Source organism: Epinephelus moara, chromosome 19 (assembly GCF_006386435.1).
Source record: "Epinephelus moara isolate mb chromosome 19, YSFRI_EMoa_1.0, whole genome shotgun sequence".
Classification (NCBI taxonomy): domain Eukaryota; kingdom Metazoa; phylum Chordata; class Actinopteri; order Perciformes; family Serranidae; genus Epinephelus; species Epinephelus moara.
The window spans coordinates 33,538,628-33,599,575 of record NC_065524.1 but is presented as its reverse complement, the minus strand read 5'-3'; the positions used below and the strand labels follow the sequence as shown (position 1 = coordinate 33,599,575).

The following is a 60,948-nucleotide window of genomic DNA, read 5'->3' as shown; positions in this document are numbered from 1 at the left end:
ATTCCCAGTTTTGCCACTAGAGGACGCCACGTTGAAAGATATTTTTAAAGGGGAGCCAAAGAGAGGGAGGCAGAGATTTATTAAAAGAAAACAAAAACAGAATCAGACCTCTATCATGTCTTGAGTAGAATGGATGCCCCACTCACCTCTGTATATGGATGGGTATTCAAATCCAGGCTGTTTTGTCCCCAGCAGACGTGGAGGGGTCTGAGGTGAAGCGTCTGCAGAGCAAACAGACAAAATGCAATTTCAGGAGAGTGTCAACACATCATGAACTGACTCCTATTCCACACACTGAGTCACAAGGAGGTGACAAGGTAGTTAGAGCCTCTCCTGTTCACTGACAAATCACATAATCAAAACATCAAATCCTTTTCTGCCCTTTTCACTTTTTAGAAATTTCTGCATATGGCATAAAACATGAACATCAGAGCTCAAGCAAAGGTGTGTGCACATAGACTTATGGCACTGCTGCAAATTCTGGTTCATTTTTTAAATAGCTTTGTTTTAAGGTACATGTGTAATCACTGAAGTCGTGTGTATCAGATTAACTTTGCCTCAAATGTCAACTTAATGTGTTGGACACATTTGCCACTGAGCGGTGCTGTGGAGCCATCTCTGACTGAGCGTGCAGTCCAAAGGGCATTTTGTTGCCAACCTCCACACTCCCAGGGTGCCTATATATAGGGCTGTTAATATCTAAACATACGACTATTAATAGAGAAAATGACATTTTGCCAGGTCACTACTGTAATTAAGAATATGGTCTTAATTTAACTGATTTAAAAGATCAAATAAAAATAAATAAAACAGGCTTGTCAGCTTCTGCAGTGTTTCTATTTCAAGATGTATTAAAAACCCCATGTACAGTAGTCTCAAAGGTATTTATGTATGAATCAGATTATCATTTCTAGTAACAGAAGCAGAAGTACAGTTAGATAATACAGATAATTTATCAGATGACCCAATTCCTCACATCTTCTGATGCTGCTTCAACTCTTAATGTCTCCCTCTTTCTCTTTATTATAATGTTTGGTCAGCACTTTATTCGCCAATGAATTATTTGCCCCAGGGATCTTCTGGATATTTCCAACTTTCTCAGAAGACACTGAAGCTTGTGGAGGACATGTAGAAACAGGAAGATTAAATTGAAACAAAAAAGAGATGAATGTATGTGAGTATACAGAACTGATTTGAGGGAGGACACAGACAGTGTGTGTTTCTCCAGAGCCACCATGCAGGGACTCGGACAACAAAAGATGGATTGCCTTTTTGCTTTATGTAAGACTACGTAAGACTGGAAATCTTTCAGTGGCAACATGTGTAAGCTGAGTGTGTGATCTGTGTGTATGAAGTAAACATACAGCAGATAGAAAACGTTTTCTAGAATGTGGATAAAAGAGTTCACAGATGGGTCTGAAGTTTCTGAGGGGTTAAGACCTGTTATTGTGAGAGGATGGCTGGACAAGAAGATGCTTAGAAAAGGCAGAACTGAGCCAAACGTAAGTGAAATATTTAATGCAGAGATGCCTGGCTGCAAAACATACCACTTTCCTGTTAAGAACTAAACCATGAGTTAGACAGATCCATAGATAAACTGTAGATTAGCAGGTTAAATTTGCATTTAAACAGAAGTACTACACTTAAACGTTGTCAGGAAGAAACACTCACAACAACAAAAGCTGCACAGGAGCTGGTACTCTTTCTACTTTCCTTTCACAAGCACAAAGCAGACCAACTTTCAGAGAAACTTTCTGAGCCTTTAGAGTCCAAAATTTAGGCTGTACACCCATAAAAACCTGATTATTGTAGCGCTCCAGGATTATGTTGCATGCATTTTTAACTGGTGATCATGTTCTCACAAGTATGAGGATGCATATTCTTAAACTTCACTATTTTAAGACAAAGAAATGAAACAAAAAGGAATCGATATAGTATTTTTCCGCCAGTATTGTATATCCTAGCATTATGAAGGAGGCGTGAAACAACGATTAGAGTCTAAATGACCACATTTTAGAGCAATTTTCATGCATGGATGGATTACCCAACAGGCCTACCAGGCACAGGCCCAGGGACCCAAACTCTCACGCCCCCTCTGGCCTTCACCTGCAAAATGTCACTCAAACTAACTCACACCAACCAGAGAGCGACTCAAAATGACCACAAAGAGATGCAAAGGAACTGCAAAGATATACTAAAAAAGGGCAAAACAACCACAAAGAGAGACAAAATGACCAAACACCATTCACAAACATCTTGCTCCTAGGGAGGATAGGTGCTGGGGCCTTTTGCATATCTCACTGCCTCATAAGCCTCCCATCTCATCATGTCTAAAACATTATGCTATTTTTGGGAGCTAGTTAAATTTTTCTTTATATTTGGGAAGATTTTGGACTCACTGCAGTAATCCTAAAACCTTGGTTAGCTCCCAAAACTCATGCATTCATGTTGCAGTTCTTGAAAAGCTCTTCAAATGAACAAAACCACAAAGGACACTGCAGGACAAGACAGGCATTGTCTCTAGTGATTACTGGCCTTCGGATCCTCTCCAGTATTGTGCATCTGTTTGCACAAGCTGTTCTGTTGTCATGCAAACATTGTCAGAGTATCTAACAGCTCTGTCTCCACGTGTCCATCATGTCCCGTCACATGACTGCTTCAGAGAAACTGAAAATGTGACAATCTAGTGTCAGGTTAGAGTAGTGTAGGGAGCAAAGAGGCTGACCCTCCCTTTGAAACAGACATAGCCTTAATATACACACATAAGCTTAACTTAAACTCACACTGTGCACTTGTGTGTGCTACCCCAAACACACCCAACAGTCCTTTGAGGTTATCTTATAGCTGAGTTCTGTTCCCCTCGTTCTTTGCTACTAAATATAGGCTTCTGAACCATCTGTGAGAATGATTTTGTTCCCTTAATATCCTCATCAGCACTTTGAGCTGGCCAACAGAGACTTCTCCCCCCGCCTTACCCCCCACCCCGATCCCTATTCATACTTCTAACCTCAACCTCCTCCTCCTCCTCCTCCTCACATCTTGACACCAACACTGCTGCTGCCCACACCCCCAACCCTCTGGAAGATCTGCCATCTGAGTGAAGGGTGGGTTTGCACTTCCCGGGACCTGGGTCCAGCCATAGGGTCAGAGGCACTGAGGGATTTGTAAACTTGTGATCCAGATCACCAGCATTGAGCCCCGGGTCTCCTCTTCACTGCTTGGTATTTATAGGTCTGTCTCTCATCCCAGGATTACAACAAAAACCCGGTGAGTGGATCTGCATCCCATCGGTGTGCTTTGCTCTACTAAAACAGCTTAAATTGTGGCTACTGCAAAACTGCGTTGTGGGAATACAGACGTGCAACATGTTCCCAATCATGATTTCTGCAGACTGTGCAGCAGGAAACAAATATGGAAGAGGAGCTAAACAACTCAGTAAATGAGATCATGACTTTTCTTTTGATGAGAATGCTTGCTTCTGTCAACGATTAATGTAAAACGGCTCGGGGAGTCACTTTGCTGCTTTTAGATTTTCTTGGTACGTCTTAAAATGACCAAAGGAATGGGTGAATGTGCTGACCATCCCTCTCTGTGGGCGTTGCAGAGATTTTATATGGGGTTACCAAACCCTGACGGGGGGTGGTAAATCTGAGCGCAAGGGATCCCAAGGCTTGTAATTATTTAAAGCAACTAAAATGGGGTCCAAAACACTCCTAGTTAACATCCACGGCTACTCTACATTTTGAGAGAGGTTCCAACGTACAGACAGAATTGTTTTCTGGAGGTGTGTATTGTGTCCTTAAGGGTTGTGTCAAGCCCATTTGATAGTCGAATGACGCCATTACACGTCACTAAAATGTCTTGGCTGGAGATGGCTTTTAAAAATAGCAGCAGTGGGTTGAGTTACAGTCAGTAGATGTGATGTGATGTTTTGCCACTTGCCTGGGCCTTAAAGAAACTGTTGAGAGGAAGACGAAAAACTGTACAATAAACACGTAAGATAACGTGAGCCACACTGGGGAGGCACCACAGGTTGTCAGAAATGTGGTTGTTAATGTTCTTATGCTTTAATGGTGAGTGATATCTGGACAGATGAGACAGAGGAAAATATTACTCCCACTTCCCCCGCCTGACTGTTCCCATGCAGGCTGCAGATTGGGGAATATGATCAGGTGCTATTTTATGATCCTGAGGCCTTCACTTTTACTGCATAGCACCAAAACTAATTGATGACAACTTTTCACCTGAACTACAGTGAGCTTGTGTTTATGTTGACTCTGTGTGTGTACAGATCCCGTGTCCCCAAACAAAACTGAAAAACACATTAAGCTATATGTTTCCCTCGGGGCAGACATCTGTTGCACTGGGTAATGCGGGGAATCTGAGGGCACTGACATCTCCCTTGAACTTGAAAAATGAGCCTACGCTGTCTGTCTGTCTGTCTGATACATTCAGGTCCTGTGGATTCACTTTCATGGGTTGTTGATGGCTGTGCAACACCTACAGTACAGGCTGTACTGTAGGTGTTGATGGTACAGTTGGCGCGATGAAAAGCAGTCTGTTAGTTTCTTTTAGATGTGTGAAAGGAAGAACATTGCCTTTAATGCATGACAACCTCAGTCTGAAACTGTGGCTATGCAGATTTAGAGTCATATTACTGTCAAATAATTATTTCAAATACGAATAAAGTGATGTAAAATACATCTCTGGATAAGTTTGATATTATTTTGCTTTTGTCTCTTGATATAAAGAGGTTCATTTTCATTACTTCTTCTTACGCTGCTTAAAATGTTTGAAAAGCAAATGTTTAGTTGCATATTAGGCTTTTTTTCTTGTGTTTGTAACCCTAATATTGTTACTGCTAATGCCATGTTTTTCCCTGAACCTCCAGCCATGCCTCTGGGAAAACCTGCCCCGGTAAACAAGCGGAAAAAGCTAACCAAGATCATAACTGACCTATCACATATCACTCAGGATGGTAAGGCTGGCATGAAATGACATGAATATGAAACCAAATGTCCATATGTTCAGTGCAGCTCTTTCATATAAACACAGAATACATAAATAGATGGATGATAGGTGATAGGTAGTGTAGGTGGGGAACTAGTCTTTCAGGACACATGAGGTTACGTCTGCAGTACAACTAAAAATTAACTATACAAACATGTAACAACTACATATAATTGACAAAATAATTAACATATATATATGACAACTCAGGATACCGTACATTTTTTACTACCAACAGTCATTGATGTCATGACGGGTGTGTAAAATGAAGGTGTAAGTGAAATTATAGTCTCAGCATTTAAGGGGAAACACATGCATATAAATGCTCAGAGAGAAGATGAGGAAATATTTTAAGTGTCATGAAACATGCAAACATTTAAACAACGTCAGTATAAAAAAAAAGTGTGTGATTCCGTTCTGGTTTTCTAGTTTTAGTCTCTGGCATGTCACGACAGAGGCCACTAGACTTCTTCGTCCATATTCTGACGTTTTTAAATGTAACGCGTGTCCCTTACCTAGAGTACGAGTCGGAGCCGGAGGCGTCGGAGTTCGACCTGGGAACAAAGATCAAGACTCCCAAGGACATCATGCTGGAGGAGCTTTCCCTGATGAAGAACAAGGGCTCCAAGATGTTCAAGATGAGGCAGCAGAGAGTGGAGAGGTTCATCTGGGAAAACAATCCCGACGTCTTCAGCAGTGAGTCAATGGTGAGAGCATCGCTGATGGAGAGAACAAAATCCAATCACTTTCACGTCATTTCAAAGTACATTTTTCTCAAAAGCTAATGATTAAATGTGAATAATACAAGCGGAAATTTCACAGAGGTTCCTTTTAGCAATGTTTGAAGACACTTATTTATTCTTGTCTTTAATCTGTCCTAATTAAACACTTAATTCTCTTTACAACCGTCTGAAAGACACATAGTACTAAGACAGCTGTGGCCTAAATGGACATTATCTTTTAAATTTCAATTTTGACATTATCTTTTTAAAATTAAAATTCTTACATTAGATTATTACTGAATCCGTTAGATTAGGGTGACCTAAGTATCAGTAAATTAATTGATTATTTAATGTGTAAATAAATACATGAATAAATTCACAAATATATAAAGAAATAAAAGAAAGAAAAAATAAATGAGGAAATTGATATTTTTTCTTCTTTTTTTTTTACATATTTATGTTTTCTTGTATTTATTTATTTTATTTATTTAAATTTCTTCTTATTTTTTATAATATAATAAATATTTGATATGACTTATTGTTACTTATTATAATTTATTATGTATTGATTTTATTTTTTTCAGTGATATTCAAAAGTCATTTTTCCTCCATACTATAAGTTTCTGGAAGACGATAAAGGCATCCAACACACAGTCATGACTTAGCATTATCAGTAATGTTTGTGACTTTAAGGAGATGAAACGTGCTTACTCAACAAAAACAAACAAATGTGCTGTGTGTTACATGGTTGATTTTACTGATCGTATTTCTTTCAGGACAACCTCCAGAAGTTTGTTCCCGGTCTGGGAGGTCAGATGGGAGGTGACATGATAACTGTCGGTGGGCATTTTGTAAGCAAACAGACTGGACATCTGCATTTGGGAGCGATGCACGCCGGAGGGGCCCCTGTGCCTCCTCCAAAGCCTGGAAGCAGAGGGGCTGGAGCAGGAGGTGCAGGAGGTGCAGGAGGTGCAGGAGGAGTGGGTGGGGGTGACCATGGGAAAGGTGGAGCAGGAGAAGGAGGAGCTAGTGTGGGGTCTACACTAAAAGGTTGGTATCGTATTTTTGTTTTTTTAAAGCAGGGTGCTGTTTTATGGTCAGGACATCTAAAGCTCACTACACTTAGACAAGTTTTTTTGGTTTAATTTATAATTATGAAGTAAATGTTGAGTGCACGATGTAATGGCTTTAGAATAATGACACCATCGGCGTTCAGACTGGCTCTCTATAAGCCTCACTTTCAACATGCAATTCTGTCTGCTGCCTCATACGAAAACGAAGGCTCAGTTTACAGCACTAAGAAAGTGAGTCAACTATTGTGCAACCAAACAGGAAGAGGATAGCGCTTATGTTTTCCCTGGTAGTCAGGCTAGCTTTTTCTCTATGTTTCCAGTTGCAGGCTCTAGCATACAAACATAAAGCAAAAACGAATATTTCCAAGAGGAGGGACCATAGTGACGGAGCAGCAGCTAGGAGTAGGGCGCAGAAGTTAAAAGGTGGAAGATCCTAAGAAGCATCTGAGAAAAGTTTCTGCAGTGGATGCTCTAGGGAAAAAAACACATTTGGCGTTTAGATGAAGGATTAACGTTTAAAAAAAGACTTGAAAAGAGCACTCCTGGGGGAGGGGGAGATGCGGCAAGTTCACCTGCAGGTGTATGTCATAAGGATGTGTCAACAGTGTTTAAGAAGTTCCGCACTCCAGCTCTAAGAGACTGCTGAAAGTAATTTTGCAACTCGTAATAAGTACTTCTGACTCCTGTCGAGTGTGTCTCATGCTCTAGCCATGGATGCTCTTTTCACAGGAGGTGGAAAGGATGACGCATCCAAGAAAAAGCTTATTGTGAAGACATACGTGTCTCCATGGGAGAAGGCCATGAAGGGTGATGAAGGTCTGTTAGCTACACTGAGATCTGAAATGCCTGGTCCCATTCAAGGAAGGGATCTCCGCAAGTACAAATGCTTCAACAGGTACTTCCCTCAAGACATGATTCTGTGGGTGCTTTGTGACAAACAGAGGCTATAATAACTCACTCACCTTGCTTTGCTAGGTGTGCCATGCCCTTTGGAGGCTTCGAGAAGGCCAACCAGTTCTTGAAATTCCAGCTGCCAGAAACTGAGGCCAAAACGGAGCCTGAACCCGCAGTGGTGTACCAACAGGACATTGGCTGCCGGCCTTCCTTCAACCGCACTCCTATCGGCTGGGTGGGCAGCTGTGAGCCCGGCTCCATTCATATGGAGGCAGATGGTGTGCCCTTCGATGGAGAGACTGATGAGCTGTGAAAAAAATATCCATACTGTGATTACACTCACTGTGCACAGTCACATGCACACACGCAAGCATGAACGCATGCATACACGTTAGCATGCACACACACACGATAGATGAGCTTACAGTGAAATGTTATATTGATGATCTCTTAGTGTGGATGACTGAAAGCGTACATGAAATGTAGTCATGTTCTTATTTTGCTCTGTATTTGGTTGTAAGGCAAAGAAACAAGCTGTCGATGTTGTGAGGGGGCGAAACATCAAACTTTTATTTGCTAAGTTCTTACATTGAGTAAACACTCAATTTGTCAGAAAAGTTGTTCTCGGTGAGAAGCTGCAGATTTTGTCAATGAGGAAAGAATGAATCAAGTATGAAGGAAAGATTTATGCTGTGTTACTGTTGCGCACACTGTCTCGGTGTCAACTTGTTTCTATATTTGTTATTTCTCAGTGCCTTTTTTGTTGTTAAGATTCTCTGTTCATTTGTTGAGCTGTGAAAACCCTACGAACCTGTCTAGCTCATGATGCATGCATAGTCAGCTGCTGATCCATTAACCTACTGTACCAACTCAGTTTCTCCATAATAAACCTTCTCAAACTGGAACAGTCCTCTTGGAGAGTGATTAAAACGTCAAGGGAAATCATTTTTTGTGTGTACAAATCCTTACCAAATGTATTTCCTATATGTTTAAATATATTTGCACGCAATGCACATTTCAGCAATCCTTTCCAGACAAAAAGGTCTTACGAGCAGCCGAGTTGTTTATAGGTTTCCTCAAAGAAAACTTAGACGTTCCATGACTGAATAGTGACCAAAATAGATTCAAAGTTAAAATCAAAGGAGGGACTATTTCAGCAATCAATTACTGATACCAACTGCGGTCCCTGCTTTATACAAATGTAGCCCACTTAATGTATCATTGGGCAGAGTGTTAAAGTTTGTGCTGGTTCAGGTGGAGCTAATTTTAACTAGTTTAATCATTAAATGCATCATAGTTTGGAAGTTTATCATCTTTTATGATGCACAATTTTTATTTCATAATATTCAAATCAGTCATATTACGTGTTCTACATAATACAGTCCATCACAACATCCAAACACTCCCCCACCTGTCCCACCTGTAACCAAGAGGGGTCAACCTACATATGGAATGGCTCACAAATCATGAATACACATGATTAAAGGTGGAGTTTGCAATTCTCCTCCAATACACTTTGAATATTTTGTCCACACGGTCAGCTAACTGTCCCTCTGGTGTTCATACACAGCCCTGGCTCTGCAAAGAGTACACAGAGTGGCTCGGACCGAGCTTCACAACACTGTAGCAGCCATAGCAACAGGAAGCGTTCGTGCTCGTGCACAGGACAGGGGAAAAGGAGCGGGAAAAGAGGAGGGCAGTTGGTGCGACAGGAACTGTTCATCTGACAGTTCATGATAAGACATTGAAGTCCACACTGCATCTTAACGAGGAAAGATAGCAGAGAAACAGCCAAAGAGAAGGTCAGAGGAACAAAACAATTAAGAAAAAGTTATGATCCGGCCAGGGGCAAGACCTGTGTCAACATCGGTGAGGCTTTTCAACAGTGAAAGACATGACAGGGCATATTAAATAAAATTCCTTCTAAGCTAGAAGGAATATGTATCCGCAGAAAATGCAAATACAGATTCACATGCCCATCATATCTCAAACCCATTCATCACAAACAATGTGCCTCCACTTGTTCTTCACACTGGTACATACATAGTGTCAAGATACATGCCCCACTTCAGGAGGTATTTTTCTGTTTTGTCCTGCAAATTATACGACATCCTTTCATATGCTGGACTTTGCCTAATTCAGTCACCCATAACTAAAAAGGCGCATCTCTTGGTTTCAGAAGGTCAATGCTGAAAGGGCTGGCTGTTCGCAGTGGTCTCGGTGGTCCAATGTCCTCTTTTTAGATGAAAGTAAATTTTGCATTTCCTTTAGAAATTAAGGTCCCAGAGTCTGGATGGAGAGGCACAGAATCCAAGTTGCTTGAAGTCCAGTGTGAAGTTTCCACAGTCAGTGATGATTTGGGGTCCCATGTCATCCGCTGGTGTTGGACCACTGTGTTTTTTCAAGTCCAAAGTCAACGCAGCCATCTACCAGGAGATTTTAGAGCACTTGATGCTTCTGTCTGCTGACAAGCTTTACGGCAATGCTAATTTCCTTTTCCAGCGGGACTTGGCACCTGCCCATAGCGCCAAAACCAGTCATAACTGGTTTGCGGACCATGGTGTTACTGTGCTTGATTGGCCAGCCAACTCGCCTGACCTGAACCCCGTTGGGAATCTATGGGGTTTGTCAAGATGAAGATGAGAGACACCACACCCAACAATACACGAGCTGAAGGCTGCCATCAAAGCAACCTGGGCTTCCATAACATCTCAGCAGTGCCACAGGCTCATCGCCTCCATGCCACGCTGCATTGATGCAGTAATTCGTGCAAAAGGAGCCCCGACCATTTAACCTTTAACTTTTGATAGGAAGGTGGTATAGACTAGGACATCCGGAAATGGGTGAACTCAAATTTGAGGAGTCAGGCCCCACAAATGGGAAGGTATGGTCGCAAATAACTTTTGATAGGAAGGTGGTATAGACTTGAAACTAAGCTCTAATCCCCCATTGTCGGCCCTTCCGCATCGATAGAGCTCATCCCCGACCTTCTAGGACAACCGGAAGTGGGTAAACTCGACATTCGAGGAGTCAGGTCCAGATATGGGAAGATATGGTCGCGAATAACTTTTGATAGGAAGGTAGTATAGACTTGAAACTAAGCTCTACTCCACCATTTTCGGCCCTTCCGCGTCAATAGAGCCCACCCCCGACCGTTGGGAAGTGGGTGAACTCAAACTTCAGTGAGTGCATAAATTAACATACTTTTCAAAAGGTTGACATTTCTGTATTATAAATTCTTTTTATTGGTCTTATGGGATTTTCTAGTATTTTGAGATACTGGATTTATATTTTCATGAGCTGTGAGTCATAATCATCAAATTTTAAACACAAAAAACTTAATCTAGAATATATGAAAGTTTCACTTGTTTAATAAAATCATGGGGAAAAACTAACTTTTGCATGATATTCTAAATTTTTGAGATGTACCTGTATATATAAAGCTTGGGCCAGAACCATAGACTGTATTGCCTTTTTATGACACTATGTATCAGTGAATCTTCACCCAGTATTGATTAATCTTTGGGCATGGCCATACTAGCACATGTACCAGTGTGCCTTCATCCATACAACACTTCCAACAAGTAGCTGAGTGTTTATCATATTTTTTGTTTCAAAATTATCTTAAGTAACTAAGTTTTCGAAAACAGGTCGTAGTATGATGAAGCTCAAGTGGTAAATAGCAGTAACAGTGGGCTGCCTGACTCTCCACTCCTGTGTAGAGCATAGACTGTATGTAGAGCTGCACTCCCGCACATTTGGGGGCAGTCATGCTCCAACATGTTGTTTGCTAGTCATGAATTAAAACAAGGAAACAGAAGAAGCATTCAGTACCTTTGAATGTTGGATGCCGGGGTGTGTTATCGTTATGACTCTCTGGTCCAGGCTCTATCAAACATTCTATCAAGCAGTCTACAATCTACAGCATCACAATGGACACCGGCCCGGTATCACCAGGTAACGCTGTATCTTGTTGACGTCATTAGCTAGCTTAGTTTAGCTAACACTAGCTAACTGACTCGAGCTTTACAGAAAGTTTTCAGGCGAAAAGTTCATGTTAACACAACAATGTGTGAATGAAACAATGGCCAAACCAGCACAGAAAACTTTAACATACAAACCGACTTGGTCGCAGTTGTCTCGACATAAACTTAAATGCTCAGACGATGCTAATTAACGTTAGCTTAACTGTCGCTAACGGTTAACACCACAGGTATAACCACTGACTGACTCACTGTGTTACAGCCGCACTATAGCGCAGTGATTTCACCTGATGACATCTAAATTAAAGCCCCAGCTGGCTCCACTGCCACGGACAGAGATCTTTGCATACTGGGTGCTGTCCTTTGGCTCACACCTGTACTCTTTCTACCACCTGCACAGGTTCTCCGAAAGTAAGATAGACTGTTGTCTCTATGTTGGTTCAATGACTTGATAAAAAAACGGAAAAAAGAATTATGTGTCTGTTATTTTTCCTGTTTTGTTCCTCAGAGCATGAAGCAGGATTACAGAGAGAATTCCAGCTGGAAAAAGGCCTTATTAAAGGTTATAAAAGGGTAAGTTCAATTTTAAATGACTGATTAAAAACCCAACCTGAGCCAAGTCACATTATGGAGCATCTCACCTAAACACAACTTTGTTTTTAAGTCCATAATGTAATAGGGCTGCAAATAGCAAATATTTTATTTGTTAACAAATCTGTTTATTATATTATCCATTAATCCATTAGTTGCCTGGTCTATACAAAGAAGAGCCTGATCGATACATCAGTCAGTTCAATGCCTTTATTGTCATTGCACAGCAGTACAATGAAATTGTGTGATTTCTGGGCTATTACACATAAAAACAGCAAAAGACAATAAACAATAACCAGCAACAGTGATACACATAAAATACACTACAAGTAAAAAAGGAGAATGTATAATGATAATAATAATAATGTAATAAGAGCAGCAGCAATATAGACTGAATTACACATCTGGCCCAGCCAAGAAGCAAACACAGTATGCACTGTTGTATATTGAATTAATTATCTTAATAGCACTTGGATAAAAACTGTTGAGGTGTCTGGAAGTGCGAGATCTCATAGACCTGTATCGCCTTCCAGAGGGTAGCAGTGTGAAGTGTTGGTGGGAAGAGTCCTGAATTATGTGTGTACCAATGATGTTCTGGGCTGATTGTGATCCTCTGGAGAGCCTTCCTTTCAGCAGCCGTGCAGCTGGAAAACCAAACTAGCATGCCGTATGTCAGGATGCTCTCAATGCAGCAGCAATAGAAGGACACAAGCAGTTCCTGGGACAGTTTGGATTGATAGCAATTGGATACTGGATGTGATGTCCAGTATGCACTGATATGATTTTTTTTAACAGGACATGATGCAGAAAAAGATGCTTAGGGTAATAAAATCCCCTATTAAGTTTACTATTTTAGTGCACTTATGTCATTTTTGGCTGTAAAGTTTATTGTTAAAATGTAAAATCGCCTGCCTTCATTACATATCTTTGTCACATGCATAGTTTAGCCTTTGGTTCTGGCATCATGTGGATACCACCTGACATGTTCCACCCACTCAAACGCCGTTGCAGACCAAGTACCCCCCCTCATGGCAACAGTACTCCCCAATGGCAGTGCCCCCCCCCCCCCAGCAGGATAACGCACCATGCCACACTGCAAACATGGCTCAGGAATGTGACAAAGACGTCAAAATGTCAACCTGGCCTCCAAATTCCCCAGATCTCATTCTGAATGAGCATCTGTGGCACGTGCCATTAACCCACCTCACAACCCACGGGACTAAATGGATCTGCCGCCAAAGCACTGGTGCCAGACACCACAGGACACTCCCAGAGATCCTGTGTCCATGCCTCCACAGGTCAGAGCCAAGTCCGATCCAAGGAGGCCCCACCTTGGATTAGGGGTACATCTGGGGTACCGGCACATCACAAGAATCCTTGAGCAGATTGGGACCTGGGAAATTTAGAAGCCAGGTCGACACCTTGAGCTTTTTGTCATGCTTCACAGGGCATTTCTAAACAGTTTTTGTAGTGTGGCATGCTGCTTTTTTCTGCAATTTATCCTATATAATGGCATATTGGATATCGGCAAANTGAGCAGATTGGGACCTGGGAAATTTAGAAGCCAGGTCGACACCTTGAGCTTTTTGTCATGCTCCATTTCTAAACAGTTTTTGTAGTGTGGCATGCTGCTTTTTTCTGCAATTTATCCTATATAATGGCATATTGGATATCGGCAAAAAATCCAACACTGTGCATCCCTAATAGATATATATATGTTTGTGTGTGTTTGTGACTAAAATGTCAGCCGATATATCAATATTGGAATTTTTACTAGCTAATACGAGTATCAGCATCTGCCCCAAAAATCCAGTATCAGTTGGGCTCTAATAGATAGTCAGAAAAATTGTGAAAAATGTCAATAAGTGTTCCCCAAAGCCCCCAAATAATTGCTTTGTCCACAACAAAAAGATATTCAGTCTACTGTCATAGATGAGTAAAGACACCTGAAAATATTCACATGTAAGAAGCTGGAATCAGAGAATTTTGACTTTATTTAAAAAAAAAAAAAAAAAGCATAAACGATGGAAAGAGTTAGTGATAAATTCATTTAATTTCAATTTTCAATTCAATTTTATTAATATATTTTAATAGTTGACAACTGATTAATTGTTGCAGCTCTATAATGTACAGCCCTATTTTAAGATATTCTGTGTCACAGAAAGCTGTGATAAGCATATTTCAGTTCAGTTAGGTTTTTGCAGGACTTTATACATTTGTTTGATACATAAAAATTAAGCTCCTCAACACATTTTGACTATTCAAAGCCTCCATTCATCAGGCTTCAGCTGTGATTTAAAGGCTCATGGTGAAGTTAATTCTTTTTATCAGGACCCATCAGACTTCGAGTGGAGTTTCTGGACCGAATGGGCAAAGAAGTCTTTGCTGTGGACTCTGATTGGTCATGGCGTAATATCAAGACTGACCCGCACCTTTTACCCCAAGGTAGGAAGCAGCTGCTACAGTGCTGGAAGTGGAATGTTGCCATCAAGTGGGAGATGATTTAATCCAACTCATTTTTTTATGTTTTCTCTAATAGCTCAGAGTGCCAGCACTCACGATATATGGCCTCTTAGCAGCCAGCAGTGTGCTGGGGATTAAAGGTGTGGGTGTGCTGCTGGTACAGCTGGGCCTTTCCTTTGCAGCAGCACAGCTGCGAAAGCCCGTTCTGTCATGGGCCTGCAACCTGCTGCTGCTCTCCACACTTTACATCCAGCCACTTCAAGAGATCCAGGTGGGTTGTATCACCTGGACTATACTTGTTTTTGGGGCATTGTTTTTATCTTGCATTAAAGGGATAAATCAGAGAAACAAAAGATATGCTTAAAAGTTAAGTGAAAAATTAAATTTAAATTTAATAAATATGATTTTAAATAGTAGTATTAGTTGGGTTTTAGTCAGATTTTAGTGATTGTTTCACCTCCCGATTGATTACCACTAAATGCAATATTTGCAAAGAACACAAGAGGGTGCAATATACTAAGGGGACGTAAAGGCATTTGTCCACTCAGCTCTGGCACTCTGTGTCCATACCAAAGAAAGAACTTGAATGAATATATTGATGGTTATTTCAAGCATTTTCTGGGGAATACCAGATTTAAAAAGCTTGGTGTCTTCATATAAGCATTTGAAAATAGCTACAAGTGAGAGGCAGTAGGAGACATGCTAGCAGACAGTCAAACATTTATTGCAGTGAAAACGAAAAAGGATTTTACTAAACTGCCTTTTCTTCACAACACGACAATGAATTTCAGGGACTCAGTTCTACTCATTTCGACATTGATTTGGTTATCATGGACACTGGCGCGTAGTATTTCATCACATTCAGGGTCATCTAACATCCTCCTCTTACATACCTGTGATCTACACACACTCTTTAACTGCACAGTATCAGCCAGGCGAGCGTACTCCAGTTACAATGGCTGGAAATTTGAATTTAGTGAGTGAAACAGACCTGACAGACCTGTGCACGCTTCCAAAAATCTGACTCTTTCCCTCTATGCTCACACACGCAATTGCACAGTTGAGTTGAGTGTTCAAGCTCAGTTTTGAAAGCAGTGATATTCCCAATGCTGTTTATCAGACCTCATTAAAAGTTGTCTTAAGCACATGTTTATTAGTGTGTGCTGACAGATTCTCACATCCAGTTGTCAAAATACGCTGTAATCTGCTAATGTTCTCATTTTAACGTGTCCTATTTTGAGTGATTTTAAAAAGCGTATCTAAATTTAGTGTCAGACTGTCACTGCTGATGTGAGGATTCCCCAGGAATGTGTTAAAAATAATTGGCCTTGCCTCTGTGTTGCACAGAGAGGCTGGTATAAGACCGAGGAGGAGTACTATCTGCTGCTCTTCAGCGTTGCTGTCTGTGGTCTACGCTTCATCAGCTTCAGCCTGGAGCACTGCTGGTGCCCTGCAGACCGTGGTGGAGTTGTGCAGCTCTGCTGGTTGTTTTCATACACTTTCTATCACCCTTTTTTCTACAATGGACCCATTATCACATACAAAGACTACGTTGAGCAGGTAAGAGAGCCGACAGGAGCTACGCCTGAATTAAACTGAGATTTGGTCTAAAACTGCCTCTTTTGTTTTTGTCTGGAGGAGGCCGGTCGATGCTCCTGAGTGCAGGCGATCTGAGATCCATTTTTAAAAATATAATAGCTGACACATCAGTGGCAGGTTATGTACAAGAGGATATTGACTTGAATTTTTCATATATGTAAAGAAATAGCCACCACTTATTTGGTCCAGTGGCAGACTGTCGATCATTTATTCGATGAACATAAAATTAATCGTCAACTCCTTTGATAATCATAGTCATTTAAGTCATCTTTTAAGCATAAATGCCAAAGCAAGTGATATTTCCAGGTTCTCAAATGTGAGGATTTGCTGATTTCCTTAGTCTTTCATGATGTAGGGCTCCTGCAGATCCTTAAAGTCTCAAAATCAATTGAATTAATTAATCTTAAAGTAAGGCCTTAATTTGAATTTAAATGTCTTGAATACATCTTCAGAAGGTTTTTTAAGACATGGGAAGTAGGATTTTATAAATCTTTTTTTCTGATGTTGCATTGTAAAATCTCACTCTCAGCGGCGGCACAGTGTTGTAGTGGTTAGCACTGTCGCCTCACAGCAAGAGGGTTCCTGGTTTGATCCCAGGAGAGAGCCCTTCTGTGCAGAGTTTGCATTTTTTCTGGCTTCCTCCCACAGTCCAAAGACATGCAGGTTAATTGGTGACTCTAAATTGTCTGTAGGTGTGAATGTGAGTGTGAATGGTTGTCTGTCTCTATGTGTCAGTCCTGTGATATTCTGGTGACCTGTCCAGGGTGAACCCTGCCTCTCACCCAGTGTCAGCTGGGATATGCTCCAGCCCCACCACGACCCTCAAGACTATAAGCGTTTATATATACAGCAGAAGATCCATTGTCTGCTAGCTAACTGTCACTGTACTCCAGACGACATGGGGAAGTGCAAATTCAGTGAAAATAGGCTATTAAACCCAAGATTTTTTGGCATGGCTGAAACTCATTCTAGGTTCTGTGTTTTGTATGCAAAAAGTTTTTCAAACTGGGCATGATGGGAATCGAGGCAGTGGAGCCCCACATGCAGAGTGAGAAACACAAAATCACCAAGACAACCCGCCAACAAAAGTTTTGTTCATCCTCGTCTCTGCAATGTGTTCTACTCTAGAAAGTGTTATATGAACTGTTAAAGCAGATCATACTGTCTCACTTCTTCAGTTTTGGTCATTGTAAAATTGGTCCTAATTTTTATTTCTGGAGGCATAAATAAAAGTCTTAAAAAGTCTCACATGTAACTTTGCCTTAAGCTGTAGGAACCTTGTTTGATATTTTTGGTTTTCGGAAATGTTGGTTGGACAAAACAAGACACCTGATGAAGTCACTTTAGGCTCCAGAATACTGTAACAGGCTTTACCCCCTATCTTCATTGAGAAAATGATCAAGGGATTAATCTGTAACAAATACAATCGTTCATCACAGCCCTACTCTACATCATCCTTGTTATGGCTGCTTGTTTTCATACCCATCTTTGCAGTAGATTTCTAAATATCCACACAGTATGTCTTTACTCTTTTACTGCCATGTTTGTCCTTTTCAGTGTGAAGATTCATCCAGCAACCTTTAACAACAAGCTCACCCTCTACACTTTCAGATGCGGAGGCCTGCTGAGGAAGGTGACAGGGACGAATCAGCATTTAGCTACTTGGTGCTCAGATCAGGACGGATCATACTATGGTGGTGCATTGCCGAATACATGATCCATGTAATGTACATGCACTCCATCCAGTCTAATGAGACCTACTTAGAGATCCTCCCTCCCTGGGCCTTGGGTACGTCTTTATTCTGTATGTATTTTTGGCTGGTTTGTACAGTGTAACACTGAGTTATAGCTTTAATGTTTCCCTGCCTTCAGACACTCTTAAAAACATGTTACCCCCACAGGGTTTGGTTGGCTCTCAAACTCCATCAGATATGCTGATTACTGTCTTACTCATTGGCCTTGATCCATAATCCAGTCGTCATGATCTGTGGTGTTATTTTCTTTATCTTAAGTGTCAGAATTGGTGTCTGCTAAGTGTCTTTTAAATTTATTTATGTGCTATTACTTGTTTTCAACAAATCGAAGATGTAATCAGTCAGGTTATGTACCCTATGTACACTTGGAATACTACATTTTAGCAGATACAAGTAATTTACTCAGGTGGCCACTGTGGTCTAAAAATACTCTGCATGCACATCTCAAGTCAATAATTTTTTTTACATGTAAAGCACCTCCGGGAATGTGGACTTCTAGCACTAATTCATTCACTGTTGTCCTCTCTGGATCCCTTAGTTGCCATAAGTAGGTATAATGAACCGTTAAAGTTTACTGGCCTCCTTTTTGCAATTCCGCTTCACGGTTCTCAGCAGCTCTTTAATGTCAGCAGCAAATGATGTTTGCCAAGTTCTAACGTCATCTATTGATCCCTCCTCTGTTGCTCCTCCTGAGGTTTCTTCCCTTTTTTCCTCATTAAAACATTTTTTTTTTTGGATAGTTTTCCCCATTTCCAACAGAGGGTCTAAAAATAGACAGTGCTGTTTGCTGCACAGGGTTTAAAGCCCTTTGAGGCAAATTTATGAATTTGGGCTTCATAAACACAATTTACTTGACTTAAAACAGGGAAATTGTCTTTGTAAAGTATACAAGTTGTCCTAATTGTTAAAATAAGTGGTAATAGTCCTTCTGCCCTGTCACAGGCGGTCTGGCCCTGGCCCTCGTCCAGTTCTTCTATGTGAAGTATCTGGTGCTGTTTGGACTTCCATCCATGCTGGCTACTTTGGATAAACTAGTTCCCCCAAAGCTTCCTCGTTGTGTCAGCATCATGTACAGTTTCACAGGGATGTGGAGGTACGTAAATACAATATTATATTGGTCTCGTAGCATTCCTTAAAGGGTAACTTAGGTATTTTTCAACCTGGACCCTATTTTCCCTTTTTTGTGATGAATGGGAAGAACAATTTTTGAAACAGGTCCAGTACTGAGCGAGAGTGCTGCAGTGAACAGCAGAGAAACAGGCTGCAATGTGGGCATTTGTGCACTGTCAATGTACATCCACTAGAAATGCTTGTTTTTGCCACTGACAGGCTCAGATTGTTATTCTTAGGATGCATTTACACTGGCGATATTTGGTCTACTTTAAACGAACCCTGGTCCGCTTCCATGGATAGTTCTGTTCATTTGGAGTGGTGTGGACACTCATTCGAACTTGCGAACCCTGGTCCGCTTGAAAACTGGGGATCTTGGTTTACTTGCAAGTGAACCCTGATGCTGTTCGCTTAGAGTGGGAAATGCAAACGGACTATCCAGCCAACCAAAGAGAGGAAGTGAACCAAAGAGAGGAAGTGACGTAGAGCGCAGTACATTTTGGTATTTTTGTGGTGACCAAGCCGGCTGAAGGAGATGGACTTCTGTTTTCGGTCCTGGCCAATCGATGAGCTGGGTTTTCTTCTTCCTCGTGATTTTTTTTCTTCCTGGTCAGGGGTCGCTTCGGGCAATACCGCCCCCAAACGAGCAGCTGTTGTAACTGCATGATGTTGTCCAGGTGGTCCGCTTTAAAACGTGAAGTGTGAAAGTGAACCGAACCAAATTAAGGTGTGAAATTTTTTCGGCCGAGAACCGAGTCCCCCGGACTATCTTGGTGTGAATGTGCCCCAAGTGTCTGACATTATGAAAAGGATTCCTGCTGAGTTAAACCTTTAAAGAGTAAGATCCTTTCTGTTTACCCAGAAACAGCCCCAAAATCATCATCACCAAACCCACCAGACTCCATTTAAATTAACAGTAATTTTATCATCATAAACCACACTTCCATTAAAAGTTCACAGAAACAAAATAAAACTCAAAAAAGCAGACTTGATTCGTCTTACCACTGTTCCAACAATCACTAGCTCTGGTTTGGTTGAAATAAAACCTTAATTCACCCGGTTAGATGTGAAAACATGCTGGCTTTATACACACTAAAATTACTGTTTATTTACATGGAGTCTGGCGTTTTTGGCGATGGTGATTTCGGGCCTGCTTCTGGTTAAAGAAAAATGGTCTTACTCTTTAACAAAAAGGTCTATCTCTGTAGGAATCCTTTCAACGAAGTTGTCAGACACTTAGAATATCAATCTGAGCCTGTCAGTGGCAAAAACAAACACCTTTAGTGGACGGAAAATGACGGTGCTCAAATGCCCCAAGTGGTTACATTGCAGCATGTTTTGCTGCTTCCACCTGCAGCCCTCTCGTTCAGTACTGGAGCTATTTCAAAAAATGTTGTTCCCATTAATCACTTAGACACAAAAGCATTTGAAAATAGGGTCCAGGTTGAAAATGACCAAAGTTACCCTTTAAGTCTGAAGTGACTGGAAAAGCTAGTTTTCCTGGTACCCTTGAGAAAAAGGTAAATTTAATGTCAAGTGACTTAAGTGCCCACTGTGCTTTGACAATACGACTCAGACTGGGAACAGTGAATTGTCCCATTTTCTGTCATTACTGGCAATCAGAACAAGGGATCACCACGGCACCAGCAGGGACATCGTATCATTCTTTCAGACTTGAGCTAAAATTGTTCACTGGGAGCATTTCCTACATTAACAGGCTGCATCTTGTCTTTTTCTTCAAGTTAAAACTGGTTAGTGGCAGTATGGCTAAGACAATGAGGTCACCAAACAGATTGACCCTTAGGAATGTGTTAGTTTTGAAAGGGATGTGACAAAACAATGCCACTTGTCTGTGTATAACATCGAACAGGTAAAGGTTATTTCAGATAAAGTCAGTGATAGTGTAGTGTAGATTAATCCCAGACATTTAAAGTAAGAGTTAGATGCTAGGCAGGAGCATAATGAGCATAATCCTAAACCTGCCACTTTAAGATTATTGATAGAAAGAAGTTCAAGAGACAACCCGGATGCCATGTTACCTTTGCCACATAAGTGCACAAGATAGAAAGACACAATTAAATCTTTCTGTATTCAAACCACAAAATAATCCAAATAAATTCAGCCCGATCAAATCAAACGGTTATTAATAAACAAAGTGTCTGACTCACAGAATCAAAAGAGACCAAATTCAGAGTCCTGATGTGAAAATCAAATGTCCCTTAATTAAATAAACTGTCCAAGGAGAAAATGAGCAGGGTAAGGGGCAGTGCAAAAATAGATGCAATTAGACTGAGGATAGAAGGGTGGCTGAGGGCTGCTGCACATTAACCTGAAGCAGAAGGATATGAGAAGCCTGAGGAGTTGCAAGAAAGGAGACTTACCTTAATTTTTGTAGATCCAACAAAGACTTTCATCCACAGCCACATCTGAGCAGGTCGAAAAGATTAAGCCAAACCTGCTCCAGTGATCAGCACACTTTCGTTACCCAGGAAATTGAGATGTTTTTGGAACAACTGCCGCTTCCTTTACTTTTATTTGTCACTGTTTTTGCAAAGATGTCCAGAAACTTGATTAACTTTTAGTTATCTCCTCTTTTAGATGCTTTCACTCCTCTTTCTGTTGTCATCCATACTGCATTTGTTAGTTGTTTCCCTCTCCCCTGCTCACAGGTGTGTCTGATTGATCTCCCCACCTTCCTTTCCTGTAAAGGCTGAAAAGGGATATTCTGTACTTTTTTCCCCCTTTTCTGCTACACACATCAAGCATGAGTTTCTAGACACACACACACACCATGCTGAGTTATTTCCATCCTACCTACCTCCACAAATAGTGCACAAGATAAACATAATTGTCATGACGACTGCTACATTTTTTAAGTTCAACACTTCTTCAACCAAGCAAAGGAGAAGACGATGCCTGGCTTATGCTGAAGGGGTCACACTTGCTCAAGTGAAATGAGCACACACATTGCAGTGCTTGTTACATGGGGATAAAGCCCCTTAATCAGCAGGGCTTCAAATATTAAACGGCAACAGTATTTCCACGACTTGGAAAAGATATTTCAGGGCCTTCAGCTAAATGCAACAGTGAACATTTTGGGTCCAGTGCTTTGTGTTTGTGTTTACCAATTAGCTTTGATGTCCTCCGGGATGCACACCACTTCTGGACAAAGAAGAAGGCTGATACAGGGCAAAATGTGCTGAAATATTTTCCCAGTTACCAGTTTATTAGGTACACTTAGCCAAAACTAAAGTGGTGCACCAGTCCCAAAATATATTCTTCAATATCCTGTTCAGGTTTTGGTGATTTAAGTGTGTGATTATTTTGGACACAGCAGTTTGGGGCACTGTCAAGCTGATTTGCATTATACTAGGTGTTTCTATTATTGTGTCCACTGCTTGTATATCAATAAGACTGGGCTTAAATAACACAAACTACTCTCTGTGTAATGCATTACAGCTCAACAGCATCACAAACTACATCAAAGTTAATTTATATAGCACTTCACAATATTTTATATGAGGCAATAAAATAATTGAAGAACATTTTAGATCAAATAGAACAAAGATAATAAAGTTGAATCAACACCTTCCAAAATTATAACGTTAATAAAGGTAGGATTTATTGCAGGACTGTTGTATCAGGCTGCAGTAGTTTAAATTAGGTGAACCGATTAAACTGGTAACTGGGTATATGGACAAGGTTTAGACAGAACAAACATCCTCATACAATAAGAAAACATCACAGTTAAAAAATCAGTGTTTGACAGTGAGCCCAATGTGGTTTCCCTTATGTATATACTGTAAAGTGACCAGAGAGTGTGGAGTTTCATGCCTTGTTCCCACAGCACAGTCACTCTGTTCCTAAATGTAATTAACAACGGGAAAATGCCCTCTTAATTCAGAGCACATAAAGTTGAGATGGAAGGCCGTGTGTTCGGTTTTGCATTGAAAATGCGCTGGCTGTAGACCAGATCGACCAATGTGCTGACACCGATGCACTCCAATCCGGCCTGTGTGTGCTGAGCTGGCCAATGTTGACAACATTGATGGAATGCATAAAGCTGTCCACCGACATCGTCCACAAAACAGCCTCAGTTTATAGGCAGTGCACGGAGAAAAAAAAAAGAAAACACGTTTTTCTAATCTTCTTAATGACAAAGAGTGCACACACAAACACACATTCTTCATACACACTGTATATGTAAAGCCCAGTGCTCAGGTGTTTTTTACTCAGTGCTATATTGTTATGTAAATTTGTGACTCAATATTCATTTCTTTCCCTTTTTTTTTGTTCGCTCTCAGGCACTTTGACGAGGGCCTGTATCGATGGCTCATCAGGTAAGAGGCACTTCATGAGCGGACGACAGACTAATTCAGATGTTAATGCTTACTAAAAATGTGAAATGTCATCTAAATCAAATAATACTCCTAGAATATCCAACTGTCTGACTGTCTATATATCCAACTGTCTAGCTATCCATCTGTCTGTCAATCTCTGTATGTATCCATTTATCTCTCCACAGTTTTTCTTGCTTTATATTTGGAGTAGCGTGTGTTTATTTATACTGTATCTGCTATTTATTGCACACTTACTGTGAAGAGCTCATTTCCTGCAGTTGAATAACCTTAAAAAAAGCTGCCATTCTCCAGCTGCCTGCCCGCATGTGTCATCATAATGGACAAGGATGCTGCATTTGCATGTAGGCTTTCTCATGATTATGAGCTTGCATGTTGTTGCTGAATAGTTCCCTCTGTTGTGTTACTGTTCCCGCGCCCTGGAGAAATGCCTCCTTGTTTAATATGTGCATATGTAATGGGAGCATTATGTGTTTGCTCAGTTGTACTTTGGACAACACACATTATTAGTTCGTCTGCTTTTTAATGATGCACACTTGGCTGAATGCAGCCTTTTGGGAGGTTATGGTCCGCTTGGTAGACGCGGGTTGCTACATGGAGGCAACGCCGCAGTTGCACGGTTGTCAGAAAACACTGGTAGTCTGTGCTCCCTTGTCTTGGTTATTGTTTGCTAATTAGCTTTTGTGTCGACACGTATGATGGCGTACATGTACACTTGCTTTTCAGACAGTAAATATGAGCTTGGAAGGAAATTTGGCATATCAGACTACTAAAGAGGCTCCAATTAATGTGCTAAATATACCAGAATTTAAATTGCAAATGTAAGTTTCCATTTTAATCCGTGTCCATTGGAAATTGTTTTCTCCTGCTTAATGGCATCGCTTGCAATTATCCTACTGCAGATGCAAAATGATACCCATGACACAATGCCCTGGCGTTCCTTCTTGTGAAAGTGCTTTTAAAGAGGTTTTAATGCAGTTCTGAAATTCTGTTGAAATTGTCTGAAGAGCGCTAGATGAGTGCGTAGGTGTTAAATGATGTGCTCTACATGACTCACTGACACCCCGTCTCCCTGGGCAGCTAAGTGGCTCATTCTTCACCATTCCATTACGCTTTCCCCGTCTGTGTGCCACTGTGTACCAGGTTCTCTGTTTCATACAGTTATCAGCCAACAAAAGAGCTCTCACTGGCTGTTTGACTGAGTTCTTGCTGCTGCGTATGAGGAGGAGTATTTGATCCCAAATCCTGGGGAAAATAGTTGTAAATAAATAAGTGGGGGGGTGGGCTGAGGGGTGTCGACATCTTAACTTTGGTTCTGATTGCATTTAAAGGATAAGTTTGGCATTTTTCAACTTGGGCCCTATTTCTACGTGTGAATTGATCACATACACTGATGTTTTTTAAATAGTTTCGGTATTGAGGGATGCAGCAGCGACCGGCTCCCTCAGTACTAGAAAATGCCAAACTATAGGCACATTCACACTGGCGCTATTTGGTCCGCTTTAAACGAACCCTGGTCCACTTCCACGGATAGTTTGGTTCGTTTGGAGTGGTGTGAATGCTCATTCAAAGTCTGGTGTGGACCAAACACGCAAACCCTGGTCCGCTTGAAAACTGGGGGGTGAACCCTGGTGCGGTTTGCTTACAGCGGGAAATGCAAACGGACTATCGAGGGAACCAAAGAGAGGAAGTGACGTAGAGCGCAGTGCATTTTGGTGTTTGGTGTTTTTGTGGTGAACAAGCCGGCTGAAGGGGATGGATTTCCGTTTTCAGCCCTGGCCAATCAATGAGCCGGGTTTTCTTCTTCCTCATGCTTTTTGTCTTCCTGGTCAGTGGTCGTTCCCCAAACGAGCAGCTGTTGGAACTGCATGGCGTTGTCCAGGTGGTTTGGTCCGCTTTAAAAAGTGCAGTGTGACAGTGAACTGAACCAAATGAAGGTGTGAAATTTTTCGGCATTCCCCGCCCAATCGAACCAAGTCCCCCGGACTATCCTGGTGTTAATGCACCCTATGTTTACTGTAAAAGACTCTTGTTATTATAGAAAGAGTTTGTAAATAGAAGTTTTGATGACTTTTGCTGCTGGTAAACGTCGACCCCCCTGATTTCAATTCATTAAGACTATTTTCCATTTAAGGATTCTTCTTCACCAGTCATTTGAGAAAAACAAAATTCTCTTCACGAATAAAGCATAACACGGGGTGACTGACGTACAAATGTTCATTTGGTAGATGAAGTATTCCTTTAAAGCCAAGAACTATCAAGTATACTGAGCGTCTGTGTAAGAGCACAGAAACCAACACTGTCTAATTGACTGTCACTGACTGTCTAATGCCTGCTGCCTGTCTCTAAACGTTGTGTGCGTGTTGTCTGCACCATCTGCTTGCGGGTGTTGCGTAACACATTGATTACTCAGGTTTTAATGTATGTCTCTAAAGTGTCACATGTTGCTTAACATCTGTTTAGATTCCATCTCAATAAATTACATAGACGTATAGGTGCTCAGCATGTTTAAGTATTCAGCTTGCTCCGGCTCAAACACTCTGGTTGCTCTCCATCTGTTTTTGCACCTTCTCTCATCCTCCAATATGGCCAAGCTGGCCACTCTATTTAAGGCTCAGAAAATGCTGGCTCATCTTTCAGAAACATTGATTATCCACAGGGTGGCTGAGATAATTAGTTCCCAGCTCAGCAACACTAGATCAAGAATGTGATGTTTGTTTGTAAGCGTGTTGGAGTGATGTAGCACGTTGAGACGTGGTACCTCTGGGACAGACGAGGTTCTCACAATATCTGAGACCATTTTTCTTCACAGCAGGCACCACAGTCGTTACTGATTGGTGCGATCTTATTCACATCATGTGGGCTATCATCTGCTATTTTTATACCACATGAAGTGTAATCCCATTGAAACCACAATAGAATTAAATGCATTTGCTGTTTGTTTAAACCAAAATGATAAAATCGGATCTCACCCAACCGAAACAAGAGCGAGCTTAAGTGAGAAAAAAAAGGCAACTTGACATAGAAAGTGGGTTAAATGTGTGTCAAGGTTTTGGTGCAAACACAGAAACCACTTTGGAATCATTAACCCAATTGCAGCATTATTAACAACTTTGTAGGATTGATTGATTCCCTGAAGTGCCTCTATTTTTGCACCAGACGTCAGAGCAACATTTATTTCATTAAAAATCAATGAACATGACACGATCATTTGTGTTGCAGGTGTTCTTTGCAATTCATCGGTGCATTGTGGTGCCATTTTCAACCTCCCCTTTGTTTAACATCTACACTGTTTGCTGGCTGCAGTATGTCTGTGTCCTGTCCTTACAAGAGGTCTGTCTGTTAGTATCACCAGTTATTTGACAGGGTTCCTGCAGATTCTCAAAAAGTCTTAAAAAGGCATTGAATTCATTGATCTTAAAGGCCTTAATTGGTATTAAAATGTCATAAATCAATCGTTTAAAAAGTCTTAAAAATGCTAGGACATGGGAGTTGGATTTTATGAATGACGAGGTATTGTAAGATCTTTTTTTCTTAAATAATTTACCGAATGCCTCTTGCATTAATGTCACACAGATCAGGATAATGGAACTCATATTTTGTTTCTGGCCGGGATGCCCAGAGCAGAGGATCCACTGCTAGTTAGCTGTCTGTCTGCCTGAGCAACATGAGGAAGTGCAAATTCAACAAAAATTGGGTATTACACCGAGATTAAATCACGACAGGCATTGCATACAAGGCTTGGTGTACTTGCAAAACATTTTTTAAACTCAAAAATTGAGGTTCAAGGCAGTGGAATCTCACATGCAGAGTAAGAAGAAAAGTATAATAATAATAAGAAGAAAACTCAGCAACAAATGTCAGGTATTTCCCAGTTCTGCTCTACTCTCATCTCCACCGCAAGACAAAAAAGTCATGTTTTAACTTACAATCAACATTTGGTTAAAATTTTCCCTACCCTAAGTAATTGATGCCAGTTTATGCATTTAACTTCTATTTTGGTAATTGTAAAACTGAAAATTGAAAATCATTTTGAGTGGCATTTAAAGAGTTGGGCGGCACAACCATTGCACCACTGTGCGGCCCTGCACGATGGTGCAATGGTTAGCACTGTCGCCTCACAGTAAGAGGCTTCCCTGAACCCAGGGAGGAGGGAGTACCCCGGCTTCCTCCCACAGTCCAAAGACATGCAGGTTAACTGGTGACTCTAAATTGTCAGTAGGTGTGAATGTGAGTGTGAATGGTTGTCTGTCTCTATGTGATAGTCTGGTGACCTGTCCAAGGTGTACCCTGCCTGTCGCCCAACGTCAGCTGGGATAGGCTCCAGCACGCCCGTTTCTTTGTATTGGACAGGTTACAATCTGCTTTAAAGAGCTGGAACATTGTGTTTTATTTTTTTATTGTAATGTACTTTTGTTTCAGATACATCTACGTGCCGTTGGGAGGTTCGCGGCATGGCCTTCTTCACAAAATGTTATCCACTGGCCTTGCGTTCGGATTCGTCTGCCTCTGGCATGGTGGCCATGACTACTTACAGTACTGGGCTCTGATGAATTGGGCTGGAGTTCTGGTGGAAAATGGACTGAAGTCTCTCTTCGCCTTGTCCTTTATTCGCTCCATTGTTGTAAGTTTGAAATCCAAGTGTTTGCCTTGTGACAGTGCAAAAAAAAAAAAGGATGTTAAGAGAATTACATTGTAGATATGATTCCCTGGTTATTCCATCAATTGAATTTTCGGCTAAGACGTGTGATGTTGAAATCTGTCCTGTAGCTAGAAATAAAGGGGTCATATAATCTGATTTAATTAGAGATAATGCCTCGGGCTCCAACAGTTAGTACAGACATGATCGGATCCTGTCACATCTGATTGTACTGTACAGTTAACTCAGCATTAATGTGAGAAAAACTTTCCAATACATTAACAATAAAACCGTTCAGGCTGTTCTTGCTGCTTTTACCTCTAGCCTTGGGGGAAGGTTCATGTTCTCAGTAAAGTCTGATGGCAGACTGTGTAATCCTCCTAGTTTATGGTCACACAGTCCATTAGCACCAGGTGCTTTGCTGCACTTTGTCTCTCAGATTTACGATGAAAATCTCCTGTGGTTCTGCTGCAATTTACTTATTTATTTACTGATTTCCCAGGAGCAGAATTTCTCCCCGGCGATGGAGAGGCGTTGCGTTGCCCTTCTCTCTGCCTTCTCCACTGCTATGCTCATCCTCTCTAATCTGGTGTTCCTTGGGGGGATACATGTTGGCAGAATCTTCTGGAAGCGTGTCTTCATTCAAGGTAAATTGTCTCCCACAACACTCGCTCAATAGGATTTCTGTTTGCCTTTTAATTTGCAGGATTGTTTCAGCTGGCGTTTATACGTTTGTTTACAACGTGGAGCATCAGTCATGTCGTCTTTTAATTTGACTGTTTAGTCGCACTGTGGGACATTTAACCTTCTCTTTCAGTGGGGACGGCAGCTCTAGTGACAGTAGTGTGTCTAAAGCAACAGTTAGAGAGAGGCCAAGTGGAAAATTGGGTCTGTATTAGACAGCCCCTCCAGGATGTTGCAGTGTCATGACTGCAACAATGAATTCTGCATGACCTTGCAATGTTGTCCAATCACTGCGTCTTTTCTGTGGATTTGACCAGTCATCATAGTTTTGCATGAGTTTCACCAAACATAACATCCCCTGTACAGCGTCATCATACTCACTTTCTTGTTTCTGGTTGTGAAGATGAAGACGTGTGACATGAATGTCCCACAGTTAGCAACAAAAATTACTGCTAAAGACTGTACAAGGCAATTCCCTGATGTTCTGCACGAAAGGGGAGGTAACTTGTTTTCCACCATGTGCAATGTTGTGATGGGACACAAATGACAATGATTGACAAATACTTTTTTACCACAAAACTCACCTTGTTAATGGCTGAAACGCTGGGATAACGGACAAGACAAATCACCGTGGTAGAGGCTGTTGTATCCAGATCTGTTGCACATGTGGTAACATCTGAAAACACTACAATATGATTGCTATTTTCTAGAAAAGCTGCTATGAAATCAAGCATTTTAGGCCATAACAGTCCCAAAAGCCCACAAATTCCTGGAGGGACTGAGAGCTGCAACAATTTGTTGTTTAATCAGTTAGTTAACAGACAGAAAGCCAAACATTTGCTGGTCTCATGCTTCTGAAATGTGAGAATCTGCTGCTTTTCTTCGTCGTACCAAATAAGACTGAACAGCTTTGGATTCTTGGACCGTTTTGAACCATTTGAATTACACAGGGCATGTTTTTGACGTTTTATTAATCGAAATAATGATTTTAAGATGAATTGATTATGAAAATTATTATAAACTGCAGCCCTGGTTGGTTTATTTATCAGCAGTGTATTCAGTGGATGCGGAGGCTCTGGTTTTACTGGGGCGTTTTATGCATCTGCTGGGGCAAACTCTTCCAGATAGAGAGACATCTGCTTCGTGGTTGTGCCAGTCCCCGTTTTGCTCCCCGTGTCTTTTTATTTGGCTCATTTGGTACCTAAAGCAAGATGGCAGGCCGTCCTGAAGCCTGTCTGCTCATGATAAGCAGTCTGAGCTGTACTCGCCGCTGGGTTGGGCTCAGAGTCAGTGGCCAGAGCTCAGCTCCGCACTGATACTTTCTCATGTAATATAATTCTATTAACAAGAACAGTTCATTAATACTGAAATAAAATGCATAGTTTAGTGATTTTTAAAGCAGCATTAACTGATTTTTTGGGACAATCTGAAAAGTGACATGATCTTTTAAAGTTGGTTTTAGTGTCAGCACAGTTTCCTATTTACACATCCAGCAGACCCAGAGCAACATTATTACATGTATCTTCTGTTAATGTTATTTAGTCTTTGGGCCTACGCAGCCTGACAAGGGTCATATTCCAGCCACCAGTTCAGCCTTATTGTGACAGTCAAAATTAGTCTGAAGCCTGTCAGGCTCACAGCAAATTGTGTGTTAACATTATGCTTCTTCTAGTAGACTTGGTGTAAATAAGTTAAGAGAAACCTAAAAATAAGAGCAGGGTGTTTTAAAATACCATTTCTGTTGTGAATTATTCAGACTCAGACCTAGAAACTAAACTGAGAATCTCAGTTTGCCTCTATGGAGCTTCATTCAGAGCATTAAAATACTAAAAATAAAGATATAACATGGCACTGCCTGGTGCTTACATAAAATGATAAAACAGACCATTGAACAAACCAGTTAATAATTTTTTTGCTTTCAGTAAGTTCTTATGATTTTGTACTTTAAATTGAAATATAATGGATCCAGCAGAAATGCCTGCAGCTATTCTTTCTGTCTGCATGTGTCTGCACAATGAAGCACCAATGGGGGAGTTGCGGTTTTCTTCATTAACATGAGATCAATGCTTTTAAATCAGCCTGTCTGGGATTTTTACTGCTGCAGGCGGTGCCGTAATTGCACTCTTTGACCTCTCTGGTGAAATGTACAAAAACAAATTCCTAATTACACTGTGTTTGTAGTTGTATAGGTGGATGTGTGTATGCTACCTTCACATGCCACCCAATAGCCCCCATGTAAGATCACTCTAAAGTTGTAGATGTGAGTGACGCAGAAAAGAACTGCATAATATATCTGCTCATTGCTCATTATGTGAAATTATAATAGCTAGAATAAAAACTTTTCATGTTTTATTCCAGTTCACTCTTGAATGGTGCTTTTGTGTCTGTTAAGGTATAGTATCAGTAGAGTTACAGTACTTTACTTGATTAGCACATTGATTTAGTTCCACCTCTGTTTGCCAACACTTCTCCCAGAAAAACATCCTCTATAGCCACGCTAGCGGCTCTGTGAGGCCGTACTTAGACACGTTCACAACGATAATGCTAACATGATCATGATTAGCAGGTTTAGCTAATGTTCAGTATGTTAGCATGATAACATATGCTAATTAGTAGGGCTGCCCACGACTAAGAATTTTCCAGGTCGACCAATAGTTGTCATTTAGGGCCATTAGTCGACTAGTCGCCAGGATGTTGACGATATTAATGTAATTATTAAATGATATATTTTGGTGGTTTGAGTTGAAGGTGTGAGAAAGAATAGTATCAGTAACATTGTTAACACTGTGCTACATTACAGAGAAATACAAAACCGTACTAATGAACCTTCATTAATATAGGCCTATATTTTATCTACAAGTGCACGTCACACACTGAGCGAGCCGCCTGTTAATGACGCTGTGGGCTAATGGGCATGTAGCTACTTCCATGTTTCAGATGATACGTCATGTTTGTAGTCGACCAATGAAGATGAGTTTACATATCACCTTGGGTTCGTCCTTCACCTTCTCAAAATGATCCCACACTTTGGATTTCCTGCCCGACATGTTATTAACTAGCCTGTGGAATAACCGCACGTAGAGTTAGGGTTTTTTTCTGCGACTAAGTGACCAATGAAATCTTGCCAACTAATGACCTTTCTGTTCAACTGATGTTTGATCAGCTATTACAGGGCAGCCCTACCAATTAGCAAGCTAAGGCTAATGGGAATGTTGTTAGTTTTGTATGTATGTATACAACCTCTGGGCTAAAGTGCCAAAATCAGCACTTCCTCTAATAGCCACTTGAGGCTGGCTCCAGAAATGAGTCAATCCCCACAGACCCCCATGTTAAAATGCCCAACTTCACAGCAGAAATAGACAGGTTTACAGCCTGGTACAAAAACAGTTTTGTCTCTATAGCTAATTTCAACATAACAACTTGTGCAGTGGTTGAATTTCTATATAACTCACCCGTTTACGTACATTAATTAAGGCTTAAAGTTTCACATATTTAAGGACAGGGCTGCTTGAGTGACAGGTTGTTTGCAAGGTGTCGCCACAGTTTGAGTCATATGGTCCCAAGAACTAAGATGGCGACTGTCAAAACTCTAAGTACAAGGCTTCAGAACTGCAGTCCACAAACCAATAGGTGACGTCACGGACGCCACGTTGATTATTTTATACAGTCTATGATCTTAACTCATGAATCAAAGTATTGGACAAAGTGAAATTTTGACCTGATGATGGCGCTGGATGAGGTCAGGGGTCACCACAGAGATCACACTTCACCCTGAGGGGAACATGAACATGGACATTTCATAACACTGCATCCAATATAAAGATATTTCAGTCTGGACTGACAGACAGAATCATTCCTAGGCTTAAAAAACCCCTCACGTTTGCCAATTTGTCGAACTACACGAGTTGTCTTTCTGTAAGTCTAATGATGTAATGTATCCAGAGAGACAGATGAGGAAGAGCTCAGCCAGCACCATGTCCGTTTCTGCTCCACTGAGGAGCACAGTCGTTCTGATCACTAATCAGTTTTATATTTAGTTCTGAGTTGCCTCTCTGCCAGTGGTCCTTTCACCTCTTTTGAACTCGAAGCACTCTGTTAATCAAGTGCCAAAGAACTGTGGTGTAATTAGCACTGGTTGATTAAAATCATAGTAACATTCAGCTGGATGAGATTTATTTTTTTCACTATTAATTTGTAGTCGCAACAACTCTGTTACGTTTCTAACACTTCCAGAAGTTTGACTAGTGGTGCGTGTGTTTCCTTTAAGTTCAGATTCTCCCTCTGTTAGTTTGAAGTCAGTAACAGCAAAGGTTAGATCACTGGTTGGAGAATTTATTTCACACTGAGGGCGTTAATGAATTTTACATACCTGCAAAGACAAAACGCTGGGATGTCTTGGCACAACAGCAAAGGCTTGCTCACGGTGCACCCGGGGCCTTCGAGCTGAAAAGCTTTGTACGATTGATTTAGATGTCAGAAACACATAATAATTCAAATTGCGCATGAACATGTCTAATATGATTAAACTAACGTTAATAATTAGCTGACATTTACTGGAAATTATGCTAATGTACTGCATACTAACATTTTGTGTTGTGCAGACTTCACAGCACAAAACGTGACTTCAGAACAGCACAGAAATATTTATCAGCAAAAAATACGTCTTTTCTAGCCTCAGCCCGTGTAACCTTTCTCTGCTGCAGACAGGAAGCTGACAGTGGAGCTGTGCATAAAGCAGCCCGTGCGTGTATGTGAATTAGATTTTGACATGAATGGAAAAGAATAGACCATTGAAAAGCATTGTGGGTGCAGGTGCAGGTTACTGAGATAATCTGGAGGCAAGCCAGTTGGGGAGGAGGTGCAGACAGCTGTCCTTACCTGCCTGCTCGACCCTCGAAGAAGCAGCTAAAAATAGAAGAAGAGAAAAAACGTGACACAACACAGAACAGCAAAATACCTACTACTCTCTGTTCTTGTAAGAATGCAAGTCTCTATGGAAGTTACTCTGTAAAGCATCAGTACATAGCAGCATAAACATTTGGTTTCTTTACATTTCAGGCTGGTCCACCTTGTTCCCGCCTATGCTGGCTTTCCTCTACTGCTTTGCTCAGATTGGGCTTCAGTGGACTTCTCACCCACCATGAGTCACCTTGACATTTTATCGGAGCGAGAATCCCCGCCACGAGACATCCCGAACAACCTGCTGAGTCCAGTGCCTTCTCCTCACCAGTCTCTGTGGCGAACCTGGCTCTTGGCCACAGAACCTGTCCAAACCTGGCCAAAGTGCAGCTGAGCAGCCACTTTTCACAATCTGCAACACAAGGCAAAATCTGCCTGTAAGCTGAGACTTAAAGGATTCACTCCAGGAGAGAGTCTCCTACTTGTGGAAAATGTTAAGTGCACACAAACTGTAATAAAACAAGTGAAATGCTGTAAATCAGTGCGGTCTGAACGGAGCCTTTGGCAGTGCCAATAAGCTACTCTGACTCACTGTTATTCTAAGAAACTGTAAAAGAAATATGGACCCTGAATCTGTCTCGGTTATATGACTCAGATAAGGTATTGCTCGCTGGTGCGGAGAGCCGTAGAATGCTAATTTCATATTTACCATCCTTTAGCTCGCCACAGAATTATTTGTGTATACAGAGGCAGACAAAAGGCACAGGAGACTGAATAGAGCAGCAGGAACCCAATCAATGTCATTATTCCCTCTACAGATGCAATTTGGGTGAAGGAGAATGACACTAATATTAGTAGATGTATTATTAAAAGGCTCCAGACGGACTACACGTTAACTAATTCAACACAGTAACAGTGATAGATGACATTTATCCACTGGAACGCAAAGGAAAGCTTTTTTTTTTCTTTGAGCAAGGATGTTAAAAAAACACAAGCTGCTCGTTTTTTGCTAATGTTTTGTTACATAATGCCTCGAATTGCCTCCAAAATGTCAACTGTACAATACCTCAGTCTGCGTTTGGATTAAAAACTTAAAAACCATGTTGTAATGGATAGCCGTGCTGCAACTGATGTAATGAGTCATTCACTGTTTTACTGTTCCAGCTGTGTGTACGAGTCAGGAGTGTTTCGGGTATGAGGTTAAATCAACTTGAAAACTCTTCCAGAACTTGTTGTCAGCTTTTCAGGAAGTATAAAAACATTTGAAATATATAGAAATGTTATTATTTTAATTGTGACAAAGCTTTATACAGAGTTCTGACAGACTTTAATAAGTATTTTAACCAGTATGAGTCTATATTTTTCTACAAATCCAGTCAAAAGACCAAATTAAAACCATTAACCTGTCTGTGGCCTTCAGCCCCAAGTTCACTCATTCCTGTTCATTCTAAGACTTAAATCTTTAAAAATGGATGAATAAAACATAGCGTTTATATTTTATAAAGGCTAAGTAATTCCTTAAAATATCTGAGCACTTTCGTTCTTAGCAAATGTTACTCTAACAGGAGTACATAGTGTTTTTGTTGGGACTATTTCCAGCTGCAGATTAATACATATTCAGGACACCACAGTTGATTCCACACTACTGAAGCTGCTCCTCTTTTTGGAACCACTGTGGGGTCAGTAATAATTTCACTTTCAGCCATGTTTGTTGTTGCCGTGAGTAACAGTATGACGTCAACATGTCAACAAGTTGAAATATCGCGAGTATCACGATATGAATTTTTCATATTAAAAATTACACATATTATGTAAAAATGTGTCATTCAGTTTGTGTTTTTGGTCTTTTCATTGAATTCATTGTCAATAACAAAAATAAGAATAAAGATATCACCACTGACTGTTCCTCCCAGAGAGGTCGCAGATGTCAAACTATTGGACTACTGGATAACTGAAGATAATTCATGCTCAATGAGGTGTGAGCCTTTCGAATGTCAATTAGCTTTAAGGGTTAGAGCTGCAGAGGTTTGTCATCTAACCAGTTAGTTAATTGACAGAAAATTATCTATTTTGGAAATCAATTCATTTTATGTTATTTTTTAAGCAGAAATATTGCACTTTTTCTAGTTTCAGCTTTTCAAATGTGAGGATTTGCTGATTTTCTCAACTTTATATAATTGTAAACTCAATATATTTAGGATTTGGATAGTTTGTCAGACCAAAGAAGACATCTTATGATGTCACCTTGGACTGATGCAATGGACATGTTGTACTGTGTTGAGATAAGAAGTTTGTTCTCTTGTGAAAACAGGTTATTTTATGTCAATTCGTGAGAAAACAAAAGGCTGATTTTTTAAGATAACTTGAATGTATCATGAGAAAACATTTGTTTTCTGGAGATTATGAAATAATTATTAAGAACTCGAAAATAAGTGTCTGGTTAATTTAATTATACCTGATCTCATCCTTCAAGATCACCGTCATGACTGTCAGTGAGGATTCACGGCTGAACCTTGATTGAGGTGCAGCCTGATGCATTAATTATGGGTACTCCTTGATCTGACATTTTCAGCTTGAATCAGTTGCTACAGTTGTCGAGACTCCATCTACAGTATGCATGTTGGCACGGTATTCCTCATCTCTGATAAACATAAGTAATAAGAGGAAACAACCTTTTGTTTTCTTGTGATAACGGGTCGTTTATGTCGTCACCTTGAGATATAAGAAAGCTAGTTTCCCCCAAACGGCTTTAAATTAAAGTTTGCAAGCTTCTCGGCTTCTGTTCTTGTGACATTTTATACACTAAACAATTGATAATTCAGAAAATAATTGTCAGATGAACCAAAAATGGAAATAATCTTCATGTGCAGATCTATTTAAAGGTCTGGTTTAGGCTGTCCCACGTAGATGCTGAGCTGGATGACCTGATGCAATTGGAGAAAAGCTTTTAAATAAAGTTTAACCAATGAATATAAACACCTCTTGGTGATAAGTTGCTTGTCTTAAAAGCTTTTGAATTAACTTTCAGTTCACCGATCACAGTAAATAATTTACTTTACTGTAATCCAGTAGGGGATGACTGGTGTCACCCGTTTCAAAAGACAAACTCTGTGTTCCAGGGTGTAACAGGAAGCTGCTTTAAAAAGCTGATCTGTGCTCTTTTTGTGTCTTTTGAGCTTTGACAGCTTTGTGATGTGGCAAAAAAACAATCTGATCCTCTTACTATTCACAGTGCACTGTAAGAAAGGCAAACAGCTTCAGGGTACGGCTTCCACGGAGATTAGTTTAAGAATGAGTGAATTTTTAAATCAGAGGTGTCATCGCTGACTGATTCATCGTTAACATAAAACTCTCACGTTGCCTTTGGTCGTTCATTGTCATGCTGAAACAATCGACTCTTCCCAAGGTTTGAATGTTCAGGTTTTCAATCAGTGATCTTTTTTTCATCTGCAGAAGGTGTTAACAATTAACAGCTGCCTTTATTAACAGTCATATACTTACATCTCAGCAGTGTTTCATTTTATTCTTGAGCTTCCCGTTTATTAGACCTTCATCAGAGTATACACGAGGCAGCAATGGAGAGGCTGGTAAAGTCACCAATCTCAGTCCAATCACTGGCTGTATGCAATACACCTGTGTGCAACCCTGGTAGTAGGAGCTTCACCTCCTGGGAGTTGTAGTTTTTGTTTTTTTTTTAAATTCTGGGTGTTTCTCAAAGTCAAGGATCCTTCCTTGGTAGGATGAGTCCTTCCAAGGAAGGATGTTATCCTGTCCCCAGGTGTGCGTCATTAACCCTCAGCAGACTGAGGGGGTTTCAGGGTACTGTGGTAATTTTGGCACTCTCTAATGTTGTTGTACAATTGAACAAATATAAGCAGTGTCTTCAGAGGGCCAGTGACTTTTAGGGAGACTATATTTCTGGATTATACTTTAAAAAAACAAAGAGGTAGGCTAAATGAATCATGTCATTTTAAAAAGGTCATTATTCAGCAGTGGACACATTGGAAAGTGTAAATTATGAGTATTTTTTTTTCATGCTTGTATGTTAAAAACTCGTGGAGACATTTATCCAAATAAATGACGTATTTATCTACATCCTGCCGAGCTCCGCTGGCGCAGGTTTCATTGAAGAGGCTCTGCCTTCACTTACAGCAAATTTTGTGCAAAGCATTGTGGGGATTCTTTACCCGCGAAGGATCCACACATGGATCCTTGAAATTTCTCTGAAAGAAGGGCTCAGTCCCTCACGAAACTCAGAAAGATCCTTGACATTGGAACAGTCCTTCGGCAGGGGTCGATGACGTAGCATCCTTCAAATCCAGCCGTTTAAGGGTCCTTCCTTGACTTGGAGACACACTCTCAGTCCTTTGTGAAACTCGGAAGGATCCTTAACATTGGAACAGTCCTTCGGCAGGGGTCGATGACGTAGCATCCTTCAAAATTGTCCGTTTGAGAATCCTTCTTTGACTTTGAGAAACACCCAGTGGTTCACTTTTTTGTTGAGCTTTCGGTTTAGTAGACATTCATCAGAGCAATGGACAGGCTGGTAAAAGTAACCAATCTCAGTCTAATCACTGGCTGTATGCAACACACCTGTGCTTAACCCTGGTGGTTTCTCAAAGTCAAGGATCCTTCCTTGGTAGGATGAGTCCGTCTTTATTTAGCCATCTTAGTTAAGAGTTTTGTATCAACCCCAGAGTCACACATCTTGAATAAATATCTTACTAGTGGATTTACATCCTGGATAGATCTCTTTTAAAACATCAAAAAGATAGCTTTAGCCAGGTAGACTGTATTGTGCCGAAAGCTGCTCAAAAGATTTAATTCCTTTATCCCCAAACATTTGTCCAAATTGAAGGTCTAATAGACCAAAAGCTCAACAATAAAGTGAAACACTGCATAGATGTACATGTGCAGAAATCTCTCTCTACCAGTCTGGACTTATCGATGTTTCCAGCACCTTGCCAAGACCAAGCTGGGCGGAGCGGTGGTTACTCTACAATAAAAGCAGAGTCTAATCTGGACTCTGTTGTTTGAGGTGAGCCTCGGGTGTTTTCATTAGTTGATGTCTCTTCTCAGGATTATCACATCTGTGACACTAAGTAGGATCAATTTGAGCGGGGGGTCAGCGAGGAATCCTCTTAAATGAGCACAAGACGGTGAGGTTTATCTGACGTAAGAAGATCAGCAGGAGAATACACCTGCTGAGCTACACTCTCTCAGTAAAGTGCCCTCGTCACTGGCGGGGGAGCTGAAACACAAGGACTGACAGATGAATGGATGCTACACGGTGCCATGCTTTCCCCCACAGAGAGAACACACAGGGTCCAGTATGTATAAAATATTTATTATGAATAGTACAGTATGTCACAGTTCATAACAAAGAGTTCCCATTGTGCTTGAAATAGGTACATTTCTCTTCACTCGTGAACATAGAGGCATGTGCATATTATATAAACCATACACCAAACTCAAACTTTTCTCTTCCTTAAGAATCTAAACATTGCAATATAATCTGTGCATATATATGTTTATATGTGTGTAGGGTTTTATAACTAGGCAGCTTTCTAGAGCTGACCACAAAAATAGTTCTGTGTTCAAATCATTTCAAAGGAGTAATTTGGATATTTCTCACTGCAGGCCAGGAAAAGGGGAGTACGGGGCAATATAATGAAGGCACAGTGTTGCATGCTTCTCAGTAGCAATCAAAGGTAATGACTTTAATACTATTAGGGTAATGAAGTGGTAGTGCAGTACTGTTAAAAGTCCATTTCACTTGGTGGCTTTAAGGTCTTTCCATATTTCTCTCACTGTTTTGTTTATAAATGTTACAGCACAGAACTACATATTGCTTTCAAGGATCTTGTCTCTGAGGTTTAGAGTGCACCCAACATCCCGTTTTAGTAACGCATATTTATGGTGTTGGTAAAAAATTCAGCCTCTTGAATCAGGCGTAGGTGAAAGCACTCTCCACATGCCATATCTTTGTGGTCGGGCTGCATTCAAACACAAAAAATCAGATTTTTAGCTAAAACAGATTTGATCTTTTTTACTGATTTTATTAGGAAAAATCAGTCCGATCTGGTTCTGTACATTAAAGAAAATTTACAGTGTAAATATAATCAATAAAAGAATACAGACAATCAAATGAAAGTTTAAAATAAACTTATATATATTAACAGGTCTGTCATTCATCTGTGTTGTCGGTGATGTCAAACTTTATTTGGGCTCAAATGAAAAATTACATCATAAGTAACTGCAAAGAACAAAATGGCGGTGAGCACCTCATTGTTTGTTTAAAAGTCAGAGCAGGGTAGAGTGTTTAATTTGTTTTCATGAAACTCAGCGTAAGTTCAATCAGGAAGACTTTCTTTATGTTATATCCAGTCACAGTTCTCTCTCTAGCCCACTCCCACCACTTCCATCAATCAGCTGACTTTTCATTTGTCATACATATGTGCACATGTTGATAAAAATTATTTTCTCTCAGAACGAGGCTCTCCTGATTGAAATTGAACCATTGAAATTGTGTTTTTTTAAAAAAATGAAAAGTGTCAACTCACTTTCTACACTCTCTTCTCTCTGAGAGAAACAATTTAAAACAAACTTACTGGCCCTACAAAGTCATAACTTATTATTATGAGGGAATAGTTGGACATTTTGGTGTTTATTCACTTTCCTTTTCAGTATTAGATGAGAAAATCGATGCCACAGCTAGAGCCAGAGATCAATTAGCTTAGCTTAGCTTAGCTTAGCATAAAGACTGGGAGCAGGGGGAAACTGCTAGCCTAGCTCTGTCCACAGTTCAAAAAACACATACTGGCACATTACATCCAGTGAAACCTTAACTTGTTTTAACACAAATGTGTTGATGAATGAGTTTTAGATGTGCTGATATGTGCTTTTAAGCTATGTTTCCCTCTGCTTACAGTCTTTATGCTAGGCTAAGCTAAGCTAGTCAACTCCTGGCTCTACCTCTGTAGTTTATGTACAGACATGGGAGTGGTCTCGATCCTCTCATCTCCACAAAGCAAATAAGTACATAACCTAAAATGTCAAACTATACTTTTAAATTGTCCTAAATACTTTGATCTTTGCACTTCGCACGTAACTGCTCAACCCTTACTTGTACGTATCAGTCTGTTTGAGCATGTATGTGACGTGAAGCTAAATTAGGGCTTTAAACCTGCGCAATTATTACAAATGTTGCCCAATTTAAAAACAAAAACAAAAACATTTAAGAGGTACTTTGTCTGTCCAGAATTACTATATATTGCAATACTATGATACTTGTTTTTTCAAAGTTTGTAGAAGGGTGTGTGGTGACATTTTTAAGACACAAAGCTTGGATGCAAACACAGCAGTAAACATTTTACCTGCATCACTTCATTAGATTTGTCCTGCGGTGATATATCTACCAAGTTTTTAGGACACCATTATGTAAAATTTATAAGGACAGATTAGCACAAGACTTTATCACAGGACTTTGACATTGTAATTGATTAATAGGAAAAGAAGTTTCAGCCTAGTTTTATGCCAATAAAATGAAAAGTATCAGTTATACCGTAAATCACCCGGCTTGTCTCAATCATAATAACTAGAGAAATGTAATATTAATATAATCGCTTTTCACCACATTTGTTAAATGTCAGAACTTATAAAGGCTGTGTCTGCCATCACATTATTTTTATGCTCTGTCTTTATAGCGTGACTAAATTCCTCAGAGACAGTGTCGGACCTTCTTTTTGCCTCCCTCTGATTTCTGAACTCGTGTGTGAGCTGCAGCTTTACCAATTCTCTGTGATACAAAAGTCATAGCACGACGATTTTAGTGCTTTTCCCTCTCTAAGATCAAAACTCTTTGTGAAAGCAGACCCACAACGACACACAAACACTGGCTCTAAACCAAATGAGTTCTCACTTCTGTGATGACATGCCCATTTATATTTAAGCAAGCTGAATTTTTGATGGACACGGAGCCATAGAATGTGTCAGAGAAAAAAACCCAGCGCCTTTTTCCTCTCAGCTGTGTCCGGCTGAGCTTGTCTTTTGTCTTGATGAGAGAAAAAAGGCATGCAGGGAACATAAATTATCCATATGAATAATAAATAATATAGAACGATGGTTATTTTTCGCCACGTGAAAGACTGTGTACTTCAGACCAGCCAAGCTCCTGACTGTGACTGGCAATTAATTTATTCTGGATTTCATAAAACTGCAAAAACAGTTTGCTGGTTTCAAAAATGAGTCATATTTACTGAATATTATTAGACTTTCTTCCATTATTCATATTTTTTAAAAAGCCTCAACTGATGTTTTAGCACAAAATTCGACTGTCATAGCTAAATATGCATAATTATTGCTCAATTTCTGACACTCTGCTTGACTTGATGTTTGATGCGTCTTTTTCTGTGGACTTATTTGGGTTCTGAATGAATGATTTCAGCACATTTCCTCCCTCTGTTACTGTTGTCTACTCTCTGTTTTGTTTCCAATATAGTACACTGATTCATTTACACGGATTTATTTTGGTTAATAATATAAGTTAGGATGAATCCTTCCATCAGTTTAATAATTTAGCCGTGGGGCAAGAAGGATTGTTGGTATAACGTTGGAAACATTCATCGAAAATAATTTTAAACATCTATTTTGCTATTGTCTAAGTTTGTTGCTCTGTAAATTACATTTTTCCTTTGTGGTGAAATTGTGTTTGAATGTAAAACAAAAAATACAGTTTAAAGAGAAAGTCATGACACTTACCAAAGATACTGTCTACTTGTTCCTGAACTTTATCTTACTATATCTTACTATATAATGATGAAAACTCTGTGTCTGTGTGTGTCTGTTCCACGTTTTTCTCCTCACTGACTTGGTCAATCCATGTGAAATTTGGCACAGTGGTAGAGGGTCATGGGAGGATGCCAATGAAGCAATATTACATCAATTGGCCAAAGGGGGGCGCTATAGCAACCGATTGAAATTGCAAACTTTGAATGGGCATATCTCATGCCCCGTATGTCGTAGAGACATGAAACTTTGCACAGAGATGCCTCTCCTCATGAGGAACAAATTTGTCTCAAGAACGCATAACTTCCGGTTATACAGATTTTCCGCCATTTTGAAATTTTTGGAAAACACTTCAAATGGATCTCTTCCTAGGAAGTTTGAGCGATCTGCATGAAACTGGGTGAACATAATCTAGGGACCAATATCTAAAGTTGCCTCTTGGCAAAAGTTGGAAAACTTACTAAAACTGAGCTTCTATAAGGCAATGAATATTGCGGAGGGCGTGGCTCATCACATAAAGGTGTATAACATCTCAAGGGTTTCACCCATCACCACGCAACTTTGTAGGCATATGACCACACATAATCTGAGGGGACCCCTCCATTATTGACCCCATCAAACAAAATGGGGGCGCTAGAGAGCTAATTTCTTATCTAGGCCTAACCGCCATATCGATTTTTACTAAACTTGGTAGATATGTAGAACAGGATGCCTCAAGGTGACTGGAGAAATTTAACTCTAATTGGCAACTGGGTGGCGCTATAACAACAGAAAAATACTTAAAAATGGCTAAAATGCAACCGATCACTGTGGCTCCCCCTGTGGACCAATGTTGGTTTTTTTTTTCTAATTTTTGGTATGACTAAGTCATGATATGGTATGCTATACTCAATGGGTATGGACTAGTTTTGGTTAACAATATAATTTAGGATGAATCCTTCCATCAGTTTAATAATTTAGCCATGGGGCAAGAAAGATTGTCGTTATAACGTTGGAAACAATACTCTAAAATAATAATACATAAATAAATACATCTTATTTTGACTGGATTATTCTGAGTTCACATGCAATCAGGGAGACAGCAAACCACATATCATTTTTGGTGACCGAGCAGGGCAGAAAAATTAGGGGAGGAGAAGAGGAGAGAATACCGGCAATGACAACAGTAGATGGCATTGCCATTCAAAGTTAAAATATTTTAACTTTATGCCGTCCTCTGTGAAGGAATTTACAACCAGATGTGACGTAGCTCCTGCACGGGCGATCTGGACAATTACTGGACATTACTAGAAAATCTACATAAAATAATAAACAGTACAATACATATCTGATATATTTCATTCCACTCTTTCTAAACAATATCGCAACATATCATCAAGCGTATTTCATTTTACTGTCCTGCCATTTTGTTGGACTGTTTATGTGTTTATTTTTCCCGCCGGATTCCATGTGAACACAACATTACTCTGCCTACGTCTGGTGTGTTTTAGTTTATTCATACATAATAATTTTGTGTGATTTATATACCATAATACTTCAATTAAAAGCCTAGTCCCAATTTAACGCCCAGTCCCTTTTACTAGCCCGGTGTAGCTACACATTTTTGACAAATAAAGGCCTGTCTCAATTAGAGGCCTGGTCATTTTTATATAAGTTCTTTGGATTTTTTAAAACCAGGTTGTTGGCTACCCACTTGAGCTCGGTTAGATTCATTTTACTCAAACCATGAGCACTAGAGAAGACTGTATTTCATTTAGATTTGCTGGCATGATAAATAAGAGAGACAGGCAAAAACAGTGGTGACTCCCTACCTCTGAAGCTGTCAGAAAGTCAGAATATGTGTCCATTCCTCAACTTATTCATATTCCTTTGGTCTGTAAGGATCCCCTGAGTGAAAGAGTCAAAAGGGTTTATCATCAAAAATAATCCTATTGTTTTAACAGGATAAAGTGGTGTCGTGTCGGTATGCCGGGGGCCGTAAAACAGAGGTAGATCAAATGAATGATTAATAATTGATATGTTATTCAAAGCCTAATTTTTATAGAAGTAACATTCATACTGGTTTAAATAAACAATTTGATTGTATTTCCTTTACTTTACTGAGCAATAGTTTTATGTGAAAGAAATTAAAGGCCTGTCCCAAATATAGGCCTGTTGACTTCAGTGATTTAAGCAAATAATAGCCTGGGCTATTAATTGAAGTATTACGGTAACCCAATTACATTAAATTGTTAAATCTTTTTCTCCTTAAGCATGGGTGCTCTGTATTAATTAATTAAAAATGTCTGGTTATCTACAGTGTAAGCACGTGGTTGTTGATGGTCATCTCCCAGTTTGAATGCACACTGGGGACATGTTAAGTTATTGGAAACCAGAAGCAAGTAGATTTTCCTGTTGGAATATTGTCCCAAAATAAAGCAAAGCAAGTCCTGAAAGAGATTATCTGCCTTGCAAACATTCAGCCTCAACATTTTTCATCTTTGTCCCTTCCTAATAGTCGACTTGTACCTTGGATGATGTTTTATTTTCCTCGTGTGAATGTGACGACAGACAGACACATTAAATCATGCATACTAACTGGTGTAACAAATGTAAAAACTGTACCTCAAAATCATCACTAAAATAGGTTCCAGTGACCACGTAGGCCTGTATACATGAACAAACCTGCACTTTTAAGTTTTATTTAAATTATAAATACATTTCATTTTAAGAAATACTGTGCAAAAGGGCATTCATCACTACCGGTATGTTCTAGACAGTTTTAAATAAAGTAAGGGCTGCAGCCATTATCATCTGGATCACCTGATTATGCATCACCAAAGCTAAAAATGCACGGCTCGCGTACAATATATATGTATCATGTGTGACTGCAGTGTCTCTACATGAGAATAACAACTATAGATATCAGAGAAGATGGATATCTTGCTCACTGCCGCCTTTTCATCAGGCCCATCTATCCATGGTTTATGGGAATTATAAGCTCTGATGAAAGATGCTCGGCCAGAGTAATGTGTTGTATTATTCATAATAACCCTGGCAGTTGATATAATAAGAAGACTTCATCAATTGCTTGAGGAAATTACTCTGAGACTGTTTCGACATCTGGAAGGACTGTCATGGTGAACTAATGCAAACGACTCACTGTGTGGCCTCGATCAAAAATGCACCATCTGCCATTGGAGACACACGTCTATTATATGTGACATGCAAAGAATCTCATACAAATGATTCAATAACAAACCAGTGGGACATGCTGCTTCTATTCTCTTCCCAACAGAGACACGACTGTGTTCTTCTGTCTCAAAAACGAGATAAAATCAAACGGCTCGAGCTATTTTTCCACTAAAGTCTGATGGAAAAATAAATCAAACTTATGTACAAACATAGAGCTGTCAGTGTTTTTGTAACCTCTGAGTGTTCAGTGTTACGACAACAAAATCTGCGCTACGACCTCGACTTCTCAACATGACCCTTGCTAACTGACAGCTACACCCCTACGATAAAGGCAGTGCGTCTTAAAGAGTGCACTGTTGCCTAATCTAAATGGTGTGGCCAGTGCAGCCTCAGCTATCCAAGTAATCTGGATACTACTGGATTCCAGCTGAGTTCACAGTAAACCTGATGTGTTAAACTTGCATCTTTCAAGAGAAGATGTCCTCTTTGTCAACTTCTGGTGACGCAGGTCTAGAAACGTCAAAAAGAGGCTGCGGAGAGCCAGAGCTCAATCTCCTCGCTTTGAGGAGTTGAAGTGCTTCTGTGAGTTGAGCCTCCAGGCCAGACATTCGAACGTTCAGGTTCTTGAGGTCGTCCTTCAGCTCCAGCTTGAGCTCCTGAAGCGAGGCCTGGAGTGACTGCTCTGGGATGGGGTAGAAGGGGTGCCTGGTCTCCGGAGGCTGGACAGGACTGCGGTCCTGGGGCGTCATGCGGAACTCGCCCACTTTGTCCAGGCGCAGGTCACTTTTGGTGATACCGCTGTCACATGAGTCTGTCTTCTTTAGAGACATCTGTGACTCGTGCACCTTGGTCCGTTCAGGTAAAGTCTCCATGGATTCGGCTTTTGACACTTTGTTCCAGTTGTCGGCTTTGGCCATGGACTCCTTGAAGCGACCCCAGCCTTTGACTTTGACCGGTTCAGCCGCTCGGCCTCCTACAATAGAAACAGGAGCCGGCACCTGTAGCTTTGCCTTGTCTGTGGGTGTACAGTTGGGGGTTGCTGAGGATGAAGGCGTTGAAGGTGAGGGTGTTGCTGGGCTTTCTGTCACTGTGATGATGCTGGTGGTTGTGACTGCTGCTTTACCTATCATGATGTCGACGTACAAAGGGCCCTTCTCAACATCACGATCATCTAGTTCTGGCTTGTCAGTCACCAGGCGGGCTTCCTTCTGCTGTCGGAAGCGTTGGAAGAGTTTTCGTACCGGGTGATCTGGTGGCAAGTTCAGAGGGGCTTCATTCTTACGTCTCTGTCGCTCCTCTTCCTCTCGTTTCACATCACTGATCTTTCGGAACACGATCTACAAGAGAATTTAAAGTCCTCATGACTAAAAGCACAACACAAACAACAACACAAGCAGTGATACTGTAATGCCTCCTCTCAAAGTCAATCTAAGTCTCTTTAAGTGAACAAATAATATAAAACCACATAAAAATAAGTTAGATGAACAGGTGTATCTTTCTGACTGATTGTACTGTTTGTGTGATGAAGACTGTCAATGTGTCAAATGTGTGTGCATTTGTAAATGTCACCTTTGAAGAGGCTATTCCCACGATACAGAGGGAAAGATCATATCATGCCTCTGGCTTCTCCGTTAGACTTTTAACTTACCACACAGCTGCTAATGGAAAACTATGTTTTCAGCATTTGCATTAATACCCAGCAAACACTGGTCGGATGGTGACGTTGTGTCCCTCGCCAAAAAATGGTCCTGGCCAGATGCTAAAAAGTGCAATGTGGTTATGAGGTGGACGGGCAGATGGTGACATTGTTTCCACGTCCATTAATGGTCCAGTCAGACCCTCTATTACAAACCAGGAAATATTAATCATATTATTGCTATGAACAATGTAAATGCTGTTTTTTTTAACATAACAACATTGCATTGACTATTTGCTTGGCTGTGACAGGGTTGTGATCAGATGGCCACACTGTGACGTTCACTCCACATCGAAAGTCTACCATCACTTAACGCAAATTTGCCTTTCCCTTGGATAGCAAAGTCATGACCCACCCTACTATCCCTCTGATTGGCTAGTACTTGCTGTGAGGATGTCTCATACCTTCGATATCCTATTAAACCCAGAGTCGCTTACTCAGCGCCCATTTTTTAAATCTGAAAAACACGTTTATGCCAGAAACCAATGAAAAAAGACGTCCTTTGACATTGGCATTATACAGGGCTGGTTGCCGTAATAGTTTAACGGTACCCGGTGGTGTCAGGGGGAAATGTGGCGGGACAAGGAGGAAAGTTAAGGCAGCAAAAGTCCAGGTGCGGGTGGTGGATGGGTCCAACAAACACGGACACTTTCACCTGAGAGAGCGGTCTAAGATAGTAAAGCCAAACCCTGTTCTTTCTTCCTAAACCCAACCACGTGTTTTTGTTGTTTTGGAAAAAAACGTCAATTCTGTGAAAACAGAGGTGTATTTTGAAAGAAGACAATGCATGTAACAGGCAGAACTTGACACGGTGTCCCAAAACATCAACAACCAACGCACCAAGGGTACCTTTCACGTGGAAAGTCCATGACCAAACGTTGATATGTGACGAGGTCGGAGTGAGAATGTATTGTCAAAACCAACACATACAGAGGAAGCTGATGTGGATAAATGCGTCAAGCTCAAGACTTTCACCCAGGTGACCGGTGTTCAAGTCACGTTACACATAACGTTGGGGACTTCGGCACAGCTGTCAATTTGGAACTCTTTCTGAACCATAATGAGACGTCTTGATTCGACATTGAAACAACAGTCATTCAACATCTCAATGTTTGCTTGGTAGTTGTAGCTTTGCAGTTTTCTTTCTGTACTTTGGATTGATGTCTGAAACTTGGTCTTGTCTCTTAAAAAATGACCCGAAATCATCAATTAAAGGCTAAATAAAAGTCATATTCTATAGTTAAATGTTCTGGGGTAGTTTTTGTCCATTTTTTAGCATTTAACAACTACATCTCCCATGTATAATGTAATGAGTCTTAAGTGCAACACATACCGCCGCCATACGCAGCGCATCAAAATGCCCGCCTCCATTATATTCTATGAACAAACCCACACTGGCGCCGGCCGACATGCCGCACCGCTCTGCTTCAGCCCACTGCTCTATTTCCAGTGCGGCCGGCTCTGCGAGAAAAGCCTGCTGCCGTGCCGTTTCAAAAAACCTCATGGAAGCTGTAGTTGCTGAATGCAAAAGAAATGACTGCTATGCATGACAGTTCATTCTTGATCTTGGAAACACCAGGTCAACAAAACAATCACAACTCAAGGTTCACTTACTAGATTTTTGCAGAGCTTTTCACAGTATCACATGGGCTTCAAGATTGTGTGACAGTATTGTAGTACCTGAGATCAGTCTTCATCTTGAGACTGGTCTGGAGACCACTTCTAGAAGGTCTCATCTCAGATTAGACTGCATTTTTGCTCAGTCTTGTATCCTTGTCAGACAAAGGGGACTTGGGATTTTATTTCACAACCAGTCAAGACTACAGCTGATTAATTTATCAAGATATTTCTCCTGGTACAATGATACGTACACATATAGATACAGAATATGGCAATGAAAGAAGTGAATGAGAAATCTTTTTTTTTTTATGGGAATGTTTTAGATAGAGGTTTGTTTTTTATTTTATCCTAAGTGTGTCATGATGTGTTGGACTCGCACCAGTCTGGTCTTGGTCTTGTCTCGCTCTCAGTACAATCTGATCTTGGTCATAACTTGGTCTCAATTTTGCCAACAACACTGCTGTGTGTTTCGTAAATGAAAACCAAATCGAGAAGTCCTTAAAGTGTTATGAATGAAATCAAACAGCTTCTACAGCATGTCAGCAGATGCAACTCTACAATAGCTGAGTGATACGGTTGAAAGCTCTGGAAAAAGCTATTAAGTTTCAGCTCCTGGAAACTGTATTCATCAGAAGAGTCAAGGATTTAAATAATAAACTGACGTGGTTTTTCATGTCTTTAAAAGCGGAAGTTTTCCAAAAGCTCCAATTTTTGCCATCGGCTCTTCTCGTGTTTATTGCTACAATGAAATCATCCATAATCTTTGAAAGGACAAGACAACATCCATTTTCCTCCTCAGTCTCATAGCAACACTGCTCTCACAACTTGAGCCACTTGAATGTCGAACATATCATGTGCCAGATTTCCCAAGTCGGAAACACATCCTCACAAGCTCCATTTGAAGGCACCATTTGGCTCCTTATTCACCCCATCTCTGGATTTCCCTGCTGTATACATTCAGAAAGTATGGGACCCTGGTGAATAGTGAGTTTAATGCAGCAGATGAGATTGCCTCTTCATATGCAAGCAATTCAATCTCGCTTGCACTCTCTTGGGCAGGCTAACCTTATTATGAATGAGGTAATGATTGGTAGCCACACTTGAGTTGTTGATCACAGCTGTTCATTTCTGAATGAAGGACACAAGAGTGGCTTTAATATATGGCGGCTGTTTAATGGAACTGTGTTTCTGTATGACATATTGTTGTAGCCTTGAGTTTGACCCCGGTTAGACACTTTTATTTTTTTGTTTTTAAATCTAGCAAATATGCATTTTCTAAAGGAATCGTGTGTTTAATGTTTCAGGTAGCAGACACATTTTGGGAAATACACTTATTTGATTTTTTGCTAAAAGTTAGATGAAAAGATCAATGCCACTCTCGTATCATCTGTTAGCTACAGCCAGGAGGCAGTTAGCTTACCGGTATGATGAAGTGTGGATTTTTGTACCTTGAGGCTTTGTTGACATGTGCAGCCTATATTTTTGGAAACGTAAATTTTCCCCCTTCTTTAAAAAAAAAAAAAAAACGAAACAACTCCGTCCACACAACCTCTGTTGTAAAAAATATTAGGGCTGTAGTCAACCAAAGAAAATCTTGGTTGACTAAAGTCGCACATAATCTTCAACTAATCGATTAGTCATGGGGAAAAAAAATCTGCACGTTATTTTTACTTCTGTGGTGGTGTGTCTGTCACTCTGCAGTTACACCTCCAAAACACTAGTCGCCGGTGAAGGACTGTGTTAAGTGCTGTAAAGTTTAGTTCAAATCAAACTTTATTTATATAGTTGATTCAAAACACACATTAAACATGGCTTAATAGAGACAATTTCAAACACAAGTACGCAAATCAGCTTCACTACAAATCACAGAACTGACAAACACTTGTCTTTATCTGGACACATTTTCCCCACAAATACAACATGCTAATGTTATTAGCACAAGCCTATGGCATTGTACATTGTATAAATTAGCCTAGCGTCTAGCGATCTTTTCCTCTTCTCATATGAAACCAGGGACAACAGCAACATTCAACAAAGGTAACGGCACTCCATGTGGCTCCATTACAACTCACAACATTCACCGACAAAACAACTGTCTTATACTAAACGTGTTTTCCAAACAAATACAACATGCTAACATTATTAGCTCCAGCCTATGGCATTTTACACTGTATAAATTAGCTTAGCGACGAGCGGAGATTTCCTCTGCTCATATGAAGCCAGGATAAATCCCGAAATATAAATCCCTGAAGGATAGATCACACACAAGACTTTAAATGCTATTTTAGTGGAGGCTTTACTGACAGTCCCCCCGCCGCAGGAAATAATGGATTAATCCTGGAAAGCTATTGATGTAGCACTTTTCTCCTTATGAAAGTAACACGGTGATTATTCGACTAATGAGAATTAAGTCGGATGAGAGCATAGCGACCAAATAATTGACTAGTCGACCAGGAGACTACAGCCCTAAAAAATATCTCTGTCCACACTAGAACACAAAAACAACCCCAAATGTTTACTGGCATTTGCTGTTTTCAGCAGCCTCCTATTGTCATAAAGTTCGTAAACTGTACAGTCTAAAATTACCTTTTTCAACACTTACTGGACTTACATGGATTAAGGAGCTCACGCAAACAATCCAGTCAAGTTCTAGACATGCTAACAATGTCGTTACATTCCACATCTCTCACTTAATCTCACTCTCAAAAGTGTCCCACCATCTGCTGGCTTGACTGGGCCTGATCCAAAACTGCCATTTCTGGCAGACATTAAACCATGGCTGCTAAGGTGGAGCAAAAACATTGCCTGTTCATTACACAAAGGCTGAATCCAAATGTCCAGACTTCACCGCACTTTCAGACTCGCGCAATTTGCAGGGAAGTCTGGGAGTGCTTAGGGCTGTCCAAATCCACAATTCAACCAGTCCACATGGGGCCTCAAGTGGACTTTCTGCAGACATCCAGAGAGTCCACTTGGGGTGCAGACTTCAGCAGACTACACTGATTTAATAACCCATAATTTATTGCAATAGTTATTGATAGTTAGGCCTATTTAAATGCTACTTAAATTGTGTAGGCCAGAAATAATATTCAGCCACATCATGATACAGAGATATGTTTAAGTCTAGGCTGTAGAGGGACTGATAATGCATTTTATTATTGTGGCCCATCAGGCTGTGCAATGAATTAGGCTAAAAAATTGGCCGAAATACAACAAAAAAGGCTTTACATGGGATTTATGTCTTGTTATCTGCATGAACAGATGAGTTCAGCACTGTTCATCAACTTATATGACACATATATGAACACGACAGCAGCAAAACTTTCCATGGCAACGAGTAAAACAGTCTCGAGGGCTGTCTATCAGCCGCTTGCAGTCTCTGCCCTCCCAGACTTTACGTGATGACAGTAAATACATCACTATGTACAACTGAAGTCTGCGAGGGCTCAGTCCGCAAGTCCAGAAAGTGGAAATTTGGATTCAGCCAAAGTAACAATAGGCATGCACAAATTGAAGAGATGACACCAGTGTTTCCTAAACAGTCCGTTTTACATGAAAAGACTCAAACTGTTACTCAAGTGTTGAAAAATCTGCACCTTAGAAGACTTTTTAAAAAATCTTTGCTTTAGTGAGTTAGAACTTCATTTGCATGTCGATGAGACGCCAGAACATAACATAGCCAGGCGAGCTGTTTCCCCCTGCTTTCAGGCTTTGTGCTCCAAACAGTCTCCTGGCTGTAGCTTCATAATTAACTGACAAACACAAGAGCAGTTATCAATTGTTTTATCTAACTCTCAGCATGTACATGTACACAACAGAGCGTATTTCCCAAAATGTCAAACTATTCCTTTAACATGAGCAGCGACAGCCACTGTGGCTAAACAGAGAGAGAAAAGCTTTACCCTTAGCAGCAGTAGAAAGAAAAGCCGTCATTGTACTCGCCCACACATATTACTATGTGACCTATGGGAAAACAACCAAAACATCAGAGCAATTATGACTCGTCACGAAAATAAAAACACAGTGCAGGATGTCCACTTGAAGTTCAAGCTCTCATTAAAAATAATGGTCTGCCCAGACGAGGACTAACAGGTCAAAAGGAGTTGAAAATCCATTTAACTTTTTTTTTGTTTTAGAGGGAGAGAAATACAATATGTTTACCTACTCTCTGTAAAGGCTGTTTCCTCGCCATTTACATACATATATGTATATATATATATATATATATATATAGTGTAAAGAGAGCTGACTCATTTTAAATTGTTTACATGAACAAACCTGCTCTTTGACATTTGATTATACATTTCATTGTGAGAGATATTTTGCAAAAGGGCATCCATCACTATGTTCATCACTGATTTTAAAATAAGGTAAGGGGTACAGTCATTATCATCTCAGGCTGTTCTCATGCACTCTTCGTACCGATGAAAAGTAACGCACCAGAATTTGTATATGTCATCAGGAAGGCTGCGAACACGCGCTGATGGGGGTAAAAAAGGAAGTCGTATAACAAGCAAAACTCCATGTTAAGGAGCAAGGTTGGGTGGGTCAAACAAACACAGGACTTTTCCCCAGGAGACCAGTGTTCAGGTTCCGTGTGAAACCAAAGCCCTGTTTCCACAAATCAGTACGGTACGTTTCAGTATGCTTTTCTTTGCGTTTCCACTGTGAAAAGTTGTGGATGGTACTAATGGAACCCATTTTTGGTCCCCCCCTCTGTTGGGGTACCTGGCACACAGATCTGGTACTAAAAGGTGGAGCTGTGAACACTGCAGTCTGATTGGTCAGTAGAGGATGGTCACTCTGCTCAGGGCTGAGTTGTGTCTGGTTTTGAGGCTCAGGTAACCACTGTTCATACTGTGGAGAGTTTTAGTAGTAAACTGTAACTATAAAATGAAAGGATGTTTTGCTGCCTCTCACAGCAGCTGGAGTCTGAGAAAAATAATTCACTGGACCGTCTGCCGGCGACTTTTAAAGTGGAACCTTTAGTTTTAATGTTACTAAATGCATGAGTTGACAACATGAATCCATCAGCACACCTTAAAGTTCAATATGACAACTTTGACCATTCAGTTAGTTTTTTTGTTGTCTCTCTTGGATGACACACACTTTTAGTAATGAGTGGATCTTTAAGCATTTAAAAATATATATTAATTTGGAGCCTGTGGGATCTGGCAACACTAAACCCCTGAGCTTGCCTGATATTTTTAAATATCCCATGGAGAGAGACTCTCACTGCAGCCTGTTTTATTTTGTTCTGAAAACGTCGGCGTGCCTCGTTCTGTGGACAATAAACGAGGTGCAGACTGATAAAGGAGGAAATACAGTGAATGCTGGACGAAGCAGTGAGTGATAACAACTCCGCTCACATGAAAGATTACTGTTTGCGGTGGAAACTCTAGGGTCTAGGTACCATATCTCACAGGTTACTTTTGTTTCAAAAGGTACTATACCAAAAGTCTGGTGGAACGGGGCTCAAGTGAACTTTAAGTTATTTAAATGCATTGTCGTCGTGTTTCTTTTCCTAAACCTAACCTACGTAATCTGCATAAAGTTCTGAACTTAACGTTAGGTATGTATCGTGACAACACCCAACCATGTTTCTTTTCCCAAATCTCACCTATGTAACCTTTACTTTCTTAAACCTAATTTACCTGACCTTACGTTAAGTATGTAATTTTATATTTAGTCTGTAACATGATGATGCCAAACCTGTTTTTTCCTAAACCTAACCTGCGTAACTTTATGTTTAGTACATAATGTGATGACGTCCAACTATGTTTCTTTTCCTAAATCTAACCTGCATAACTTTACTTTTCGAAACCTAACTTGCATAACTTTAAGTTTAGTATGTAAATTGACGATATCCAACCATGTTTCTTTTCCGAAACCTAACCTTAGTAACTTTACTTTCCTAAACCTAACCTACGTAACCCTACATTTAGTACGTAACATGATGCCCAACCATGTTTCTTTTCTAAAACCTAACCTATGTACCTTTAATTTCCTAAACCCAACTTACCTAAATTTACCTTCACTATATAACTTTATGTGTAGTACGTAATATGGCGATGCGCAACCATGTTCCTTTTCCTAAACCTAACCTACGTTACTAAACCTAAATTAGGTAACTTTACTTTAAGTACGTAGTGTTCTGATGCCATTCATGGGGTGCTAATTCACTGGATAGAGGCTATGAACTGCTGTATATGTATTTTATTAAGATATCAATCAAACTTTCATGTGATGCCTGGTTATGCATCAACAAAGCTAAAGCTAAGCGTCTCTCACACAATAAATACTGTATGTATTGTGTAGAGTTTCTATTTGGGAATAACAAATACTAGGTTTCAGTAAAGATGGATGTCTTACTCACTGTTGCCTTTTCATCAGGCCCATCTATCCATGGTTTATGGGAATTATAAGCTCTGATGAAAGATGTCTTTGAAAGTCTGATTGCTGGGCCAGAGTGATCTGTTGTATTATTCATAATAACCCTGACAGTTGATATAATAAGAAGACTTCATCAGTCCCTCGAGGAAATTACTCTGAGACTGTTGCAACATCTGGAAAGACCGTCATGGTGAAATAATGCAAACGACTCGCTGTGTGGCCTCAATCAAAAATGCACCATCTGCCATTGGAGACATATGCGTCTATTATATGTGACATGCAAAGAATCTCATACAAATGATTCAATAACAAACCAGTGGGACATGCTGCTTCTCTTCTCTGCCCAACACAATTGTGTTCTTCTGCTGTCAGTCTCAAAATCGAGATAAAAATCAAACAGCTCGAGCTATTCTTCCACTATAGTGTGATGGGAAAATGAATCTAACTTATGTACAAACATAGAGCTGTCAGTGTTTTTGTAACCTCTGAGTTTTCAGTTTGAACTAATGTCTTTTATTTAACATTCTACACAAGTACAGCTGCTGTGGAAACAGGAGAGTCTTCAGACGTTAAAAGTGCCGTGTAAAATCCAAGTCTGAACTGAGTCGACTATAACTCGTTCTTTCTTGTTGCTATTTGAAGAGTCACTCACCCTCTTTCGCAGGTTGTAAGTGAGCAGCAGGTTTCTTGAGAAGTGGTTGGAAAACGCCGTGTAGAACTCCAGCACCTTCTGCAGGGCGTCACGCTTGATGACGTGGAGGTCGCAGTAGGTCAGAGCTCGGACGTTGGCGCAGGCTTGAGCGAGAGTCACCTCCTTCCAGAAAACATCCCCAAATACGTCACCTTTACCTGCAGAGAGAGGACACACAGTTTAAACCAGGAAGTTCTTCCAGGAATGTAAACCAGTAAAGGCCCCAGGAATGAATCCTAAAACCTGGAAATTTTTGCACTCCTTGTCCCCTTGTCTTGAAGTCAATGGGGTTTTTTAAAACACTTTATTTGTATTTATTTGTATTGTTATAACACAAAACAGAATACAAACAAATAAATCTGGAAAAGCTGCAGGCCATGTGGACCAAAATATATTAACTTATTTCCAGGAAATTATTGTTATAAGGTTCACACTACACAACGTTTTTGTCCACTCTGAGAGTCACTATGTCAGATTACAAGATTGTGGGGTCATATTTCACAACATGCATGATGTCATCAGGTTATTCTTGTCCTATTTTTATTATTATTACTATTGTTTCAGTCACTGTGTCTGTTCATGCGCAAGCCGAAATGTTGCTGTAGTAACATATAAAGTGCCACCAGATGGGCAGAGCTACATCTGAAGTACCGTACGCAAACATGCAAGTCACTGAATCCTCCACAACTAGTTCCTGCAAATGTTTCACAATAAAAGCCTTTTTAGAAAATAAAGGGATTCTCTCAACCGAGGTTATAAGGGGCTTTTAATTTGAAACAGATACAGGAGGTGTTTGAAATGACGGCGTAATGCGTTAACTTTATCAAGGCAAATTGGAGCGAATTAAAAATAGAAATAGAAAATTGCCGTACAGTTGTCTACGGCAGCAGATCACTCTGCGTTGCTATTGGTCAAACTGTGACGGGAGGAGTCGTGAACGACAAAAACAAAATCAATCATGCTAGACTTTCTGACAGGAAATCGTGAGGCGTCCCAGATGAAGCGTCGGCTATCGTCTACCATGACACACTACACGAGATGATTATTGGGGGACGGGACGACTGTGGCTCAGAGATAGAGCGGGTCATCCACCAATGGGAGGATCAGTGGTTCGATCCCTGGCTCCTCCAGTCTGCATGTCGAAGTATCCTTGAGCAAGATACTGAACCCCAAAATGCTCGCCATAGATCCATTATTGCGTACGACACTCATTGTGATTCATGATCTGAGCCAAAACCATACGATGCTGCGTCAAGCTCCAATCAGGCTGATATCGTGTAATGTGAACTCAGCATAAGAGGACTTCCTGATGAAATAAAAGAGCTTGCTAGAAAGAAAAAATATGCTAAAGGAGTTAAAAGAGGTGTTTGTTTTTTTCATAATTTAAGACACCTAAGTATTTATAAGTGCTCAACATGCCGTCATTTGTGCAGCCCAGTCAGAGCTGACCAAACCAGTGACTCAGGTAGAGAAAGCACTATTTAAAGTTTGAAAGACTCAACGTGACCATAATAACTATATGTCCCATGACGTGTTGTGACTCAATGGAATCAACATCTAAATCAGCAGCTGCTCACACACACTGTGACTGCAGAAAATATTCAGGTGTTTAATTTTACACGACTGAAAACATCTGATTACTTCTTTGAACCACAGGATGAAAAGCTGTGTACAATGCAGCCTGTAAAAACGATCAAGTTGCAAATCCAGATGAGTTTCAGTGATTACTAACATGTACTGTAGAGTTCCTGTTTGTCAGCAGTCTGAGGGATGAGAAGACAAAGAGAACCAGTCGAGGATTAAATTCGACTGTCCGTCTTGCTTGTGCACTTTACATGTTGTTTCGGCTTTACGGTGCCATTAGGCTAATGAGAATGTGATTCATAGTAGTAACTTGTTTATCACTTCAGGCTCCGTTACAGTCTCCACCTGGGTCAATGGTATTAGCCTGACAGCATATTGATTGCTCCAAAAGGATCCGATAGCAGTTTATTGATGAAAACCAGCCAAGATGGTGTCACAGGACCCGCCAGAGCACGCCATCCATTATTCACAAGATCAATTATTTGGCAAATTAAAATTAAGTTTTAAAAGGGAAATAACTCTGCAGGGATTTAAAGAGGAATAAGAATGATTCTTTTTTTCAGTATATTGATGAATAAAAATTTAGCCTCCGCTGTTAGATCGCATCAAGGTGCAAAGGAAGAGGAACTGGGATCATAAATATCAGAAATTTCAAAGCAGTTGGCAATTAGTCTGGTTATATCCTTATGGATTAGGTGTGGGTTACTACAGTTTAGAGTACTTCACAGAGGCGGGCAGCGTCCAAATTATACTCAGGGTCTCACTTTATTGCCACAGGGCTCCAGTCTGTGTGTCAATATGCTGAATATCCAGACGTATTCATTATGTGACTGAGAGGATTCTGTGACAAACAAAATCTTGTCCAAATTCAAATCCCCAAACATCTGTTTTCACTGCAGTCCGAAACACTTTGAGAAGTAAAAAAAAAAGAGCATTTTAATTCACAAAAACATGTTACTATGATGCAAAACCGTTTTGTGAGAGTAGTGCCGGAGGCCAGTTTGACTGAGATGTTTTTCCACCTTCATCACTGCTTTTTCGGCATTAATGTGTTTCTAAGGTAACGAATTAAGACAGCAGCAAAATACTGCAGCAGCACATCTGCATCTTAGATCTTCGCCTCTCTGTCACTTTCTTTTCTAAAGCTGCATAAAATGTGAAAATCTGAAAACTTGAGCAGATCTGGGGCAGGTTCGTCGACAGTTGTCTTGACCGACTCTTTCATGAAATAAACATCAGTGTTGAATTCTATTATTAATTTTGTCAAATTGCTCAGTGTAGTTTGGTGCAAAGACATGAATCAGGATTTGTTCGCTCACCTAAAATGGCCACCACCTCGTCATCCTGAATGACCTCCAGTGATCCCGACACCACAAAGCAGAGGCTGTCCACACTTTCGCCAGCGTGGTAGATCAGGTCGCCAGGGGCGCAGTGGATGGTCTGAAACTCCATTGCCAGCGCTCTGAGACACCCATCGCTGGCCAGCCGGAAAGCAGGGTGCTCTTTGAACACCTTCCGGTTGAGATGGACACAAATATCTGCTCTCATATCCTTCGGACAAATCTGCAACACCTAAAAGAAACAAGAGTAGAGAGAAGAGCTGCATGATTGGTTTTTCATATTATACTTTAGAGGTGGTGGACAGTCTTCAGCTGATCAGACGTCACATTAGATGAGCTTAGAGTAACATACTGTTGCCATGATTTGACTGTAAATCATGGCAGTATAGAGAGACAACGACAATCATAGCTTTCTGTTTTTCACAATATGTGACCATGATTGGTTAGCTGCCAAGGACCGACTTCACCATAGGGCCGGGCACTATGGCCAGAAATGTCTTGTTTCGAGTTTAAAGACTGTTTTTTACTCCTTAACTGTACGTTAAGTGGGTTTAAACTATTATTTATTGTGCGAACATGACAAACACTTGCCACCAGCGGAGCATTTTACAAATCTGAGGTAGATTTAAAACAACTGTTACAGCTGATTACTGTTAACAAGTAGAACACAGAAACAAGTTACCTATATAAAACTGTATCTAAACAGTTCAAGAGGTTTTTGAGCCATAACATCAAAATCAAAAGTTGAATCTGAAACTGTTTGAAAAAAGATGATCTAAGTGGTCAAATCATAAAATCATATGGTAAAAGATCAATGAAACGAAGCGACTGGAATGTTGTTTCTTCGTATCAGGTCTGACAGTCGTCGGGGGGGGTGGGGGGGGGGGGGGGTGGCGTTGTGCATGTGGGTAATTTTTTTCCTTTTTTCTCTTTCTTGTATTATTATTATCATTTTTTTTTTTTTCTTTGTCTCGTGTTGCTGTACAGGAAAATTGAAATACTGAAAGAATATGAAATGGAATCAAAGACATCGAAATTACGATAACATACTTTAAAATTCAAACCTGTACTGTAACTGTTGTTGTTATCTATTTCTATATATCACTATATATCAGTAGTTTGTTATTCTGATGTATCACTGGGCGACGCAACTATTCACATAATTTCTCAATTAAAAAAAAGAGAGAAATGTCATCAATACATGAGCTTCGTATTGAGTAAGATTCATGAAATGATACTAAAGTATGACCAAAAAAGAAAAAGAAATTGTCCACCCTAATGAACCCTGCATTCCCTGACGCAGAGACCAAACAATTCAAATCCTGGAGTAATTACCAGAGGGTAAATTGTTACAAGTTCACTGACATTAAATATAACCTTCATCCATTCTTTGGTTTCCTTGTCAACAGCAGTGAACAGAAAAGCGCCCTGTGCTCCTGTTGATTAACGTCATAGAAGTTGTCAAATTTGTCAAGAGAATGTTAAACAGGTCAGACATGCTCGTCTTTTATGCATGGATGTATTGAACCGCTGTGGTGTCATGGAAGCAGTGATGAATGAAGTACCTAAAATCCATGGAAGCCTGAAAGAGGCGTATGCCACTGCCCACGTAGAAGTTGTGATCTATAAAAACAGACTTAATGGGAAAAATTTTGACCCATGCTTACGAACATTTTGGAGATGCAAAATTAGCAGGAAGGATGATTGTAGGAACTGTTGAGTATTTTTTGACACATGCCATTTTTGGCTTTGTCTGTACGTTCATTTTTAGTATGGATCCTACGCACTGTTTTATAAAAGAGATTCCTGGTATCAACGTGTGTTTCAGTGATCTGAACATAAGTTGATCGCTGTGAACATCTGTGAACATCATACATCGCCAGC

At 40.3% G+C, this 60,948-nt stretch overlaps 3 protein-coding genes across 5 annotated transcripts in view; 2 read left to right on the top strand and 1 right to left on the bottom strand.

The window, feature by feature from the left end:
- The first annotated feature begins 3,071 nt into the window (after positions 1 to 3,071).
- myoz1a (myozenin 1a) lies at positions 3,072 to 8,630 on the top strand. Its single transcript, XM_050070911.1, has 6 exons — positions 3,072 to 3,267; positions 4,892 to 4,978; positions 5,530 to 5,717; positions 6,509 to 6,782; positions 7,535 to 7,700; positions 7,781 to 8,630. Exons 2-6 carry the CDS (start codon positions 4,894 to 4,896, stop codon positions 8,010 to 8,012), a joined length of 945 nt encoding a protein of 314 aa, XP_049926868.1. The 5' UTR covers positions 3,072 to 3,267; positions 4,892 to 4,893; the 3' UTR covers positions 8,013 to 8,630.
- Positions 8,631 to 11,556: 2,926 nt separating this feature from the next.
- On the top strand, positions 11,557 to 34,744 carry hhat (hedgehog acyltransferase). 3 transcript variants are annotated; one of them, XM_050070904.1, is made up of 12 exons: positions 11,557 to 11,656; positions 11,945 to 12,093; positions 12,191 to 12,255; positions 14,605 to 14,718; positions 14,813 to 15,007; positions 16,084 to 16,296; positions 17,947 to 18,124; positions 19,032 to 19,182; positions 23,504 to 23,539; positions 27,980 to 28,181; positions 28,699 to 28,843; positions 33,939 to 34,744. In XM_050070904.1, the coding sequence occupies exons 2-12, from the start codon at positions 11,973 to 11,975 to the stop codon at positions 34,022 to 34,024; spliced, it is 1,506 nt and encodes a 501-aa protein (XP_049926861.1). In that variant the 5' UTR covers positions 11,557 to 11,656; positions 11,945 to 11,972; the 3' UTR covers positions 34,025 to 34,744. The 3 variants fall into 3 exon arrangements, with proteins under 3 accessions (XP_049926861.1, XP_049926862.1, XP_049926860.1); XM_050070905.1 differs by lacking the exon at positions 11,945 to 12,093 and having other exon boundaries at positions 11,613 to 11,656; XM_050070903.1 differs by having other exon boundaries at positions 11,613 to 12,093.
- An 11,463-nt stretch (positions 34,745 to 46,207) lies between these two features.
- The window catches only part of kcnh1a (potassium voltage-gated channel, subfamily H (eag-related), member 1a), a 73,715-nt gene continuing 58,974 nt past the window's right edge, over positions 46,208 to 60,948 (bottom strand). The window contains exons 11-13 of the mRNA XM_050070873.1: positions 59,044 to 59,296; positions 56,102 to 56,298; positions 46,208 to 47,077 (exon numbers count right to left, since the gene is read on the bottom strand). Coding sequence (XP_049926830.1) covers positions 46,208 to 47,077; positions 56,102 to 56,298; positions 59,044 to 59,296 — 1,320 coding nt within the window. The remainder of the gene's footprint in view (positions 47,078 to 56,101; positions 56,299 to 59,043; positions 59,297 to 60,948) is intronic.

Coding starts and splice junctions, on each gene's coding strand:
- myoz1a (XM_050070911.1), top strand. CDS start 4,894: ATGCCTCTGGGAAAACCTGCCCCGGTAAACAAGCGGAAAAAGCTAACC. Junction 4,979..5,529: donor ATCACATATCACTCAGGATG/GTAAGGCTGGCA, acceptor TCCCTTACCTAG/AGTACGAGTCGGAGCCGGAG. Junction 7,701..7,780: donor AAGTACAAATGCTTCAACAG/GTACTTCCCTCA, acceptor TTGCTTTGCTAG/GTGTGCCATGCCCTTTGGAG.
- hhat (XM_050070904.1), top strand. CDS start 11,973: ATGACATCTAAATTAAAGCCCCAGCTGGCTCCACTGCCACGGACAGAG. Junction 15,008..16,083: donor AGCCACTTCAAGAGATCCAG/GTGGGTTGTATC, acceptor TGTGTTGCACAG/AGAGGCTGGTATAAGACCGA. Junction 28,844..33,938: donor GAAGCGTGTCTTCATTCAAG/GTAAATTGTCTC, acceptor TTTACATTTCAG/GCTGGTCCACCTTGTTCCCG.